General features: G+C 46.9%; 1 non-coding gene and 1 pseudogene across 1 annotated transcript; both read left to right on the plus strand.

The window, feature by feature from the left end:
• The first annotated feature begins 8,755 nt into the window (after nucleotides 1-8,755).
• On the plus strand, nucleotides 8,756-8,828 carry TRNAK-UUU (transfer RNA lysine (anticodon UUU)). Its single transcript has one exon. It is a non-coding gene; the product is annotated as a tRNA-Lys (tRNA).
• Nucleotides 8,829-16,667: 7,839 nt separating this feature from the next.
• Nucleotides 16,668-52,483, plus strand: LOC134142932 (Ig heavy chain Mem5-like; annotated as a pseudogene).
• Nucleotides 52,484-72,089: the final 19,606 nt, after the last annotated feature.

The following is a 72,089-nucleotide window of genomic DNA, read 5'->3' on the forward strand; positions in this document are numbered from 1 at the left end:
GTCACTGATTTCCTAGCCGTCCTCTCACTTGTCTCTGTCCCTGCTGCAGATGCCAGGGATGAGGGACTCTTTGCTCTTGGGCACCGAGACTGCTGCTTCTCAGACCCGCTCCGGCTGTGTCATCGTCTTTCCACAGTGAGTAGGTTTGGCTCAGCAGCCCCTGGCTGACCTGCAAGAGCTTCTCTGCTCATGAAGTCGCTTGAGACCAACTCTTTCAAGTGCCTGCATCCCATGCATGCTTCTCCTTACTTTGGACCGTGTGTGTCTTCACAAGGAGTAGCATGGAAGCCCAACACTTTCTCCAGCGTCCATTCTCTTTCTGTCGGGTTGAGATTGGGAAAAAGACAAGGAAATGAATTCTGGTATTTCCTCTGGGCTGAGTTTTACATGGAAAGCAGCTCTTAGAAAGTGGATCAAAGAGCAGATCCATTCAGGTGCTCTCTTGGTGCCATTTTCATGGGTCCTGTGAGTCTCGAGGGAATAGAATGTCTCCTGACTGCCTCCTTCCTGGGTACAGATGAGGGGTACAGAAGGAGGGATTTCTTGACCTCAGGGTAGCTGCTGCACAGTGGGTCTCTTGCAGAGCTCTGTCACGTGCCCAGGGCTGCAAAGTAACTCCATTAACGACCGAGAGGGTGGTGGTTCCTCTTTACAGGGGCACTGACACTTGACGGGGAGGCTGTGCAAGTGAGCTGGAGGGCTAGACTGGAGTCCACCAAGGTCTCGTCTAACTGGAGAAAAAGAAACCAGTCCCTTCTCCATGTGCACTGTGAATAAGAGATCAGAGGTGGTATCCGATGGCAGGAAGGCAGACTTATGCCCCACCAGGCGCTGGACTTTGTTTTACTGTGCCACCTAGTTTCCTCAAATAATCTACAAGGCTATTGCATCATCTGCTTTGGAGCTCTCTGGACTTGACAGTACCTCCAAAATGCCTCTGTGATGCGATCACTAATGCAAACTGTAAAGGGAATGTGTGCGTTCCTACTTCAGCCTGGTGCCATTGTCTTCCTTCCAGGTTTCAGCTTCAGACTGCGCCTCAGAGAAGAACCATGAAACCCACTGTGAAAGATGGTGCAAAGCCTATTCAAGAAGAAAAGGTGAAAAAAGAGAAGCTTAGCGATCAGAGGGTCAAAAAAGGTAATGTAACAGCTGACTCCTTACCGAGCTGTGTCCGTTTTCCTCTTGGCCGAACCTCTCAGGAAGCAGGGCCAAGGTTATAATGGGATGTATGGGATAGTCTAACAGACTTCCTGTGACTGTATTTCTCCCAGCATGGCAAATCTCTGGTGACTTGTTATGGACCAGGAGCCCCAAACTATCTTGCACCACCAACTGCAGTTAATAGTGGTGCTCACCCCACGAGCTGCAGTTGACACTGGTGAAGGACACTTCCTCACTGCACTCCATTCCTGAGCATACATTGCAAGCTGCTCTTCTGTTTAGCAGTTTGTGCACTCACAGAGATCAGACATTCTGCTCCTCTTGTGTGAAACTATTCCCCCCTAGAGGGACTTTCTTAGGTCACCATCTCCTCACAGCAAGCTGTCTTTTCCAGAGTACGGACCAGGTAAAGTTGTACACAAGCAATTCCCTGGAGAGCAAGTGAAGGAAGCAGTGGAGCAGAGAAAAAAGCCCTCTGCGCGGTGAGTCTCTTGTCAAAAGGCATGATGGTGAGGCTGTGCTGTTGTTCTGGTGCGAGTGTGAGGTGTCCTTTGAACACAACTGTCTGCATCAGCTTTGCAGCACTATGACCCCAGGTCAGGGCAACGTGTGTTTTCTTGCTGCGTGGCATGTACATAGTGGGTGTTTGTGAGACTTGTGTTGCTTGCATTTCTCTCCCGGCTCTACTTCCAGGACACAGCTCTTTCTGACAGCTAAAGGCAAGTTATGAATCCACAAGTTTGAGATCTTTTCCTTGGTCCCCTCAGAGGTATATGAAAGCATCTTTCTCTTTGATGAAACTGGCTCACAGTCCATAGACATTTTCATGAGCGTGCCGAGGGATCCAAAAGCTCTCAAATAGCTCCTGAACGGTGCAAGTGTTTGTCTGAGCTGTCTCCTGCTCTGGGTTACTGTTGGGGCTCAGGGAGAACTGACACAGGCGGGATTAAGCATGAAGCAGTTCTTTGCTATAGTTCAAAGGATGCTCCTTCACAGAGCTGTGCGGTGTTTTTTAGTTCACTAGGAGTCCGTCCCTTTCTACCGAATGCTGTGGCTTTGTGGCTGGCCCAAGTGAAGTGCCGCAGATAGACATGTGGCAAGCTTGCTTTTCTCACTGGGTCACTCCCTCCTCCTTTGAGGCCATCCACAAGAAATAGTCCCCTTTCCAAACCAAAACACACAGTACTGGAGGCCGTCCAAGAGTCTTTAATGCAATTGTCAGGACAGGGGAATGGTGAGTCCTGTCACCTCAAGGGAAAGTGCAAATCCTGGCCTTTCCTTTGCCAATGCCACTCTATGCCTGAGTGTTACAGGGCAGGGCTATCCCTCTTTTTCCTTTTTCATTGGAGCACAATTAAGACATTACAACCTAACTCTGCTGCACAACTACCTTCTGCTGCAGAAGCAGCTGCAGAGCTTGTGAGCCCAATGGGGAGAGCAAGCTACTGCTGAGCTCATACCGACTCTTCCTGCGGTGCATTTCAGCCGGCTGCCAGCAGTCCCAGGGTGCTCCCTGAAGAAAGAGAAAGGCAAGCAGGAACCAACTCCACCGGCCAAACGCAGAATCAAACTTCCCCTGTGTGACGGCTACCGGAGAGCCAGACAGGTGCGTGGTATGGATGTGTGTAATTACTGCGTCACATTTAACCATGGAGAAGCCCAGTTATGTGAGCACTGGTTCTGAAAAGACTCCTTAATGTGTGTTCACTGCAACCCTGGAGTACAGCTTTGGGATCTTTAAAAGGGGCAGGAGAGTCGGTATTTTTTGAGCATACGGTTCACATTCTGTAGCCTCAGGCAACACAGAAGGACACAGAAGAAATGTGTCAGGCATTATCTGTAGTGCAAAGGTAACTGCTAGGCTTTCATAGGAAAGCAAAGGGAGGTCATGGGTGTTTGGATCCTTGGTCAGAAGAGAAGGGCTTTTCAGGTGTGCCTTGATGAGCTTTACAGCAAGCCTCTGCTAGCAGAAAGCCTCAAGATAAGGGGCAGAAAATAGGGTAAGAATAGCGCCCCCTCCCAAAAGAAAAGCCACCAACTGAATTCTGCATGCTCTTGCATTCCTGTGGCCCTCTAGGAAACACATGACCTGGCCCTGCAAAGGGACCAACGCAATCACTGGGCCTCCTGGAGTGAAGAGAAGCGTAAGAAAGAGCGATCAGAGATGGCAGCTTTGAAAGCTAGAAGAGAGCGGGAAGAGCTCCGAAGGGCACAGGTACAGGAAGGATTGCAAAACATTTAGAGAAAGCAGTCTTCTCCTCCTGTGGAGGAGCTGAGCGTTGAAGGTGGCTCAAGTATCCCGAGTCGCAGGAGCACTGCTGCTACAAAATAGTGTGCCACGTGGCTCTGTTTTCCTTGCTTGCCTGCTCATTCCTGCAAGGGAGAAGCTGCCGAGAAGAGCTGCAGGACAGAAATGATTATCTGCTGTGGGGAGGGCATAAATTCATCATCCCTTCCTGGAACTTAGGCAACCCTTGCCTTCAGTGCATGTTGCAGAGACTGAACACAAGCTCTCCTGAGACTGCATGCAGAGGCAGAGCCCGTGTCGGGGTGGTGGTGTCTTTTTTGTTACTCTGCCTCTATTAGCGTGGTCAGCAGTATTTTTTCTTAACAATAAGGTCTGGTTTTGCAAGTCTAATATTTAAGAGGACTTCCTCCCAACAATACTGGGTTAAAAATAAGAAGGAAAGAAAGAAAGAAGGAAAGGAGAAGAGGAGGAGGAAGAAAAAGAAGAAGAAGAAGAAGAAGAAGAAGAAAGATTTCCATTGGCTGTAGAGTCAGCAGATGCCTTCTAGGCTGCTCAGTGATCCTCCTTCTGGTGGCCTCTCTGACTAAATGCATTTTCTTTTCTTTCCCTCGCTTAACAGTTGGGAAGTCAGGCAAGATGCCTGAGAGACTCTGTCATTGACGTGGTGGCTCTTGAAATGGAAAGAAAGAAGAACGTTGAATGGATCAGAGTGGACGAAGTAAGAACTTTTTTAGGACTGATGTTACCATACTGGTAATGTCTTTGTCAAAGCCGTGGCACCGCTTTCTAGCAGTGTGCGGAACAGGCCAAGACATGTGAGGAACTAGGCCCCTGGGTCAAGAAAAGACCCCGTGTGATTAAGTACTCATTTCTAGGATGACTGTTGTTGGAGGAGCAGCAAGACTGGCAGTGAGCACTGATGCTGAGGGTGAAGGCAGGGGCCACAAGGGATGCTTTAGGTCATTTGGTCTGACCTGCTGAATCCCCGGCAAGACTGCATGGTAGAGGTCTTGCTCTGTGAAGAGCTGGTCCTTCCCCTTGCTCCCGAGGCCTGGAGTGATCTCAGACTGCGAGGGAAGTGCTGGAGGGAAAATGCTGCGAAGCCTTGCTCGGACACAGACATAGCCCTGTGTGGCATGTTGAGGCTGTTCTGGTTCTGCAGCTACGGCTGCAGCGTTCCTGCCCCAGGGAAGCTGTTGTCACTGGGATGTCTGAGGGCAGAGCAGCAAAATAGTTGATGGGGCTGCAGGGGTCCTGTGCTCCCTGGCTTCTCTAGCGCTGAATTTCCAGTGTGTTGGAGTGAGGGTAGAGGCAAGGCACAGTGTTTTGTCTTATCTGTGTTTCAGCTTGAGCCAAGTCCTGGAATGCTCCCAGATATTGACCCTGACTTCTTCCGATTCCCAACTGACGATGCCTGACCAACGAGAAGCTGCCAGGAAGAACAGCTGACAAGCAGGAAATCCCACCTCTGCCAAAAAGAATGAGCAGGGGAGAAAAAGAAGACTTCACTCTTCAGTTCTGTAACAGAGAAAAAGGCAGAGGCTAAAGACCAAAGGCTGAGTGTGTGTGTGCTGGTTGCAGGGAAGGCCGGGGACAGTCAAGCGGTGATGCCCCACTGAGGTGTCAAGGATCCAAATCCCAGAGCCCTGGGGCTGGAAACAGCATCCTCTGGCTTCCTGCAACATGGGAGTGACCTGGGTTTGGCCTTGAGCCCAGGGGCCTCTCTGATGCCCCCAGCAAATGCCTGCACCTCATCCTGAACTGAAGAGACTGTGGGCACAACTGGGACCATGCTCACGGGGCTGGGGCAGGGTCTCAGACAGAGTGTACGTGTGTGTTTGGTGTGCTGCAGTGCTGCGCCTTTGGGGTGTGAAAGGGAGGACATGGATCCCAAGAGCAGGAGGTGGAAACTGAGCTTGAGGCAGCACTGGACACACATGGAGCAGAGCTGCAAGGCACCACCTTCCTTCACAGAAGAGCAGCAGGAGCTGGCACAGGCAGGCAGCTCCTGGGTGCACTGACCAACCCGAATGGGAGTTCTTAGTGCTCTGCAAGCACTGCCACTGCCAGGGAACAACCTCGTCCAGCAACGCAGCCCCAGGTGACTTTGGAAGCTCCTCTGCCAGGGGAGAGGTGCAAGGAAAGAGATTGTACTGTGGTACCGTCACTCTGCCAAGCTATGTCCTGGGCTCGGGAGTCTTTTACCAGATGTCCCTGGTCAGAAGTGCCTGGGCCTCTCCTCTGGGCAGGCTCTGGGGGACAGATGGCTGCTGCGCTTTGGCTTGTCCCTGGCCCCACTCGCTGAGGAGTAAAGACTGCATGGAGCTGCAGATGGCACAGCCCTTCGGGACAGCACTTCTGGGGCTGAGGGGTGGCATGCTGGTGTGGGATTCCCACTGCTGCTGTCAGTGTCCTCATTATTCAAGAAATGTGGCCAGCTTTTTCCTTGATTTTAGGTGTAGCCATGCACTACGGACCAACTGCTCAGCCTGAGAAAGAAATAATGTCTGTTGTATGACTCTTCAGGCAGGTCTAAGTTTCCACTATAATGACTGCGCAGCACCACCAAAGGGAGGATTGTCACGAATCCCAGCGGGTCAGTGGGTCAGGGAGACGGCTGGAGCAAAGCGCTGTGCAAACAACAAATCAAGGAGCCCCAATCTCTGTTTATGCACATGTTCCATGACCCGCTTCCACCAGGCTGTCACTTCTCACGTGTTTCTGGCGATGGCTGTGACCTTGCTGCGTATGCATCAGTGTGACTGCTGCATTCACTTTTCTCTTTCAGAATGACAAGTAAACTAAGCAAGCAACAAGAATCATTCCTGCCCTGGGCCAAATTGATTTTCTGTAGTTAAACTCTTAGTCCCCATAGCTGTAAGAATTAAATCCCCAGAGTTACAGTGTGATTACCTGTCCTTTCAGCTTTGTCATCTTTTGAAAACTACCTCTTCACCAGGAGGAGTGATGGTGCAGCTCCATACCCTGACACGTGATGTGCCGCATGAAAGGGACCTTCTGGATTTTTTGACAAGACCACAAGCAGAAGGGCCTATTTGCTGAGGTGCTCTTTGCATGACTACTTTGCAGATCATTGTTGGAGTATGTCAGATGGAGGAGCAGAGAGCGTGAGGACAGAGCTCAAGCAAGCGGAGCCTCAGAGGAGCTCCCCTCCGCACTGCCTTAAAGCAGAGACCTTGACAATGTTGCTTGCTCCTACGGGCTCTATTGCAGGGCTGGCAGGGTCTTCCAGTGCTCCTGCCACTGCGGAGGGGAGAAGGACAGGATTGATTCATGCTTCTGGTGTGTGAGGGCCCTGGGCTCTGCAGGAAGGGTGGGCCGAGGAGCCTTTGGCTCATGGAGAGTCTTTGAGGAGAGGCTGCTGGCTTGATGGGGTTGGAGTAGCCCTGAAACTCCTCCCAGGCCTGCAAGGCCGCCTTCCCTTGCTGCACTGCCAGAGCCAGAGGCAGCGCTGGCACCAGGGCTGGGGAGGGGCTTCCTTGGCCTGCGTAAGGAAATGCCCCATTCTGTGCCCTTTTTCAGCTGCAGGGGATTCACCTTTTCTGTCTCCAACATGTTTCCCGACAACTGCAAAACCCCACGGTGGGAAGGCGGCCAGGGGACCACGAAGGATGACCAAAAAGGAGGGATACTGCTGGTTCCTCTCTAGCGATATAAGGCAGGCACTGAATCGGGCAGCTCGGAAGGTGAAGACCCAGCAGGGGAGGAGCACTGTGTTGCTGTGCTAGGTCTCCCTCACGGCCTTCCCTTGCCAGTCCCAGGAGGCCAAGGGTCCAGCTTGCGTGAGAGTCCCAGATGCTCCTGCATAACTGTCTCGGCAAGCAGGCAGCCAGCTCCCTAGGGATGCTGAGAGGGGAGGGGGAGCCTGGCTACCGGCCATTCCCTGCTGCCACTCCTGGCTCCTCCTAACCACCATGGCATGCCAGCAGAAGCGGTGCACCTGGAAGTTCCACTTCCCCCACAGTTCTGAACAGGGCTGCATCTCGCAGTTCTTTGGGGAGTTCAGGTAGTTACCTGGTTGCTTGGGCTGGAGCCTGCTGTACTGCTGAATTCCCCTCCTGCTCCCTGCTGCCAGCAGTGGCCAAGCAGACTGGGAACCTGCCTGCTCTGCCCTGCAGTGACACTGCGAGTGTCCCTCCCAGAGACTGATCCTGCACACAGGCTCAAGTGCTGCCTCATTTGTCCCTTTTCTCCTACTCGGTGGCGCTGCAGCTGAGCGGGAGGGTGTGTGCTCCTGGCAATGCCTTGGCCTCAGCCCCCTGGGGTATTCAGGCTGATAAAAAACTCAAGTTGTGTTGCTCCTGCAGGGACCGGCTCTGCACTATGGCTTCAGCAACTTCATGTGTCCTCAGTGCAAAGACAGAGACAGCTTCCTAACAGAGATGTTGAGCCTGGGTATCTGAATCCCCATGAGGTGGCAGTGGGAGCTGCAGGCTTCTGCTCCCTTTGACCTTTGGCAGGACCTTCCTGAGAGCTTTCTAGCTAAGGCCAGGCTTGGGCAAGGTTTCGTCCACATGCCTGTGGCCTTGCTGTCTTTCTGGAGGCTGCATGGGCTGGGGCAGAGGGGAGGGGAAGCATTCTCTGGGAGACAAAGCCAGGCTAGCCTTGGTCTTCCCTTGAATGACAAGAGGAGGGCAGATGGTGGGTGTGCCCCCCCACAGACACCCCCTCGAGTCCAGCACCTTCCAGTTCCCCTGGCTCCATGGAGGGGAGGTCCCGTGTCCCAGCTTGCACAAGCACAGAGAAGGCAGTAGGGCCTAGAGTTCAGAGCAGGCATGCTGGATCCCGAACATCTCATGTCATCTGGTGGTGTAAGGGCAGCGGGTCTAAGAGGCTCCAGCTGAGGACGACGCAGGGCATAGGAGTTGGAGCCGAGTCATACTTGGAGCCAGTGCCTTTCATCCTGTCACTGGGCACCACAGGGAACATCCTGGTTCTGTCTTCTTCTCTACCCTCCACCAGGTAAGACAAGAGGCCCCCGGAGCCTCCTCTTCTCCAGGCTCCACGCTCCCAGTTCCCACAGCATGGGGTTACTCCTTGCCAGGTGTAAGGCTTGGCGTTTCCCTCTGATGAACTGCAGGACGTCCTCTGAGCCCACTTCTGCAGCCTATCACGACCCCTGTGCATGGCAGCAGTATCAACAACTGAAAGCACGTTTTGTATTGTCTGCAGGCTTGCTGAAGGTGCACTTGGTCCCATCATCCAGGTCATTAATGAAGCTATTAACCAGTAGTGGAGCCAGCAGAAAACAAGAGAAAGCCCTGCAAGCATCCCATCAGGAGCCATGGACTGCTGTGTGCCCATTTGGATTGCTTAACAGAAGCCTGGATAGCTCAGCTGGGAGAGCATCAGACTTTTAATCTGAGGGTCCAGGGTTCAAGCCCCTGTTCAGGCAGCAATCTTGCTGTTTACTCCATGCCTTCCCCTTTGCTCAACAAGTGGCACTCCCAAACCTGGGCAATGGCAGGTGGATCCTTAGAGCCATGAACAGACTGTTTGCATCCAACTCCTGTCTCCCGCAAAAGAGACCATCTCTCTCCTTCCTTCCTCCCTCTTGAGAAAAAACAACGGAAAGCATGTCCTGCTGCCCTGTCGCCCTGCCCTGCAGGGGAGCAGGAACCCCTCTACACAGGCAGGGTGCCAGCTGTACTAAAAGGCTCCAGGAGCTTGTTAGGAGAGCAAGCCCCTCAGACAGATGCCCACAAAGACTGCATGCTGTCACACAACCCCTCATCCCCCTCCCCCCCATTCAATATGCTGATGGTCTTTTTGCTTTTGGCCAGCATCCTACTCCCTGGGAGGCTGGAAATGTTTTTCATGAGAAGGAAGCTGCAGGATCACTTTGTTACCTGAAATACTGTATCTAAGTGGTATGTGACTGCATGGCCTTTTCAAGAGTGATGATGTTTATAAGCTGCAAGAGTTTGATCGAGGTGTTGTTTAAACTCAGGATCCTGCCTCTGTGGCTACTTACAGCTGCAGGCACAGGCTTTGTTCTCTAAGATAACTCTCTCTAAGCACCACGTATTTTCTTCCTTTCTTCTTTACAGGGACTCATTTCATAAGCTTCCTTGATGAGGAATGTGCAATATTAGAAGCCGCACCAAAGGGAACCAGTGGGCACAGAGGCTGAAAGAAAAGCAACACGTCCTTTCCTATTCTGAGCACAGAGCTTCCCAGCATAAGAGCAGCTCTACCCATAATGACAAACCTCTTCTGTCCTTCAATCACCCCTCTCCTCTAAAGAACAGCGAGGAAAAAGCACAGCCAGGCAGAGCCTTGCGCTCTGAAAGAAAATGGTGCTAAGGGATGGCCCGAGGCCCTTTGGGACTTGCCCACAGTGTTGACTGCTAGACAGAGTCTTAATTTCATCTAAAATGAAATTTTCCCTCAGGAGAGGAGTGGATTGGATTCACCCTCAGTTGAGGAGTTCCTCCAGGAGAGGAAAGATCTCCCCTCAGCAGAGGAGGATCACATGGAGAACGCTAACAATACCACATGGGCAGTCCGGATGGGATGCTTGCAGGGTTTTCTCTTTCTTTTTTTCCTACTGGCTCCTACACTGGCCCTTGTGCTCCTGCAATCAGCTCTCCTCTTATCATCCAAGGGAAGACCAAGGCCCCCCTGGCTTCAGTTTCCCACCATATGCTTCTCCTTCCTTCTGTCTCAACCCACGCTGCGTCCCACGCTGACCCTTGTGCATGGTAGCAGTATGAACAACTGAAAGCACGTTTTGTGTTGTCTGCAGGCTTGCTGAAGGTGCACTTGGTCCCATCATCAGGACCCATGGACTGCTGTGTGCCCAGTTGGTTTTCTTGATGTTCTCCAAGGTGATCCTCCTGTACTGAGGGGAGAAGTTTCCTTTCCTGAAATTGGGAACATCCCTAGTCCCCACTTCTGTCCCAGCCTGGAGGGAAAGGCAGGGCCTTTTCCACAGCCTTATGTCCATGGTGCTACATGGAGAGATGCAGTACAGCAAGAGGTCAGATTTGGGGTCTCAGCACCAGGGCAGCATCCTGCCTGGTTCTGGCTCTGGCTCTTGCTGCATGGGTGTCCCCTCTGAACACCAGTGTTATCATTTCTTTGGAGGCTGGCAGCCCAAAAAGGGCAGAGTAGGGGAATCCAATGGTGGTGGTGGTGTCTGATGACAAGGGGGGGGGGGGTGATGAGCATGTTCATTTCTTGTCCTGCTCACGTTCAGCTCTTGTCTGTACCCTCTTTCACCTCAGCTTGCCATTTACCCATACCCTTTCAAGATAACTCTCCTTATATAGGCCACAGTGCACAGACTGAACACAAAGAGCCTGGACTCCACTGGCTGACGCACAGCTGATGGCTCCTGAAGCTCCCCTAAGACATGGGGCTTTAAATTCAACAGGCATTGCTCGCTCTAGAGGAAACCAGCTACAGGCCAGCAAGCCTCACCTCAATGCCTGGAAATGCAATGGAGCAGCTCATCCTGAAGACCATTTCCAAGCCTGTGAAGGATAAGGTGATCAGCAGTAGTCAGCACAGATTCACAAAGGTCAAATCATGCTTAACCAACCTGATAGCCTTCTAAGATGGGCATGGAGAGACCAGAGCATGTTGTCTACCTTGACTTCAGTAATGCTTTTGACGCTGTCTCCCATAACATCTTCCTAGGCAGATTGATGAAGTATGGCTTAGATGAGCAGACAGTGAAGTGGATTGAGAACTGACTACATGGCAGAGTTCAGAGGGTTGTGATGAGTCTAGTTAGATGCCTGTAGCTAGCGAGGTATGCCAAGGGTCAACACTGGGTCCAATCCTGTTCAACTTCATCATCAATAACCTGGATGAAGGGACAGAGTGCACCCTCAGCAAGTGTGTCGATGATACAAAACTGGGAGGAGTGGCAGACACACCAGAGAGCTGTCTGCCATTCAGAGGGCCCTGGACAGGCTGAAGAGATTGGCCAAAAGGAACCTCATGAAGGTCAAAAAGGGAACTGCAGAGTCCTGCACTTCAGGGTCAGTTACAACCCCAGCCGCACCAGTACAGCCTGAGGGTTCACCCACTGGAAAGCAGCCCAGCAGAGGAGGAACTGGGAGTGCTGGTGGATGGAAGCTGACCATGAGCCAGCAATGTGACCCCATGGCCAAGAAGGCCAATGGTATCTAGGGCAGCATGACAAAGAGTCTTGCCAGTAAGTTGAGGGAGGCGATCCTCTCTGCTCAGCCCTGGTGAGGCCACACCAGTACACATGGAGTACTGTGTCCATCTTTGGGCTTCCCAGTAAAAGAGACATACAGAGCTCCTGCAGTGAGCCCAGCAAAGGGTTACTAAGGTGATTAAGGGACTAGAGCATCTCTCATACAAAGAAAGGCTGTGAGAGCTGGGACTGTCTAGCCTCGAGAAGACAAGACTGAGGGGAGATCTTACCAATGTGTATAAATATCTGAAGGGAGGGTGTAAAGAGGGTGGGGCCAGCCACTTTTCAGTGGTGCCCAGTGACAGGACAAGAGACAATGGGCACAAACTGAAACACAGGAAGTTCCCTCTGAACATAGAGACAAACTGCTTTACTGTGAGGGTAGCAGAGCACAGGAACAGGTTGCCCAGAGAATCTGTGGAGATATTCAAAAGTTGTCCCAATAGTGTGGGTCAACTCAAGGTGGCTCTGCTTAAAGCAGAGGGGTTGGACTAGATGACCTCCAGAGATCACTTCCAACCTCAACCATTCTGTGATTCTGTGAACTTTAGTTGCGCACATCTGCTTGCAGTGGCATCTTTCCTTGGACTGACTTTCACTTCATTTCCTATTTTGCATCAACAAACTTGCTTTTTCTATGCAGAGCTAGATACCATAGGGCAAAAATGACTCAAATCAACAGCAAGAAAGTCTTCCCTCGCCTGACCCCTATCTGTCACCCTCCTTACCAACTACTGCCTGGACAGAGGTCTACAATTACTGGCTATGCCCAGCATTCATAAGCCAGGCAATCATCTCTTAAAGCATCCACAGGTCACTTGCAATTGCCTATGTTAAGCACTGGCATTTTGTGTTGATCAAATTTTAAGAATCCACTTTATTTTGTTAAGCAGTCAACTACAGAAATGAAGACCAAGTTTTGCCAGACAATTGCACTTATTAAACTGTCACAAGAGGTCAGGAAAATCAGTTCCGTTCCTGAAGTGCTTCCGCAGTAGATCTCAAACACCAGCACCTCTGAAGCGCAAGCACCTCTGCTCTGATCCTGTTTGGCTTCCCCAAAACTTCAAAAGGACTCAGTTCCTTAGCATGTTTATTGTGTGCCCAGTCATAGATTCAGGAACAGCAAACAGCAAGTCTAGCACACTGTTCTAGTGATACACGGAAAAGAAATATTGTTACTCGTATGTCAGGAGGCAGTCAATTCTCCACATGTTCTCCTGAGGTGCATGGAATACCCAGCTAAAGGCCTAGCACTACTTACATAATTTAAAAAATGCACAAGCATTAACATCTGATACACTTGAAAAGTTCCTACAGACATGGGTGGCTTCTGGTCAGCCTAGCTGAGACAGGCCACCATATCCCTGTCCTGATTACATGGCCAGCCTTCCACCCTCCTAAACAAGGGGGAGCATGTGCCAGCACCTCAGCTGCCCAAGATCACAGCTCAACAGAAAATTGAGCTTAAACTGTTAACAAAGAGAACTTCTGCTAATCCTAAAAGGCCTGAGTTGGGAGGAGATGTGGGCAGATTTCCTGCAGGGCATATCTGGCACATGTCTGGAGCAGTGATTTCCAGACCAATGACACATGAAGCAAAGGAAAAGAGGCAACACCTAGGGACTACCTAGATGCCTGCCAACAGCCCGACTCAAACACATCTGTCGCTGACCTGGCCCAGCTGCCAACTGCCAATGCTACAGCTCCCCGGCAACTCCAGAGAATGGGGTCTGCAAATGTTCTACAGGTTTGGTCTCATGGCAACCAAGGTTTAGGCAGTGAAGGATCAGGCCACATGGCCATACACCTCAGGCATCCTAGCACACCCAGCCCCATCGTTCAGAGACCAACAAGATGCATGCAGCACGGACAAAGGCCCTGGATGCCGATCTGGAAGCAAGACTAACCCACTGCCAAAATCCAGTCTTTGTTTAAGAAGGAATTGCTCCTCCACTGGGCAAGTCTAAAGGAGACTGGAAAAGAAAAAGAAAAAAAGAAAAAGAAAAAGAAAAAAAAAAAAGAAAAGAAAAAAGAGAAGAGAAGAGAAGAGAAGAGAAGAGAAAAGAAAAAAGAAAAGAAAAGAAAAGAAAAGAAAAGAAAAGAAAAGAAAAGAAAAGAAAAGAAAAGAAAAGAAAAGAAAAGAAAAGAAAAGAAAAGAAAAGAAAAGAAAAGAAACAACAGGAGAGAGAAACTTTATTTGATAACTCACCTGGCTCATCACCATCTTGCCCCACTATTTCCACTCTGCTCAGAATCACTACCCCATCTCAGCCCCTTAAGGTAGCTGTTTCAGATGCACACATTCTCTCACATCCTATCACTGAGTCCCCTCCCGTGTGCAGCACACCACGCAGCCCAGACACCCTGTCCTTGGTCTCAGATGCGCTCCCCAGTGTTGACCTGGCTGTCAGCTGAGGCTGACCAGAAAGAGGGGTGAGAAGGGCCTCTCTGAACACAGTCACACAGAGACATAGAAGCAGCAAAACCCATTGAAGAAATGAAAATTAAAAGAAAGACAGTTTTGGCAGGTGCGTAGAGGAGACTGGGGACCCCTTGTACATGTGCCTGGGGCTCCTGCAGGCCCATGGTGCCTCTGGGGCTGCTGTGGTGTGCTGTGGGTGTGCAGGGCTGTCTCATGGTCTCGGCTCTGGACAGCCACCTTACCTTCTCATTTCCCCACGTGGAGCAGCCCCTGTTTGCCGCGGGACACCCAGGCTGGGCTGCAAGAGCGGGGCTGAGGGGCCCTAGTGTCCAGAACTACACCTCCCAGCGTGCCGCGGGGCACAACATGGCCGCCCAGCAGCCAGAACAAGCAGACTACATCTCCCGTCATGCCGCGCGGCACAGTGTTCTCTTCCGGTCCTCCTCCTGTAGTGCCACTTGCTCCTTTGCAATGCGTAGGTTGTGGCGCTGCCCAGGGCCTCCGCCTGTTTAGGACCTCTTTCGCGACCGGCCCTGATCCTTACCCCTCTGGCATGTCTCAGATCCTCCCCAGGGCTTTCCACCTGGCAAGAGACCAAATAAAGAGTTCTGAGGTGCAACCAAAGGGAAAACCCCAAACCATCAGAGGAAGCCAGGGCAAGCAGAGAGCCATGGGGCACCCTGCAACATACATCAAGGACAATAGGAGAGCTCCAAGACCCAAATGGAGACCTCTGGGGTGCCCCAAAAGGAAACGTGAGCTGTGAAGCTCACTAAAATGTGTACTGAGATCTCCTGAGGGCAAACAGAGGCCTCTGAAGCTCACTGAAAGAGGCCTCAGTATATCCTGGTAGGACCTGAAGGCTAGAAGTCGCAGCAAAGGTGGCTGTAGGATGTGCCACAGGGCACCAAGTGGCCAGTGGAAATTACATTCTGGTATGCTCTGTCTCCATGGAGACTCCATCTTCCACCAATATATGCCCTACCAGCCTGGGTACTTTGCAGGCATCCTGAAGCACCTGAGAACAGACTGAGTGTGCTGAGGGCAAAATCCAGAATCATCTGGGGACTTCACGCAACTGTGACAAGGCCTCAGCGGCCCCCAGAATTAATTGGAAAAGTTTTTGATAGCACCTAGGTGTCCATGGCAATACAAGGGAAAGCCTCTGCAGCCGTGTGAACAGTACTGGAGATTTTGGAGGAATCCTCTTGGATCCTAAAGTAGTTCAAGAGATCTGAGGATCGGCCCCAGCAGTCCTAATATCCTCTGTGTAACCTCCACTGGATACTGCATGCAAGCACCCTTTCCTCTGTGTAAAGACTGCAGGAGTCATTGATATGAGTGCAGAGAATAACATGGTTGTTTATTAGTTAATGCTTATAAATGCTGGTCAGAGCCAGTACAATCTCTTTCGACTTTTAGTGGTCTGCAGTTTGTCAATACAGTGGAGAAGTATTGACTCTTGCTGTTGCAATTGATGTGACAAGTCACTGCATAGCTATCAGCCTTCCCCAGTGTTTTTTCCCCTCAGGGATAGGATTCGATCCTGGTATCTGAGAGGAAAACCCTTGATTGCCCCTGTTTGCATTTCTGCCTTCACCCCAAGACTAGAACCGTGCAAGACACTTCCACAGTTCTCAGGTCACCCATCGCTACAGCAGCCTGACTCTGTGCAATGTGACTGCACGGTAGCACACTGAGACATCAGATCAGAGCACAGAGCTGAATATGAGGTTGCTCAGGGGAAGGTTACAGAACCCACAGAAGGATTCAGAAGTGCCTCTTTAGTGTTCTGGGTTTTACTGGCAATGGATTTAGACCTTGCCATTTAAAAACAAGCTGTTGATCCTGAACCCTGAGTGATAAATTGCAAATGCTGGAAGCCAGTGGTTGCTGGAGGTTTAAAATTTATGGATGTTGTTAGATTTTATACCCTGAGTACTCATCAGTATGTGAATAAACTGTAAACTCTGAATGATAAATACTGAGCCCCACAAAAGAAATTATTAAACCATAGCCCCTCAGTGATAAACCCTAAACAATCAGTTCTAAGCGCAATCCACAGTTTTAAACAATAAACACCAATGCACCGATGATCAGAAAAGCAGTAAAGAGAAACCACAAAATTTTTGCCTGCCAATTGAAAACTTTCCCCTTCATCTGGAAGTGAAGCAGAATAGGAAGGCAGACACCAGAAATACAGGTGGCTGTCCAAGGATGCTAAAGCATCCAGAGAGACCCTGGGACTCTTTCCCAACTACCCTGCCTGTATCTTGTCCCTTCCCAGCCATGCGCAGACCACAGCCCACAGAGAGAAGATTTGGGTATACTGGTATGGAGAGCTCTGGGGAGACAAGACAGGTCCCTCTGCTTCCTGTGCAGGCTAAATGGTGCTCAAAAGGAAGTGTGGTTTCCCCTCCCCACCCAGGCCAGCAGTGACGTGTGGATCCATCTCCCCACTGCACGAAGTATCCACTGCAAAGGAGTTGCTCAGAAAAGGCTGTGAATCTGCCTGGGGTTGGAGGGAAGTCTGAGCCTTCAGCACTGGAAGAACAGGGCATTCATCTGCTTGAGCTCCCTTCAGTCCCACAATTTCCTTCCCCTGCACCATGCAAATTTATCTGGAGAAACCTGTGATGCTCTTCTATCTGCTGGTCTTCACCTTTGCTGCAGCTCCCAAAGGTAAGATCCCCTCATTTCCTGGGAAGAAGACATGGGCATGAATGGCCTTAGCCGTTCTGCATGGGTTTTGTATGCTTCCCTCCTAAGGTACGTCCTCTGCCCAGGACTTGTATCCCTCCAGATTTCTCTCTCCTGCTCTCCTACATGATGTGTGGAGGTTGGAGGACTAATACGATAGAGACGTGACACTGTCCTACTTTTTCTCTGCACCTCACTACCATGCACTGAAGAGCTGTTCACTATCTGCAGGGCTGGGAGGGATGGGGGACCATGCTGGCTCTTCCTCAACAGCAGCTAGGCTGAGTTCTGTCATCCTATAGCATCTCAACCCCCAAATACCCAGTGCACCACTCAACCCTGTCCTGTCCTGCTGTGGGTGGGAATGAGGGGAGCCAAACTGGCTCTGGGGTCAGCTCTAGCTGTGGAGAAGAAAGGGCAGAGGCAAAGGTGCTGTTTTATCTCTTTTTGGTAGCAACCCCAGGAGGTAAGGCAGGTTCCAAAAGGGATCTCAGGAACACAGGGCCATTTCTGTGTTCAGTTATTTCCATGCCCCACTCTGCTCCCCACCCCATGCATTCTTGCTCTGCCTATCCCACTTATCCACATATTGGGGTCCACAGCCTATGGGGAGAAAAAGTGTGTGGGGCAGAGCAGGAGCAGGGACAGCTTTGGAGCTCTTTCTTCCCACCAGAGAGGATAGAATGGAGTTGTGGCTCCCCATACTCCCCTTCCCGGCACCAAATGCTGGGGGATCCCCCAGCTGAATCCCCCAGCTGAACTGATAGTCTGTCATTGATAGGGAGCAACCCTGAGTGAGGAGCAAAACAGATAAAAGGCGGTGATAGGGGGCAGTAGGCTCCCTGCATCCATCCTCATGCTGCTGTGACTGTGGCCATTTATCTTTGCAGAGATGAGCACTAGGTGCAGCTGATGAAGGCCGGAGGGGGGCTGAGAATGCCCAGGTACTTAGTACATCTCTCATGCCAGGCCTCTGAATTTGTATACAAAACTTTCTGATTACAGGTGTACTGGCAGGTTCCTGGTGTAGGAGGAATTGAGTGGATCTCCTATATAAACCACAATTCTTCCACATCACAATATGGGACTGATGAGGAAGGACAAACTATTACCTCAAAGAACAGCTCCCACAGCATATCTCTGGGCCTGTACACACTGTGTTCCCAGGACTCTTCTGCACAGCCTGCAGGAGCCAGGCAGAGCAGTGACAACTGTGGAAGCTAAAGGTCTCTGCCCCTGTGCAGCCTGGCCAGTCCTGGAGCAGTCCTGGTGCAGGACTGAACGCTGCATCCACGAGCTTTCCCTTATCACCTCAAATTTTACGTATCTTTCCAGGTGCCCTTTCCAACATAAAGATGGTGCCATCTGGTCCCAAGGAGAGGAAGGTCTCTGAATTACTCCAGCTCACCTGCACTGTAACAGGAGCACCTCTAGATAGCCCTCGCTATGACTGGAATTGTGTCCGTCAGGCTCTGAGAGGAGAGCTACAATTTCTAGGCTGGATCTATCCTTTTGGGAATAACACAGGCTATGCCCCGGCCTTCCAAGACCGAGTCACTATCTCTGCAGACAAAGCCCAAAATAAGGTCTCCCTGCAGCTGCATGCCCTGACAGCCACAGATACAGCCACCTATTTCTGTGCCAGACAACACACAGTGACACCAATGGAGGGAGGGACTTTACAAATAGTGGGAGGGCTGCTATGGTGACAGGGCCCTTTCTCTGTGTAACAATCACCAGTACTCACACTGGGAAATAGCAGTGAGCTTTGGGATTAAAAGATGTTGGAGCTCCCAACTGATCCATGGCCAGTTGAATTTGCAGTAAAGTTTGGCAATTTTAATAGCAGTTAGAAATAAAATGGCATACATGACTAATCATGGACAGCTCAATCCGCAAATCCCTTACAGAACACAGACTCTTCACTTCCATTCACAGCTTTCCCCATGATCTGTCATGACTGTCTTTTCCCACAGCTATCCTGGTGCTCCTTCAATTTCAGGAGGTTGAGGGAGACAGGGACCCTTCATCCCCCCACTTAAGGTCATCTTTCTGGACATAGAGGCTGTGGAGCTGGTGTAGGAGCCACAAGAGGGCATATAGCTCCTTCTCTGAGTAGCTCCAACTGCCCTAACGGCCCCAATCTACCTGTCCATTCTTCTCCTCTAAAAGGAGTTGCATCTTTGATGAGAAGGTGGAAAAACATGATGGCTCTGGGCACTGCAAGGGTAGACAGTTGCTCTGTCACATGCTGGATCTGCAGGCTGGGCAGTGTCAGTCTGCAGCAGCATGGGCAGAGCCACCCACAAGCCCACAACCCTCTGCTAGTCTGCTGCAGCTGACTTCTGTCTGTTCTGAGACACCAGCCCTCCTGGCCATACAGGATGATTTCTTAGCTGTGACATTGACACTGTCTCTAGGTAAGTCCTGGATGGTGTTTGTTCCTGCACTGATGCTTGCAGAGAGGGGGATGAAAGAGTGTGAGAGTTATTGTCAGCATAGAAGTATATGTTCATGGCAGGTCTCTTTGTGGGACCTTCACCTTCTATCGGGAGACTGGGGCTGAGGTGAGATATGGCAATGTCAAGGGCTCACTCACCCTCTCTGTAGACGCTGTGACAGGATTAGACTCTTTCCTCCAACCCTCAAGTCCAACCTGTGTCTTTCCAGATGCTTTTTCCCAGAGAGAGATGATGGCGTATTGTCACAAGGAGGGGATGTTTTCTGGGCATCTCTTACTTTTTGCATGGTGCAAAAAGAACTGCTGGGACAGAGGGAGTGCAGTGGGAAAGGAGCCAGCAGCTTTTCTGGATGTGGCTGGAGAGAAATGGGGGGATGGGGCTGTCTCTGAAAGGCACAAGCTATGCCAAGTTGTTCTGGACACAAACATCCATCTTGAGAAAGACACAGAAAACTATCAAAGAAAGTAAATAATGGTCAAAAGGGTGGCTTAGGAAGTTTAGATTAAACATTAGGGCAGGTAGAAACCCAGCTCTGCTCCAGCCATGGCTGGGGGCTGATGAGTGCTCAGCATTGCCCCAGAACTGCAATGTGGCCCAGAAAACCACTCACCCTGAGCAGCATGGGCAGAATAATACACATTTTTCTGCCCAATCCTTGCCCACAGTCCCTGACTGGGCCCTGTCCCAGCCTACTACAGCTGGTCTCTGCCAGATCTGGGGCAACAGCTGCATTGCTGGTGCTGCCTGAGTCTACTGCTAACTTTTAGCAGTTCTCGGATCTGGAGGGATTTGGGACCCATAAGGACTCCTCTGTTCAAATTGCTAAAGCTGACTGTGGCAGTCTGTCAAGTCCCCCTCTCCCCCCCGCCCCCCATTTTTTTCCACCCAAGTCTGGATGATGGAAGTTACTTGCTAGAGTTGCCAGGTCTAGCTTGGAGTGAGGCCGAGCATATTCCCGATAGGTGTGCTCACACGATACACAGTTTGCAAGTGGCAGACCTCACAGATAACAAACAGTGAAAACACAGCACTTACACAAGCACAAACAGCTCTCTGGCTGATGAGGATGAAAGTCCATTAGTCATAACTATATACATATATATGTATATACTGTATATACTGTAAATATGTTTATATATATGTAAATATATTTATGTTACATTGTACATGTATACAATGTAGAGTCCTGTGATAACAGGCTCTAAATAATCAGGTCTGCCCAGTAGCTGGCCCCTGGATCCCCATATCTATCAGTTGCTGGTACCTGGACATACACACCCATGAAGTGTGCTGTCCCTCAGTTGCTGGTACTCAGACTTACAAACACACACATACACTACTGTTCCTCCCAGTAATTGGCCTCTGACACCCAGTCTATGCAGTAATTGGCTCCTGGATCCCCTAATCTCCCTGCTGCCTCACACACAGATGCACATACATGCAGATGGGCTTCTCCATTAGCTGATCCAGACCTATGGCCTTACCAATAGCCCACCCTCAGACTCAACCCTCTCTCATGTAGTTAGCTTCGACCTCCTGATCCCCCCAATAATCAGCTCTCAGATTCCCTGGTCTCTCCATGCCCACACAATAGGCACTCATTCCAGGCTCTCCAGTTGATGGCAGCCCAAGCATATGAGCCTTTATGACACATAGACCCTCTCTCCATCTGCTGGCACAACAGTCACACAGACTTTTATGAGGCCCGGTCTTTTCTCCAGCTACTGGCACTTAGACTTCCATGTACACACAGGCTGAGAGAATGGAAAGACTCCTCACCTAGGAAAATATTTAGAAATGAAGTTTAATAAGATGATAGAATAGACTGCGGAGATCAGGTACAGGACATGGCCAGACAAGTAAACTCACCATCCCCTTAATGTACATGCAACAGGCTCCTTTTATCACCTTCTCTGTCTGGTTTCCCACACATGGCTCCCCAATTCATCTTGATCCCTCCCTTTTTCCTTAACACCCTACGATGTCATGTACATTGCCATAATTGTCTTAGAACATCTTATAATAAGTTCTATTAAATATCCAGACCCTTTTCCCAGGATCCCATAATAGATAATCTAGCACTAACCATTCAGAGATGTTTATTAGCTGTGTTGTTGGCACTGGCTCAAGCTGGTGTTTGCACCTGCTTTGGTGCTTGGCTGAGAGGGAAATGCAAAAGTGTGCAAGTGACTTCTGGCATTTGAGAATACATGTGTGGTGTGAATATTTACAGATCTTTCTTTTTCACAGTGAGATTGGAGCCAGGGGAGGTATGTGACAGTGTCCTTGGCTTCATCACCCACCTGAACTCTTGCCTGTGGGAAGGGGTTGGATCCTTTACTCCCAACCCTATTGTCTGCCCGTGTCTTTCCAGGTAACTTTTCCCAGATGGAGATGATGGCATCTGGTCCCATAGAGAAGGTCATCAAATCTCTCAGTCAGTCACACTTTTGTTTGAACAATTGTGCGATTCATGAACAATTGTTTGTTCATTTATAGTAATATAAATATTTGGCATGCCAGACTCCTAATGCACACTCAGAACTCAAAGGTGTCATGAAGGTAACAGAAGAATGAGATCTCCCTACAGACGCATGGTCTGACATCTACAACAGATACTGTCACTTACTTCTTTGCCACTTTGACATAGGGAGGATTGTATCAAATTGGTCATGTTATACATCCTGCTGGTCTGTTCGGGTTGGAAATGTTAAGCAAAAAGAGGCATTTTAGTAAGAAGTTATATTATTGTTTGGGCAGGATGGTTGGAAGGGATTGAGCTACTGGTATATATTGGATTTATGAGCCTCTGAAAGATAAGAATAGAACAAGATATTGAAGAAAAAATTACACAGCAACAAACAAGCTGCTTGACTGCCTCACGTAGCATCATGGGCAAGCCCAGCTGTGCTCTAAAAACATAACTGTGAGAAAACCTATTGGCTTTCCATGATCTAGTATGAATCCATGTATTTATCTCTTGCATTGCACTGAGATATTGCTCATTTTACATCCTTCCCAAATGAAACTACTGTTCCTGTAGACAAATATAGAACCTGGTTTTGTTTGTCCCTGAGATCTGCTGATGTCACCTTCTAAACTATGTTTCAAACAAATTAATTGCAATTTCAGTAAGTCTTGAGGTGGGAAGAAAAAAGAGGTTGCAAAGTTGAGTTTAGTCTTTTCATCTCTTTCTTGAAGCAATTACAAATCAGAGCTTAAAAAGCTCTTAGGGACAGGATTCATGACAGATCCAAGCTATTCTTGGATACTCAGAGGCCATGTGGTGAAATGCACATTGCATAAGTCTCATATCCATTATGATCCAACTTTTCTTTAGTGGGCTCACTTCCCATACAAGTTAGTATCTGAGGATTCTTGCCTCTTTGTGAGTTGTGTTCACGTGTTTCTCTTACTTTCCAAAGTGTAAAAGTGTATTTCTGAGAAATTACTAGCTATTTACTTTCTGTGTTTGTCCTGGATGTCTGTAAGTGCTTGAGTGTAGAAATATTTGTTCTCTAAAAAGTCTGACAGCTTTTCTTATATGATCAAAACTTCTATTTTCTTTACTCTCCCCTCCTCCTCATTCCCTGATGCCTATTTCCAATCAAGCTTGTAATTTTTATCCATGAATAGGGGAAGGTTTCGGAGTCTGTCACTCCAAAGAGTGCTTTTGTTACTCCCCAAGTCTGACACTACCACTATAGATTGGAAACTGGATGCATAACTGATTGAGATGGTTATGATGTTTACTGATTAACCAACATACCCTTAAGAAATTAATAATACCTCAGTAGGCTGATAAACCATTATCATTAATAGTAGTTATATATTCACAATTATAACAGTGCAAGTAGTACTGAGTTACAATTCTACTGTTTAATGTTAGTAATGATACAGAATTGCATTAGTATAAAGAAATCTTATAAATCACACATAAGAACTACAGAATTGCAATTCTATTGTCTTTCCTCTTCCACTTAGTATTAAGGTGCATGTCTATCTGTCTTTACAAATTTATCCCGTCTTACTCCACCCTTCTACACTAAGTCTTTTGGATATAGACCTGCTGGAGAGTCCAAGGGGGTTTACTCCAGTGTGCTGGGGGCTTGGGTCTTCAGTTCAGTTTTACCATAGCCTGTCAACATTCACACTCCTACTTTTGAAAGATCCTCCCCTCTTCTTTGTTTTTGAACCAATGTTATTCCTTATTCCCTACCTTTTCTTTACCTGAATCTTCATTTTTGCTACTCTTGCACATCCTTTTCTCTGTCCAGACTCTTCTCAAATAAATAGCCTACTCCTAATTAGTTATTTCTCATTAGTCCTAATTCTGTTATTTTTGTACCCAAATTTGATATTTCCAACACTGATACCTAGGCAATTTTGGCCCAATATGGTATTACTGATACAGTCATCTAGATTAAGGCAGCCTTGTATCCCAAAACTCCCTTTTGACCCTATGGTTCATGCTGGTTGCATTTCATTTATGTTACTCACTTTTTGGATAGAATTATCTTACTTTAGTCTTGATTCTCCTATCTAATTTTAGTAAGCGTAAGCAGTTTCTCCTCTTGTGCTCAGATAGCTTGCATACCAGAGCAACAATAAAACCCACGTTGTGCCTATACTGTATCTTTGTCCTTGAATTGTTTTCATGGCTCTCCTGCTTCCAGTCAGAGGTCTTAACTAGTTTTGAGGCCTAGAGTCCCAGTGCAACCTCTTTCTCATAGCTATCTATAGAAAGTCCATCTCAGCTGGTAGTTTTGGGGGCATTGGTAAAAGGAGAGTTCATGAAAAAAATCTGGGGTGGGACTTTTCAGGTGTGTGAAAGGACAACAATCATCATTCCAAAACTAGTTTGGAATCTCCAGGGACATCTCCAAAAAGTAGGTCTCACTGGAGATGTGTCCCCTCACACCTGTAATGACCTCTACCTACCTCTACGTCAGCAACACCAAGACAGAAATGCAGAGAAGGTTAACATCAGAAAAGGGGAAGAATTCCACACAATCAGGGCCCATTCTGACAAAAAACCCAGGCCTGCATTTGTTTTGCCATTGAGGTTGTAGACATTAGGGAGAGGAAGAAAGAAATATGTGCAGTAGATGTATCTTTGTATCAGGACAGGAACACCTACCCAAAACAAGCATTTTGGCTAAGGATATAGGGAACCAGTAGTCCCTTCTCTGCTTCCCCTTTTCATCCCAGTTTTGAAGAGCAGAAATAACAGCATCAGTCTTGAAAAGTGAGCAGAAGTTTTAGGGGCAGCTTTCAGATCTGGAAGTGTTTTGGGATGACTCCTATGTTTCTACATCTCTCCCTGCAGCAGAAGGATGGAGTCGTAGAATCACTGAATCATGAAGAAGTCCAGATAGGGAGGGACTCCTGGAGACTGTCTGGTCCAACTTTCTGCTGAAAGCAGGGCCTTAGATTAGATTATCCAGGGCACTGTAAGTGGAGTCTTGAGTATTTCCAGCAAGGGAGATTCTACCACTTCTCTGGGCAACGAATTCCAATGTTCACTTATTCTCGTGGTAAAGATTTTCTTTCGCAATATCCAAATGAAATTTGCCCTGAAGCAACTTATGCCAGGTGCCTCTTGACTTATCACTGTGCACCCCTGTGAAGAGAGTACCTCCATCTCTTCTCACTACTTTTTAGGTAGTGATTAAGTCCCTTCCAGCCTTGTCTATCCTAGGCCGAACAAAGTTATTTCCTTCAACATCAAGTTCTCTAAAACTCTAAGCATCTTGGTGGCATTCACTGGACTTTCTCCAATTTCTCAGTGTCTGTCCTGAATAGTGGAAGCAAAACGAGACACAATATTATAGGCATGACTGAACAAGTGCCAAGTAAAGCAGAATAATCACACCCTGTTATCTGCTGGCTATGTTCTCACTGATGCAGCCGAAGACATGATTTGCTCTCATTGCTGCGGAGGCACACTGGTGACTCATGTTCAGCTCATTGTCCATAAGGAGCCCTGGGTTCTTTACAGAAGAGCTACTCCCCAGCCAGTCAGACCACAGCTGTATTACTACTCAAGATTATCCTGTCCCAGGCATGGGTCTCCTTTACCTACCTCATATTCTCGCCTTTCATTACCAAATGTCCTTATTCAGCCTCAGACAGTGGCCTTTTTGAATGGAGGAAGGTCTGCAAATCTCGCCTTGTCTGTATTGCTAATATGGAACCTGTCTCCAGCAACAGCCATGAATAACACCAAGGCTCTCAGGCTTCAGAAGAGCAAACGAGAGACAGAAGATCTACTAGTATAATGGGGATACAATTTGCTCCTTGGAAACCTTGGAAAATGTGCAGGTATTGGAGCAATGCTGTGAGAAAAACCCTGCAAATAGTTAACAAGACGCGAGGACAAGGGAGAGGGAAAAACAGCACTGCCAAGGATAACTACCTCCAGCCAAATAACCTTGATGAAACCACAACACTTTGAAGAATGTGAGAGGTAGGCAAGACAAAAACAGCAGAATAACCCAGAAGTGACCTTAGGTTCATTAAGGCCTATTAACATGTTAAACTACACACCCCTAAATGAATAATGAGATGGAAATGACATGATAATGATGTTACTGCCTCTTCTCTGCTTCCTATGCTAATTAACAGGAATGTGAAAGTGCAAGCGCAGAGAGAATACCTGATGTAATGAAAGTGTAACCAACAGAAAAATTTGTATAAAGTTCTCCCTGAGAAGTGTGTATAAATAAAGAATGAGAGGGGGAGAAGGTGTGCTAGCTTTGTGAATTTACCACCTAGCAACCATCTCTGTGCAGAAATGAAATAAACAAATAGCTCGACCCTGTGTGTCTGTTGGGTGCTTGCACACTGGGTAACAGAACCCAGGTTTGGGACAACACATGTACATCTCTTGGCTTGCTGGACAGACATCACTTGAATAATCAGACTGATGTCAGAGGCTCATGGTTTGACCTTTGATATGTTTCTGTATAGTTGTTAGGGATATAACTTGTGTTAGATGAAGCACAATTAGGCAGGTGTTATGAAAAACCATGTAACCAACAGAAATGACAGAACTTAACTTACACAAGAGTGCTTGCATAGTGACTTAGTGCACCAATCAATGAGCAGCAGCTTAGAGCGATTACACTGACTTGTAAAGGTCAAACAATCTGGAAAAGACTCTCCACCTTATAAAACTCATCCACCTCAGGCCAAAGGTGGGCAGAAAGACTCTACCTGTAGGAACACCTGACCATGGAGGTCTTCAAGGGACACCTGGGACCCAGCTTTCATAGTCAGAATCATGCTTAACATCCTGCCTAACATGCTTCTCTAGAACACTGACAACCACTACTCTTGTATGTAAGGAAAGGAGAAGCAGAAGCAATGGCTTTTCTGTAACTTTGTAGTATTTTTTGCATTATTGATCATTTTCTTCCCAGAGGCAATAAATATTCAAACATATTCATAAGGATCCAACTATTGTGTAGCAGTTAACACAGTGTAACCTGTACTAGCCTAAACTGCAAGAGCACCTGCCCTTCTGTATTTGCAGAAAAGCAATCCATCATATACCATAATTACAGCATAAAAAATGAGCAGTGCAGTTAAGTCCTGTAAGGGCTTATTTTTCATACATTTTATACCACTTTTAATCCACTTGCAAATGTATCTTTAAGTTTCAGTATTCAAACTTACAGCAAACATGCAAAATGAAGATCTGCTCATATTTGCAGTCAAAAAGTCATTTCTACAGACTGCCATGAGATCAGTAACTATAAGTTTGGTTAGATTAGGTGACAAAATGTTTGTCTCCACATACACAAAGGAGCACAGAAGAACAATGGCAGGTGGAGGAACTTGAATATTACTCTGATACAGCTTGTCAGGCCTATCACAGGAGAAGGATCATCCACCCATAAAAGGCTCTCTCCACAAACACAAAGGAGCCACAATAGCAGGTGAGGGAGCCCTAGTAACCCAATCAAAGAAAGGAGCCCCAGTCCCCCCACCTAAGGGCTGTCACAGGACAGCCATCTGCCCCATGGACTGGAAGGTACCCCTCGTGATAGATTCACAGGAGCAGCTCTTCAGAATGCCCTAAGGATTTCATTTCTAACTATTTTCCTGAGTGAGGAGCTCTGTGTGCGTATGTGCGTATGAAAGTCTGAATGACAGCAGCCAGAGTGGGACCATGGGTCACAGGGACCTATGTGTCTGTGGTGCGAGCTCCTGGGTAGACCAGAGGAAGTGAAAGCCAGTATCAGTAAATGGAGTGGGACCATGAGTCACAGGAGCCCATGTGTCTGGGGTGCAAGCAATGGGAGCGAGTGAGGGTACACATGTCAGTGTGTGATTGCTAGCTAATATCAAGCCAGACTAACCAGTAAGTAGGTTAGGTGATTTGGGAACTAGGTATGTGTGTGTGTCTCTGGGAGTGAGGCAACTGTGAGTTAGTAATCAGAGGGACCAGTAGGTCTGGGCCAACTGCCAGAGAGACCATAGGGTCTGGGGGTGGATTAAGAGGACCTGTCTGCCTATGTGTGTGTATGTCCATGTGGGAGGCAGCTTGACATAGCAAGCCATCTTGCTATGGCTTGCTATCTAGTCACAGATAGCAGGGCCATCTCATGGATGGAATGTATGTCTAAGGCCAGCTACCAGGGACAAGTGTTTGTACTTGCAGCTGGAGTTGGGCTGCGAGCCTTAGGGGGTCTTAGGGGCTCATATGTCCACCAGCCAGCAACTAGGGAGACTAGGGATCTAAGAGCGAGCTACTGGATGGACTGTGTTTAATATGAGCTATTGGAGAGATACACACTCTATATATCTATATATTTCCCACTAACAGATCATCATCTTGACCAGCAAGAGAGGAGTGCCAGAGGAGGCTGTTGATGCTATTTGTGTGCTGAATGTTTTTGTCTGTGTTGTTCTGTGTGACCAGCTGTGTGTATATGTTTATTGTATACAGGAGTTTATCTGTGTGTCTGTTGGGAATACATGCTCAGCCTCACTACTGGTTGGACCTGAGGACATGGAGCTGTGGCGAATGTGTGTTGTCATAACAGATGTCCAAAGAAGGACAAAAAGGTGCCTTTCACCAGAATTAGATCTGTTCATATTTTAAATCAGCACCTTCCCTGCAGGACTAGGAAAGTCAGCTTTGAACATTTTTATGAGCTTTTAGGGCATGGTTCTGGCCATACTTTGGAAGGGATCTGAGTGAAAATCAGTATTTTCCCCTTGCTCCATCTCTGATATGCAAGAATGTACATGTGGATTTTTTTATAGGCTCAAATTGGAGGCAGGGGGAAGAGCATTTTTTTCCTTCACTTTCAGAATTTAATGGGTGCAAAAGTTTATGTGCATGTATATATGCAACACAAATATATGCTATATATGCTATACGTGCTATATGTATGAGCATCTGTTTTAAAGCACTACTGCTTTGGCCAATCATGACTATACTATGCCATTGCTTTAGTCTTTTCCTGAAAACTCATGGCTGTACAACACACAAGTATTGGTCAACACTGCTTTAAAACACTAAAATGCAACTCACATTCAACTCAGCCTTTATGAGATAAAATAGATCATCAAGAAAAGTATGTGAAGGGGTATTCTTTAGGATGTAGAAATATAGTTTGGGCTGGTGACAAGCTTGTCTGGAGTTCAGTAATTACTATTCAGCAGTTACAGAGGGAGGAAAAGGAGGACCTATTTATTCTGGGAATGCCTCAGGTCCTTACCCTCAGTGCTTTATGTGCTCAGTTCTGCTGCAAATACGCCATGCAGCAAAAGTCTATGGAAAGTTGTGACTGCAGAAAAAGAAGAAGGTTTTTAACTGCTGGTAGCTAAATGTATCAAAAAAATTAAAACCCCACAAGCTCAGAAGTGGGGGAATGGGTGTAAAGGAATTAGTAAGATGACTGAAAATTCTGCACTATACCCATTAGAGAATACAGTACTGCAGGGGTGATTGTATTTGCTCCTCTTTTCTTCAGTCAGAATAGATAGGCCTACTAAGATTTCCGTGTAAGATACAATTAAGCATTACCAAAACAGTTTATTTGAAGTTTCTACTAAAAGATTTTTTTCTTATGTGCTCTTCCCCCCCCTCCCCTTTTTAAGATTAACTTAACCATTCCTCTGCCTGTCAGAGCCAGAACACAAGCCTCCTACCTAGTTCCCCGGCACCTCTGTCTTTGCCTCAAATAAAAGAAAACAACATTCTGGTTACTCATATCACGTCACAAGGCCGACATTCTCAATACTCTACAAGCCACAGCAGATATTAGACTCTTTGCCCTCTTGCTCAGTCCTCTACTGCTATCTCAGAAAGCCTTAGCTGATGTTTGAAGAGCAAAAGCGAACAAAACAACTTTTAGCATTGCTAGGAGCAGAAGGGGGGATAGTAAGTCCTTCAAAAAAGGAACTGCTGCTGACAACATTCTCTCCAGCACAGCCACAACCTCCTGAGAGATGAGAAAGTTCTGTCCTTCCTGTTCCCAGCTGCACCATGCTGAGCAGAGCATTTCCGTTGTGATAAACAGAGCCAGGAAATAAAGGAAGCAATCTACAACTCTGACTCAGAGCACAGCAAAGCTCCTCCCCAGCTGATCTAACAGTAAGAAGCCTGCACAAGGGCAATGCCTCTCTTTATGCCTCTCCAAGCTGTTTGCACACTCCTAAAGCTTCTGGTGTCGCTGACACTTCTTTCATTCCTTCAGAAAACACAATCTTTTTATCCTCCCCATATTGTTAATGTTATTTCTTTGAAGAGAAGAAAAAGTTCAGACTGTGCCCAGGAAAAGAGCAGATACATGGTCTGCTCCTACAGGCCCCCAGTGACAGACTTGACCATCATACAGCTTAAATCAGACAAGCAGTCATGCAGATAAGGAGTCTGGTATTAATCCAGAATGACCAATTCTGCAGAGAGAGGCAGGTTTGGAAGTGCAGTCTAACATCTTGTCCTAGCCACACAGCATCAAAGCACACACCCTTGCTCCCCCATGGTGGCCAAATGTAAGCACCACAGCTGGTGGCAGACTTGATCCTACATGGTACCACAGACTTCGAGGCAAAGGAGGGGGCACAATAGCATTTGCTGAACAGACCGGCAGTAACAGCATTTGTGCAATGCAGAATTTGCAGCACAGCAGAGGTACCAGGAGATGGATCTGCCCATGAAGCAGGAGATGCTGCTGGACTAGGACTGGGCTCTAGGGCCAGGCTGACCAGTGTCCCATCACCCATCTCCAGTACCTGCCCTCCAGCCCTGCCTGGGTCGGGGCATCCAAGAACAGGCTATGCCGCCCTGCCCAGCACAAGCATGAGGCAAGATACAAGCCCAGTCCCGTCCCGTCCCCCCCCAACCAATAGAGCTCTCCCTGCCCAGAGCACCATGGGGCAGTGGGCAATGTCCTGCAGTGCCTGACTGTGCGATGCTCACCATATGATGCTATAGAGGATGTCCTGCAGGAGATGGAGGTCCAAGAGTCTGTTCCAAAGGAGTGGCAGGGTCAGGGAGCTGCAGAAACTCTCTGATCCTTTCTCAGGCAGTGCCTCACTTCCTACAGGCAGTTCCACATCTGCCCTCTTTACTTCCTTCCTCACTGGGTGCTGAGCTTCACATTCCCCTTGCCTGTATGACCCAGAGACTCAGAGGTGCTGTGCAGGGGTCCAGTTGCACCTGTAGTCAGCATTTCTTGCTGCTTGCAGGTCCGCAAGGAGACTTGTCCAGAAGGAAGCCCAGAGCTGGGTAGGGTAAACACATTGTCTGTGAGAGATGGATCTGAAAGGATTCGCTTTTCCCTTACTGGAAATTGTCTTTGGAGGTGGAAGTGAATTTACCAAAGCACAACTGATAATTTTCCAGATGATATATACAGGTAACCCCAGGAGAAATATGCTCTGTACTGAATATGATATGCTACTTTGAAAGCAGGTCTCATGCTCACAGATGCTATACTCGCCCTTCATGTCCCTATCCCTTGCGCACCCACAACTGTATCCTCTTTCCTGCCCTGGTGGAAATGACAAACCTCCCTTGCCCAAGGCCCAGAGCGTCCCTTCCTGTGTCGACTTCTCTCATTTACTATTGAGGGCTCATGTTCTCCCCCTGGGGCAGTGAGGATCCCAGCAGTTCCTGCTACTTGTCCAGGGCTGCTGTTAGCTGAACCTCAGTCTGCTCTTTCCTGCCAGCCTTGGACGGAAATGCACAGCTAAACTGAGAAACAAGCTAGGTCCACTGTGCAACACAGTAGCTCCTGGGTTTCAACAATCAAATATCAAGCAAACAGTTCTAACTCTTTCTCAGGGAGAATTTTTCACCAACCCATGCACAAACTATTTCCTCCCGCACAATTGGTCCTGTCCTCCTCAAAGTACTATTGGAGCCTTCTCCTCCTAAACCTCTATGAAGTGCCTTCACATCACTCTTTTCTCACAAGCCTCAGTGATCACCGCGCAGGCACAAAGCAGTCTCAAAGTCCCACTCTCATCCCAGAAGCTGCTCTACTGTTCCTCCCTTCTCTTGAGAAATGCCTGGTCTGCATTTTCTGGGGAGGCAGGGAGGAAAACAAGCAAGTTAGCAGCTGTCCCTGTGCTCTAATGTTTGTCACGTATACCACAGTTACCTACATCACGGTTTCTGGAGCTCTTGCAAAGAGAACCTGAAATCCACGTCTAACCTCATGCACCAATAAAAGGCTCTCAAACATTCGATGTTCCTGACACACCCTGAAGTATCTCCCATAGCCGGTAACAGCAGAGGTGCCATTCATGTAGTCTTTGCTGGCGACTGCCAGCCTTCGCCTTCACCTCTTAAGTCCACTGCTCCTTCCTCTTCCATCCACACTTCTCAAGTGCTCTAATTCCTGTTCTTAAGCCCATTTGTTACACTCCCTCTTTCTTTAACCATCCTGCTTTTCCTATCCCTGTCTTGGCAACTCTTCACTCAGTCCATAACTTCCTCATGCCTGTCTGGAAAAGCCAGGAAGACACAAGATGCAGCCACGGAAAGTTATGCTGCTTGGTCATCTGTGTTGTGAGAAGGCTGAAAGTTTCTCAGCAGGAGGGAGAAGCCAGTTTCAGGATCCAGGAGGCTGTTAACAACATGTTTGTGGCTGGAAACAGGAGGACCAGAAAGCAATATTGTGTAAAGTTAAAACCATGACAAAGCTGCTGTTGAAGACTTGAGTCAATAGGTGCAATGGGGAAGCAGCACAGCAGGTGTGTCCCTACTACCAGGAGAAATTTGCATATTCTGCTTCTGGGAGAGCACCATCAAGGTTGCCACTCATTTGTACTTGCACACCATGGATCACCATGGGGGAGAAGCCCACAGGGCATGCACCTGACGCTGCAGGTGAATTATGTCATTGGGCACAGGTATTCCTGCCTTTCACACCACTTGCTCTTGTGCTTTGGCCTTTGGGAAAGCCTTCTGCATGGCTGCCGTGCACATCAGAAACCACCTGCTCAGTCTGTACTCTGGGTAATGTCTCCCTTTGTCCCAGCCCCATGCAATCCATGCCTCTGTTCTGCCATGACATCACAGAACAACAAGGCTTCTTGAATAAGAACCTACTCCAAAACCTCTTCAGTCCCCCTAAGGCCAATGTCTCTGGGCTGATGTCATGGTAAGGGTGCTATTCACAGTAATGCTGTGGACTCCATCTCTGCTACACATGCAAAAAGGCAAAGACTCCCAGAGAATCTCACTGGTTGAAGGGAACCCTGAGGGTCTCTAGTGTGATATCCAGATCAGAGTAGGAACATTGCCATCACTAGACCAGGGCAGCTGCGGCTGTACTTAGCCCAACACTGAAGGTATGCAAGATGGAAATTCCCCCCACCTCTTTGGCGACCTGTTCCTGGGTGCAACACCCTCCTAGGGGAAGAAATTTTTCCTCATGTTCAGTTTGAACCTTCCAAGTGGCAATTTGTCACTGTTGCCTCTTCTTTTTTGTCTTCCATTAGTGAGAAGAATCTGTTTTTATCATCCATGTAACGACCCCTCAGGTGATTGTAGGCTGCTACGAAGTAGCCCTTGATCCTCGTCCTCACCAGACTCAGCTAGCCCAGCTTCCCCCACATAGGCTGTGTTCCCCAAGCCTAAAACCATCATGGTAACGCTCCACTTGACTCTCTCCATTTTATCTAATGCTTTCCTGAAGAGGGAGACCCAATACTGAATACAAAATTCCAGATGAGGACCTGCCATTATCGCACGGAGTGCAACAATACCTTCCGTCACTCTGCTGGGGGCTCCCTTCCTGATTTTTTTTCCTTCACTTTCAGAATTTAATGGGAGCAAGAGTTTATGAGCATGTATGTATGCAACACCAAAATTCTACGTGTCCCAAGTGAAAGAGTCCAGGAAGGAAGGAAGGTAGATAAAATGACTCTTTGGTACCTTATCAGCTATTCACTTTAGGCTCTCTCATTTCTAGATATTCTTTCTCATGTGCAGAGAGAGGTCTCTGGGATAGAAAAGATTTCAAAGTCAGATGCCCACATCACTGACAACAGCTGAGCTTGGCGTTGGCTGCAACACACCCCTAGGAAAGACCTGGAATCTACCTTTGCTAATATGCTTTCATGAGAGTCCAACACAGTGCTCTCTGTGGGACTGCTCTCTCCAACAGCTGCAGGCACAGCTACTTTCGTACTTCTGTAGCAACAGGAAGTTAGAAAATTGCACAGTGACTGCTGGGAAGAGCAGTGCAAGAATGGACGAGGAGACTGAAACATTATCAGAGTTTTTGACAGCTGAGTGCAAAACCAGTTTCTTCCCAGGCTTCTCAGGCAAGTTTGACTTTCCTTGAAATGGGTGCAGGGATACGTCATGTTCTTCGGGGAGTCCCACAAGTTGCATACGCAGCCACCGTAAGTCAGCCTCCACTTCCATTCTCCGCGTACACCATTTCAGAAGGTCCATCGTATCAGAAGCTGAACTGGAGAAAAGTTTTTGCTTCTCAAAATGACTAAGTCTTTTGTCTATATTGTTAGCTCTGACTCCATGTGACTCTATACATGTCTGTGTTTTCTGAGGGGTCAGTATGCCCTTCTGTGTTTGGAAGTATTCTGCACGTAGATTTTTAGGTGAGTGCCTCTGCATAAACCACTGAATACATCCCTGTTTGTGTACATGTTCACAAAACTCTGGGATTTCTTCCCGATCACACAGAAACTCAGGAGGAAACCTGAGCCCTAAGCATTTTACTTTGGAGTCTGGTTAGATTGCTACATAAATAGGGAAGAAGTATAAAGTAAGCGTGAAGACTAGCTGGAGATGAAGAATTATGCCAGGAGTCAGGTTGCTTTTTCCTAGAAAGAGGCAGATGACCCTTTCCTGTGAGGTCTAATGGTAGTCAAGCAACTATGATCAAACAAGCCATCTACTATGTCTCCTCCAAGCCCACCTTTATCTTCCTTGAGGGAAAGTCCTCTCCCCTCCCCTTCCTTCCCTTTCTCTCCTCTCCTCTTTCATCTCCTCCTTTCTCTCTTTCTCTCTGTGAAAAACAACTCAAGGAGAAGTCTTCAGTACTGATCAGTGGAAGGCACATAATCTAACCATTAACCCTAGCAGCTTACTAGCAATTCTTGTGTACCTCCATTTTTTAGGGGTGCAGCAGGATATATACAGAAAAAGGACAGACAAAAGGACTCACAATAAAAGAGGAAAGAAGAAACAGACTTGTGGTTTGTGGGAGGGCTCTGAACACCAAACTGTTCCTGAAAGCAGCCAAAGACCTGGTGTAGGAGAAGGGAAACCGTTGGCATCTCAGACATGTGATGACAGATGTTGTGAGCTCTCACTGCCCTGGGAGGAATCCAGACTGAAGGGAATAACAATAAATGCTCTAGGTGACCCTGCCTGAGCAGGGAGATTGGACTAGATGATCTCCAGAGGTCCCTTCCAGTCTTACCGATTCTGTGATTCTGTGGCAGGGACAGGAAGGAAACCCGTAGGAACATCATTCTTTCTTTCATTGGGAAGGAAATGGTCACTTCAAGAACATAGAGGCTGATATTATATCACTGCCTTAAATACTTTCCTGGGGAGGGGGTGAGGCAAGAAAGAGAAGGGTTCCTTTAAGGGAATAGCAAGGGGAGCAACAGATGAAAGTGCACGCAGGCACTGTACATGGTAACTGTGGTAATATTAATAATCAGATCAAGTAACACAGTACAGAATCACATACAATTATGAACAAGATGAAATATTGCTTTTTTTTTCTCCAGTAAGTCAGGACTGAGTTTTGGGATTCACAAAGTGCCCTGCAGCTTTCTGTCAGCCTTACCTGAAGTTATCAGATAAATTTGAAAGACTGAATGAAAAGCCAGCTAGTTAACCTTAGCAAGCAATATTCCCCAGACACTCAAACAAAAAAGACATTACAAATAAGATAACTGCTGCCAAGCGGTTAAATAATAAGACATACAAGATTAGAGAAATTAAAACAAACAACAAACATAAACAAACAAAAAAGATAAACATGAAAAGGGCTTAAATAAGAAGACTGGCAGTAACTTATATGAAAGAGGAAATATCAAAGATCAAGTACTGTAACCAAAACAACTAGAGCAGCCTTGGCTGCGATGACCATGAGATGGTGGAGTTTAGGATCCTGAGAGGAGGGAACAAGGCAAATAACAAGATCACAGCGCTGGACTGCAGGAGAAGAATCTACTTGAAAGAATCCCATGTGCCGCATGCAAAACAGTCTCGACATGTAAAATTTCTCTTCTTCTAATTTATTGTCAGTTAACATAAATTTTAATTACTGGTTCAAGTATTGAGACATGAAGACATAAACAATTAAGCAAACAATTAGGGAAACACCTTTCTTTTCTCTTCCCCAGGCTCAACTTCACTCTTGTCTCAACTCTTTTATTTTTCGCCACACATAACATTCAGTCCCTCCCAATCTTTTTAGTGAGGCAAAAGTTGGGGTTGTGCGCATAATAGCTTCTTTCTGCAGCTCCTTGCTTCTCACTCTTCTTCCATTGCTCTTTGCATTATACTATTCATCTGTTCTGCCATGGGTTCCCCCATGGGCCGTAGTCTCTTCGGGGCTGCCCCTGCTCTGCCGTGGATTTCTCCACATACTGCAAACCCCTCAGAGATATCCCTGTTCCAGTGCAGGCTCATCCATGGGCTACAGTCCTTGAGGGGTGTTCCTGCTTTGTCATGACATATCCAAAGGCTGTAGTCCCCTCAGAGGGGTACCTCCTCTGGCCTGAAGTGCCTCCTTCCAAGAGTGCATCTCCAGCCCTCTCTCTAACAATGTCTCCTTCCATGTGTCTTTTTTTGGTGTCTCTTCCTGTGTCTTCTCTCACATCTCCTCCTGTGTTTCATGCCTCTAGCAGCTACCACCCTTTCTTAAATATATTTGAGCAAAGGTGCAATATGCCCCTTTGCCTGGATGAAAATTTAGAAGCAGTATGTTGTTTTCATCTGTTTCAGAGAGGGCTGAAAGCAGTTGTGGCTGGCACAGGGCAGTTCATGATCTCCCACGCAGGGATCCCTGAAGTCCCCCGCTACCAAAACCCTGAAATTTATGCCCACTACACCATGCAAGATGGTCCTGGAAAGGACAGGGTTGCAGGAGAGCTGGTGGATTTTCAAAGATCAGCGTCTCCAATCTCAAGAAGAGCTCATCCCCACATACAGGAAGCCAAGCAAAGGTGTCAGGAGGCCTGCATGAGTGGACATGGAGCTCCTGACTAAACCCAAAGACAAAAAGGAAGTGTACAAGTGAAAGCAGGGTCAGCAGACTAGAGAAGAATAAGGAGACACTGAGCACACAAGGACGAGGTTAGGAAAGCTGAAGCCCACCTAGAGTTCAATCTTGTGAGGCTTGTGAAGGACAACAGGAAAGACTTCTATAGGTACATCAGCAGCAAAAAGCAGTCTGGAGAAAATGTGGGCCTGCTGCTGAGTGGGAATGGGGACCTGGTGAAAAAGGACATGGAAAAGACTGGAGTACTCAATATCTTCTTTAATGCAGTCTTTGCTAGTAGGAGTTGCCTTTAGGAGTTGCAGGCTCCTGAGATCACTGGGAAAGTCCGGAGCAAGAAAGATCAAGATCCTTCTTGGTAGAGAAGGATGAGGTTAGGGAACATTAAAACTAGGTGAACATACACAAGTCTATGGGACCTGAGGGGCTGCACCCTCACGTGCTGAAGGAGTTGCCCAATGTCACTGCAAGGCCACTCTCAATTATCTGTGAAATGTCATGGTGATCAGGGGAGGTTCCTGAGGACTTGAAGGAAGCAAATGTTACTCCTATCTTCAAGAAGAGAAAAAAACAGAGTCTGGGGAACTACAGGCCAGTCAGCCTAACCTCAATCTCTAGGAAGTTCTTCTTGAGATTGGAGAAACTGATCCTGGAAATCATTTCAAATATATGAAAGACAAGAAGGAGAACAGGAGCAGTGAGTCAGAGTGTGACTTGCCTAGGGTGGCGTGAGGTATGGAGATACAGAAGAAGAGGGGTTTGAATGCACTAATGAGTAAATGCAACCCCCAGCCCAGCAGGATGTACAAGTTTGCCTTCCTCTGAGCACAGTCAGGCTAGCAACCCCAGGAGCTTCTGGCAGGGACTTGGCCTGGCAGCCTGAAGGGGATAAAAAGGCAGAAGCTAAGAGCTGCCAGATTTGTCTTGCTGCACATGCTGAGCTGAAGCTGCACAATGCTACCTGCTCTAAGAACCCTGATTGTACAAGGACCCTTTGGCATGGCCAGCTGAGCACCTAAGACTGGTAGAACAACCACAATATTTGTCTTGTTGCAAATGCCCAGTTGCAGCTGTGGAGCATTGCCTGTCTTGGAAACTCTGACTCTTTGAGGAACCTTTGGTCCAACCAGCCAATAATCCTTGACCTGTGTGAATGAGTGTTTCCCCCTGCATTTTGATCGTTTCTTCCCTCTACTTCTGTCAGCTACATACAAGAAATTTAACTGAATCTAGGTTGTGTTTTGACTGGCTAGTTCTTTGAGTGACGTCTTGTGGAAAATTGTAAATGTGAAAAAAAAAAAAAAACCTCATCGTGAGACCTTATGCAAGCACGAGGGTATGTTCATTTTACAAAATCCTAAGTAAGGTGATTTTGCCCACTCTCATAGATTTCAGGCACTCACATCCTCACAGGTGGCAAGGTGTGTGTTCTTAAGGTGACTCACCAGAAACACCTGTGTGTGGCATGGGGGACAAGTGGCACTGAACGTCAAGCCCTCACTAGGTCTCTGGGGATCTTCCTGATTGACAAACTGATACTTTTATAGAAGCCTGACACCTTCTAGGAGCCAACAGTTACTGTAGTGTAATCCTCTTGTCTCGGAATTTTAGTTTTCTCAGCCTCCATAAATTTTAGGGCAGTGCTCTGCTCACTGATTGTGTTTCCTCATCTGGAGTACTGTTTCGCCTATAGTCTGTTTGCCTGTTGGGCTAACTGGAGGAGGAGTGGGTTTATGTGATTCATTGCAGCCTTGTGTCCGTACTTCCATTGTCAAAGGGCAGGGTTTTCTGCTGAGGCAAGTTAACAGCAACACCGAGAGGGCTCCACAGAGCATCTCTCTGTTCATAATCCGTGTGCCACAAGGCCCTACCCAGCCTGGGGCTGCAGCACTAGCAGGAGGATGTTAAAGATCTGCTTCAAGGAACATTTGTACTCTAACTGACCCTCAGGATGCTGAGGAAGCAAAAACACAACCACTGCTCTCCCCAGATGGTGCAGGATAGCACTGCTGAGTTTGAATGACAAAGCTGGAGTCAGAGAGCTGTCCTAGGAGGGAAAAGACAACTTCAAAACCCGTGTCCTGAACAGGAAGCAGTGACCACCCACGATATGTAGGAGCTGAGTGGCACTGGACAGAGGAACTGCCAATGTTTCCTCTCCACATTACCATGGAGCCATAAGCTCTCTATGGAGCTCTCCATAGAGAAGCGGAGAAGTGGGGAGAGCATGACCACATTGCCCATGTGTGACAGCAAGGCGTGCAAGGGAGGGTTGGATACCAGTGGAGAGAGTTCATGAGGGGTTAAATAGGACAGAGGTAACAAAGGCCTTCCTTACACTCTAAGCTGCACAGGGAGCCCCAGGAACAGCAAGCTATACTGGCCCTGAACAGCCTCCCCTGGTCCCCTGCCCAGGATCCCAGACCCCATTCAGCTCAGCCTCCTGCAGTCAATCCCTATCCCTGTGATGTCATAGCAGTGCCATTCTCCAGCTCCACCACAGCCCTGCCCCAGGAACCTCATGAAGTTCAGCAAAACAAAATGTGAAGTCCTACACGTGAGGAGGAATAACACCATGCTCCAGGACGGGCTGAGAGCTGAGTGACTGAGATACAGCTTTGCAGAGAAGGGTCTGGAGGCCTCGTGGACAACAAATACAACATGAATCAGCAATGTGCCTTTGTGGCCAAGAAGGTCAACAGCAGTCTGGACTGCATTAGGAAGAACTTTGCCAGCAGGTCAAGGGAGGTAATCCTTCCCCTTTGCTTAGCAACTGCTGAGGCCACATCCGGAGTGCTGTATTCAGTTCTGGGCTCCTCAGGACAAGAGAGACGTGGACATACTGGAGCAAGTGCAGGGAAGGGCAATGAAGATGATTAAAGGATTCAAGCACCTGTCATGTGAGGAGAGGCTGAGAGAATGGGGAGTGTTTAACCTGGAGAAGAGAAGGCTCGGGTCAATCTTATCAATGTGTATAAATACCTGACAGCGGGGAGTAAAGAAGATGGAGCCAAATTCTTCTCAGTGGTTTCCAGTGACACGGCAAGAAGCAATGGGCACAATTTGAAATACAAGAAATTCAACTTAAGCACAAGAAAAAAACTTTTTTACAATCAGAGGCATGAAATGCTGGATAGGTTGCCTAGAGAGGCTGTGGAAACTTCATCCTTGGACACAGTCAAAAGCTGTCTAGATGAGGTCCTGAGCAACATGCTCTAGTTGACCCTGCTTTGAGCAGAGGCATTGGACTAGATGATCTCCAGAGGTCCCTTCCAACCTATACTATTCTGTGATTTGGTGATTCTGTGACATTCTTTCGTGCACCTCCCTCCCCTACCCCCCCCCCCCCCCAAAGAAAAAGAAATTAACACATCCACATGAACAAGAGGCAATTACACCAAGCAAAAGCCACCTCTGAAGAATTAATGTATCACAGGCTCATTCTGATATGCATGAAAACATTTGAAATACGAATAATTGGAGGTCCAGAAAAGTCCCGATGAGTGTAAGACAAAATTAGATTGACAGTACATTTGGGACAGCTGGTGCCCGGACATTGTTAAAACCATCCCAACTCAATTCTCTACAAGTTTATTAAGATTAAATCTGGAGTCCAGTCTTTGAAGTGAAAAGGGATCTGACGACACAGATCGATCCACATTCACTGTCACAAGGTATGGACAAGTTTTAACAAGATAGGAGTATTATTACATCATCTACCAGAAAAGCCATGCTATTTTCAATTTCTGGCAACTGCTCTGTGGTTTGATTATTCAGCAGTAAAGGAACAGAGAGGAAGAGGAAGAAAAAATCCAACAGCTTTCAAAAGACATGAAAGAGGAGTGTCATCTGGCACTGAAATGAAGACACAGATGTTTTTGTATGACTGTTCATCGCTGTGTGGACTAGGACTCACAGTGCTTGAAAGGGACTGAACCACCCTACACATACTGATTCCTTGGAGAATCTAAAGGTGCAGCATGGTCCATTTCCTCACAACCCCTTCGTCCCACCAACAACCACAATCTCAGGAACAAAACTGATACTGATCATGATTCAATCAATAGGACAATTTATCTGTGCCAGGACAGTTTTCCTTGCACACAAATGTGCAATGGATATTGGGTTGTCTTGCCAACCACTTGAACATCTAGTTGTCAGCTCAAGTTCAGCAGCTGGGGTTTTGCTGTAGTTTCCATCTGAGCTACTCGTTGTGTCCCCCTTGAATCCATTAGAGAGAAACGGATGCTTCTAGGGAGAAATTTGTCTCTTCCCAAGGTGTTTTAGACAGATAAAGTAGTGCATTCAGTTACGCTTGGGACATTATTCTCTCTCCACAACATTCAGCTGACTATCTCAAATGTAACTCCTGGAAGCTAAGGAAGAAGAGTACCACACCATGTGGTTGACAAGTAGCTTCATTTTTCCCCTACCAGTGACATGAACCGTCACCTACACTCTGCCACTGAGTACCATTCTAGAAATGAACTCCTCTCCTTTCTTCTCAGCTCACAACAAACCATCCCTCTCTATCGACTGCCTCCATCCACTTTCACATTCTCCTCCCCTCCTCACTTTTCCATAGCTGTTTCTTCTCCAGCTCAAAGACTTTAGAGATCAAGCATTAATTTCTCCTTCAACCATATGGTTAGTACTCTTCTCCATGGCCCAGTTCTTTTGATCACAGGCACCTTTGTCTTTGGCTTTAAAGGCAGCCGTTCCTTTCCATTCATTTCCTCCTCAAAGAACATTTCAAGGAGCACTTTCTGAGCTTCTGGCATGGAGAACACCAAGTCCCCTCACCATCTCAGGAGACCTAACTGAATGCATTCATTTTAAAGGCCCTTCATGGACTACAGATTGCTATGGGAGATGGGGGCTGCAGAGTCTCGGCCACAAGACTGTAAGAAAACCTTAGAAATTTAGGCCCGGAAAAGGACTAGGAAATCAGTGTCTCCATGGAAGGGGGAAGGGCTGGTTTGTCTCTTGGGCCATTTCTAGCTGTGGGATTCTCAGGCCACCTTTATGGTCGGCAGCCAGATGTCTTCCCGTCTCCCTTTGCCCCCAATGTTTTTGGTTTGGTTTCATTTGGTGTTTTTAACCTGCAGTGCCAGCTTTCAGTATCACTTTGTTAGATGATCACAGAATCACAGAATGGTTGAGGTTGGAAGGGACCTCTGGAGATCATCTAGTCCAACCTCCCTGCTCAAGTAGGGTCACCTAGAGCATGTTAGACAGGATTGCATCCAGGTGGTTTTGAGTAACTCCAGAGAAGGAGGCTCCACAACCTCTCTGGGCAACCTGTTCCAGTGTTCCGTCACTCTCTCAGCAAAGAAATTCCTCCTCATATTCAGACGGAACTTCCTGTGGTTCAGTGTGTGCCCATTGCCGCTAGTCCTTTCACATGGGAGAACTGAAAAGAGTTTAGCCCCATCCCCTTGACACCTTCCCTTCAGCTACTTATAGACATTGATAAGATTTCCACTCAGTCTTCTTTTCTGCAGGCTAAACAGGCCCAGCTCTCACAGCCATTCCTCCTAGGGCAGATGTTGCAGTCCTCTGATCATCTTCGTAGCCCTATGCTGCACTCTCTCCAGTAGCCCCATGTCTCTCTTGGACTGGGGAGCCCAGAACTGGACACAGTACTCAAGATGTGGCCTCACTGGGGTTGAATGGAGGGGCAGGATCCTAATGCAGCCCAGGAGACCATTGGCCTTCCTGGCCACAAGGGCACATTGCTGGCTCACAGTTAACGTGTCATCCACCAGCACTCCCAGGTCCCTCTCTGCAGAGCTGCTTTCAAGAGGGTCAGCCCCCAGCCTGTACTGGGGCCTAGGGTTATTTCTGCCTAGCTGCAGGACTCTGCACTTGCCTTTGTTGAACCTCAGGAGGTTCCTCTCTGCCCAGCTCTCCAGCCTGTCCAGGTCTCTCTGAATGGCAGCACGGTCCTCAGGTGTATCAGCCACTCCTCCCAGCTTGGTAGCATCAGCAAACTTGCTGGGGAGGCACTTTGTCCCCTCATCCAGGTCATTGATGAGTAAGTGGACTAGGATGGGACCCAGGATGAGCCCTGGGGAACTCCACTAGCCACGGGCCTCCAACTAGACTCTGCACCGCTGATGACAACCCTCTTAGCTCTGCCTTTCAGACAGTTCTCAATCCACCTCACTGTCCACTCGTCTCACGCACACTTCCTGAGCTTATCTAGGAGGGTGCTATGGGAGGCAGTGTCAAAAGTCTTGCTGAAGTCAAGGTACACAATGTCCACTGCTCTTCCCTCATCTACCCAGCCAGTCATTGCATCAGAGAAGGCTATCAGATTGGTTAAGCAGGATTTCCCCTTGGCAAATCCATGCTGACCACTCCAGATCACTTTCTTTTCCTCCATATGCTTGGAGATGACATCCAGAATGAGCCGTTCCCTCGCCTTTCCAGGGATGGAGGTGAGGCTGACCGGCCTATAGTTGCCTGGGTCTTCCTTCTTGCCCTTTTTGAAGACAGGCTATTGGCTTTCTTCCAGGCCTCAGGCACCTCTCCAGTTCTCCAGGACCTTTCAAAGATGACTGAGAGGGGCCTGGCAACAACATCCACCAGCTCCCTCAGTACCTGTGGGTGCATCCCATCAGGGCGCATGGATCTGTGAATGTCAAGCTTGCCCAGAAGATCTCTAACCCTGTCCTCTCAACCGAGGGAAAGTCTTCCTTTCTCCAGGCCTTCTCCCTCATCTCCAGGCTCTGGGATTCTTGAGGGCTGCCCTTAGCAGTAAAGACTGAAGCAAAGAAGGCATTCAGTAATTCTGCCTTCTCTGTAGCCTTTGTCACCAGGGTCCCTGCCCCATTCAGCAGCGGGCACACATTTTCCCTGGTCTTCTTCTTGCTACTGATGTATTTGAAGAATCCCTTCTTGTTGTCCTTGACACCCTTGCCAGACCTAATTCCAAATGGGCCTTAGCCTTCCTCGTCGCATCTCTGCAAGCAAACTAACAGTTTTTTACTCTTCCCGGGCTGTTCCTTGCACTTGGGCCGATCAGTCCTGTACTACCTCATAACTGCATTATTGTCTTCCTGCAAGTGTCAAGTTTCTCCTTTACTAGGATGTTAATAAACTTCTCTTCCTTTGCGCCCTCCTCCAGCTTGCGATCAGTTACAGAGCCATAACGAGTCATATGTTCTCAGTACACCACCTGCACCTGTCTGTACCCACACCTTTTTTTTTTCTTCCCTCCCATGGGGCTAGCATAGAGAAACAATGACCTCAGAGTCATTGCATATCCCTTTTCAAGGACTGTTCTGTTTAAACCCTCTCTATGAGGGGAAGTGTTCATACAATTACCTCAGTGCAAATCCTTGGTTAATGTTTCAATTAAATTAAATTAAATTAAAATGGTTAATGTTAAATTGAAGTGGTTAATGTTTCAGTTAAAGCTAATTTGCCTGTATCACGTGGCTGTGTTTACACTCTTGCATTGCAAGGCTGTCTTTTACATCATCTTCAGCTACAATCAGAAAACCTCTAGCCACCGCATCTCTACTTCCTAGATAATCACTGAAGTGGCAGTTGCTTTATTGTCCAGCATACACAAGAAGAACGCATTCACACAAAGTTTATCTTCCCCCACGTATTACATTCCACACAACTCTTTAGGTGCAGGTGGCACTAAGGTGCAGAAAAGGGAAAGCAGTATGTCAACCTGCAGCCCATACTGACACTCTACAAAAGGTCTTTCTGGGAACTGCTAGGGGGAATCTTGTCTGCAGTGGGTCTTGGTTTGAGATTCAGGGGAGATGAGGCTTACTTAGATTTTAAGTGCAAAACGGCAATGCAGTAGGTCAGCAGCAGATCTTGTGGAGTAACTTGCTAAGCAGATAAACACCTGTAACATGGATAGTTAGAATGCCAACACCAAGCAGCAGCAAGTTCTGCAGCAATAAGCGCAAGAGTTGTGCTTCTGAACCAGCAGCAGTTTTGCAAGGCTGACTGGGTTCCTCCCAAGCTTATGGACACTAGATGAGGGTCAAATCCCATTTGCTTTATCAACAAAGTTGTGTTGGTATAGTCACCAGGACTGCATGCAGGAGAGTTAATCATGCAGTATGAACTGCACAGCTGGGGATTGCTGAGTTCCCTAGCAGATCATCCACACCAGCAGGACACCCTAGAGTGCACCGGGCCCAGCCTGGCAAGCAAATCAGTCAGGCTGTGCTTGGATCTCAAAGACACATTCATATTTGAAATCATTCATTGAAAAGTTGGGCAGGTATTGTGCAGGATGGAGGGATCCTTTACTGTTGGTTTTGTCATTATCTTAGAATAAAGCTCCTGACCCACAGGGCACAGGGTTATTCCTGTTCTGTGAGGTGGCATCTGACAGTTCTTAAATCATCAGCTCAAATTTTGTGATAAATAAGGGGTTTGTGCACACAGCCTTTTCAGAATTTTCAACCTGAAACAGTTTCAGAGAGGGTGTCGCCAGTTCTGCCGCAAGTGATCTTTATATGACCCACATTCAACTCCAATCTCACCAACGCCCGTGCTGTCGAAGCACAGTCATGTTGCCAGCAAGTGCCTAACCACTGTACAGTCCTCCTCTTTCCCTTTCTGACTGAGTATTTAATCTCTATCTGTAAGGTGGAAAAGCTCCAGGAAAGGCTCGGTGAAGGGTGTCTCTCCATCAGTTCACGTGCCACAGTACGCTGCAAGTGCTAACTATGTTGGATCTGTAGAGCTGAGCCTGCTTCAGCTCGGGAGCCACAGCCCTCTGCATGTTGCTGGCCTCTACCTCCAAGGCAGTCGCAATGTCTTTAGCCCCATGGCTGGGTCCCTCTGCCCTGACATTGCAGTGGCTTGTTTGGATCTTCCCTCGGGCACAAGGGGGACTTAAATCTGTATCTCCATCATCCCGGGGAAAGACTGACTGTGAGCTGTTCAAGGATAGGCATGTACTCAAATGGGCACCTCGGTTTTTCATCAAGAAAAGACTGATTTTCCACCCAAGATCTCCCATCTCTTTCTCTCATCTCTCTCTGTCTCTCTATCTCTCTCTGGAGGGGTGAGCTTTGGGCGCTTAAATTGGTCCTAAATGTTTTCAAAAGGTAGCTGGCTACTCAAATTCACTTAATTTTGTAGGTAAATCTACGGAAGGAGAACCGCTTCTGATTTTGCAGCTCCAAGGACTGAAAGGTCTCAGCAAAACTCCAGGTGTCCTTGCCGTCTGGATACAATTCTCAAATGCGGCAAGGGTTTTTCTCCTGGACTCAAAACAGTATGCACAAGAGCAGCACCTTTGAGTCCAGATGAGCTGCTGACATCAAGGCCGTCAGAGCCCCGAGGGCACAAATGAGCTATGCTGGCCCTGAACAGCCTCCCCCTGGTCCCCTGCCCAGGATTCCAGACCCCATTCAGCTCAACTTCGTGCTGTCAGTCCCCATCCCTGTGGTGTCACAGCAGTGCCATTCTCCAGCTCCACCATAGCCCTGCCCCAGCCTGGCCGTGGGCCCTTCGGATCCAGACCTCAACCCATAGGTTGATGTGCTGACCTGGCCTTGGCCTAGCCCTGTCCCTATGGCCCTACCTGGACATTCTGGGACTGTGTCTGATGCCGGTTACCCTCACCACACCTGATCCAGACCCCAGCTGGGGGAATGACTGCCTGATCTGGCCTCAGATCATCGCTGTCCCCGCAGAGCTGTCCAGTGCCCGGGGCTGGGTGCTTCGTGTGGGGGCTTCTGTCCCCCTGCCCTGCCCTGCTCCCTTTCTGAGGGCGGTGGGATCAGTAGGAAGTGTAACTTTGTATAACTGTATCAACTGCCTTCTGCATGCAATACTAATATATCCCCTCTGCTCCCCTCCCAACCCCAAGAATCAACAGTAGGAATCGATGGCTGGGTTTTCAGGTAGCACAAACCAGTGAGACTCAGTTGACTGTGCTGGATGTGTGTGACCTGCACAAATTTGCTCCTCCTGACAGGCTGTTACAGTGAGTTGTGCTGGAAAAATAATGAAGATCATTCCTTTTGGAACAGACCCAAGGTTGTCTTTTCAGCCAAACACTATTCCTATTGTTTTTCTTTTTTTTGTTTGTTTATTTTTTTTCCATGACTCCAGAGTGAATTGAATTGATTTGCTGTATGTGCAACATAGCTTGGTAGGACAGACAGCATTGAATGGACATGTTTGAACTGTCATGGAGCAGAGAGGGCTGGCTACTTTCTAAGGGATGGGGAGCTAAGTGGAATCCGAGAGCTGGCAGGTCAAGGGCCTTTCCAGCCAGTGCTCAGTCCTGAGTTCCAGCATCCAAATCTCCAACATGGAGGATGGACAGAAACATATATCTCTATCTATACAATATATATTGACCTAGTCAAAAGCAATGCTTTCCCCTTATGAATCTACCAAAAGCAGGCTTAGGACTCCCTGAGGCACCAAATTACCCTCAGCCCTGGCCCTTGCAGAAAGATAATAATTTTAAAAATTTAGCCATTCCTCGTCTTTGTGGGCAACAAAAAATAACTCAAAGTGAAAAACCAGACTGCTTCTACAACCCAGAAGAGTTTTGCTAATTGATGTAGGAAAAAACCTCAAATGCTGAATGACTATTGGTTTTCCACTGGGTTAAAATCCATTAACCTTCTCAGAGCCACATTACACTCCTGCAGGTTCCCATGGGATAAAATCCCCACCTTTTTGCATAGCCATATTTGGTTCTTAATTTCTTAATGCATTATATTGAGCATGTGAGTGCCTGTCTCATCTGAAATAGTATGTAGTAAAAGGGAAGGAAGAGGCACTTTCTGTAAGTAGGTATATCACGGTGTTGAGAACTTGGAGTGACACAATGACATAAACACTATAAGGCCTCATACAAAAACCTGAGACTGCAAAAGGAACAACACATTTTGAGGAAGAAAGGAAGTAGAGAGCTGCAGTGCTGGTGGAGAGAACTACAGCATTCTCTTCTCATTTCCATTTCTGCTGGAAGGATATTGCTTACTGACTTTCCTAAAGAGAAGAGAAAAGGATTACTTAAAAGTTTGGCCTTGATCAAGGTATCTGAACTCACTCCACTGCAATATTATTGTTTTCTTCTCTCCCTATTTTGGAAGAAAAAGCCTATTTTCACAACTTTCATGGCATTCCATGCATGGATCCTTGGTACAAATATCTGGCATTTCATTCCCTGATTTTGTGCACTTTTAGAGTGTGATAAGGAAAGTGGATTTTATTTGACTGTGTGCAAACAGTGTGCAAACAGACAAGCTGGTATTTGGAAGTGGAGTCACCATCTCAGTTGAGCCAAGTAAGTTCCATTTCTTTCACTACTGAAAATGTATTAAAAGTTGAGGATAGAGGCAGGGTGAAGGGATTGTGTGATTTGGCAGCATAATGAGATTTTTTTTGGCTTTTTGGCATTCCATGCTCCAACCAGGTGTTCATTTTGAGTCCTCAGCTCATATCTGCTTAACAAAGCTACACAGGAAGATCAGGACTAGTTTCCTAGCTGTGTGTATCATCATTACTCCACAGATCTTCAAACCCCCTGGAAGTATGCACTACAAAATTTGACACCGTATTGTTTATGTCCACTCAAGATGGCATCTTAGCGCAGCTTCAGAACATGGTTAAAGTAGTTTGCTTTCTTTCATTTGAAATTTTGACTCTGTAGCACTAAGTTGTGTGGAAAGGAGAAATATAGATGTAAAGGGTTGCAGGAGAACATAGTTCCTATAGAAAGGCAGGACATTCAGTTTTTCTAAGCAATTTCTTGAAATGAGAGTAAGCTCTTAGAAAGACACTTTATATTTAGAAATGACATTCTTCTTGAGATGCCCTTTATAAGAACAGATTTTCCAGATTGCAGACTTCCGATAGCTTGTCTCTTTTAGTATTATTGTTTTGTGGAATATGTTCAGTGGCATTTAAAGCAGCTAAGAACAGACATACATGTTCAGAGGTTCTCTAAGGGTGTCAGTAGTTAAAAACAGCAGAGAAAGTGTCCATAATCAGGAAGAAATACATAGTGATGGATTTAATATAACTCTTTCATGTGACATCACTTTAGCTCATTTCACAAATCTCCTTTTATTCAAACTCTTCTGCTTCACGAAATTCAGCAATTCTGAACTCACTGCAAATCAAGTAGGAAGTCTGTCAAAGTAATTCCAGCATAAAAGTGTGAATTAAAATGACCTCATTGCAAGACATGTAACTTCATCTAAAACCACTGAGATTTCAAAAAAATCACATTAAAGTTCTGTTGTGCTATTTTATTTTGGTTTTCTTTCACATCTAATATTCTTTTGCTAAATCAGTTAAACTAGATGATTGATTTGGCAATCATGACACATTTCCAAAGCTGATATTCTGTCATTTACATCAATCAACATCCCATCAATTCTTCTGAGATCCCTTGGCCTTTTGACCATGTAAATATGTAAATTATAAAAGAGATAATTAGCAATTTCACTGACAATATATTGTAGATTTATTGGAAAACTTGTATTAATTGGTAATAGTTTTCTGAAAAGTTTCTTATTCCCCTGTGGCAAAAATGGAAACAATGTATTCCAACTAAAGATTCCCATTTCTGGGTTCATAAAATAATCAAAGTTTGGATAGGAAAATCTACCTTAGACACAAATCTGGGGAGATTTTCATGGTGACAATCAAGAAACAAAGCCTGAGAGAGGTGGGACTCTTCAGCCTGAAGAAGATAGAGGGGGGATCTTATCAAAGTGTATAAGTATCTGAACAGAGAGTGTAAAGAGGATAGGGCCAGACTCTTCTCAGTGGTGCTCAGTGATAGGACGAGAGGCAACAGGCACAAACTGAAACACAAGAAGCTCCATCTGATCATGAGGAAGTCTCCATCCTTGGAGATATTCAAAAGCCATCTAGACACAATCCTGGGCAATGTGCTCTAGGTGACTTTGCTTGAGCAGAGGGTTTGGACTAGATGATCTCCAGAGGTCCCTTCTAACCTCAACAATTCTGTGATTCTGTGATACCTTATTTCTTGAACCTCTTGAGATTTTCCAAACACAAAAGACATAGGAAACATCCATTAATAGTCACTACACTACATCTACTCCTAAGGATCGAATTGATGAATAGCTAACAATTTTTTTGGTTTAGTCCATGTAAACCTTTCATTCAGAAAATGAAAATCCATAAGAGAATGGAACCTATAGCCAATTCTGTGCCTTTGTAAGATTAAGAGGGAAAAGAAGTATAACCACTGGTATAACTATATTAACTGTCTTCTGCGTGAAACATAGAGGAACATATCCTGGCCAGGAGCCAAGGGGAATCCTGCAGCTGGCAAGGCAGGGGCCTTGCCAGCTAGTGCTCAGCCCTGAGTTTGATAAGCCAAACCTCCAGCAAGGAGGATGAACACAAGCATATTAGAAAAACCCAGAAAACTGGGGGCAAACATTCCAGAGATTTCTTTTGATTGTTTTTCTCCTAGCTTTCCACATTAATGACAGAGATAGGTTCCACTGAAAGTGTATGTGCCTAGTACTGTTCAAGATGCCCAAAGGATATACAGGAAATGTTCCTTTCTGAAAGGATAGTGAGAGATAAGACAGGATGCATGGGATACGTGGAATGGCACTTAACTCCTCTGTTTAGGCAGACAGTCCTTGATCTGCTCTTTGGGAAACAGGAAGAAATAGTGACAGAAAGACATTCAGCTGTCAAAGAACAGTCCTGACTGGACTATCTCTGACCTGTAGATGATATGGCTCTCAGAAAAGAGAGCAGCAAATAAAGTTATCCCCAGATGATGCTTCTTTTTCAGAGAATCAAGAAGAGTCTGCACTGGAAGTCATTGCAATTAAATCAAAGAAACGTAAACAGTACAGTAACAAAGTGAATGTGGTTTGTTTGGCAAGGACTTACTACTCTAAGAACATCAGCCTTGATGTACCCAAGGGTGACACTGTATATGACCTGAAGGCACCTCTTGTCACATCAGAGGGGATGTACAGTACCATGAAGGTAGTTGTGGTGGAACCAGATACAGAAGTGACCTGCAAGGCTTCACACAAGGGGAACAAGACTGCAGCCAGCACAACCCTTCCAGGTACAGTGTGGCAGTCCAAACACAACCTTTTTCTGGGAGACACATCTTCCAACATGTTTTTTTTTGCTCAGACTAAGAAGCGTCCCCTTTGAGGGTGTAGCAGTAACAAGTAAGAACACTTATGAAGGTATGTAGGTCCTTAATTACATGGTGCCAAGAGATATTAAAAAGTACCTAACATAGATGGAGTTTTCTTCAACCCTCTCCTTCCTTGCCCCTCCTCGCACCCTGTATTTGTGAGTCTAGCCTTATCTAAGGCAAACATTTCCTTCCTACAGTAGTATACATGCCTGCAGGAAGAAAGGTTGAAATAGGTTTCACAAAAACAAACAAACAAAAAAGTAAATATAATTTTTTCTCCAAGACTTTTTTGTTTATTTTTTGATCATTTTTAATGGAGATTTTTTTCTGTGGTAAAGATCATTATAAAAGGCTGAGAAAACAACTCAATAGTCCCATTTGTTTGTTTGCTTGCTTGCTTTTCACTGCAATCACATGAAGGAAGCTAGCTTTTCCCTTCAAATTAAACTCATGATTAATCATCTCCCATCTGATTGTCCAATACTGCTTATCCATTGCTGGGGAAGGGGATCATACAAATATTTTGTGTAATTCTTGTTTTATATAGCTTAGATATATTTTATAGTGTCTTTTTTAATCATAGAAAAGAAAGCTGAAGGACTGGTAACAGTGAATGCTTGTGACGTTACAGACATCTCTTCAAAAGGTTAGTTGCTGAAAGGGAAGTGAAGTTAAGTTACTTCTTTGGAGATTCAATACTAATGCAAGAAAATGTGTTTTCTTTGGCACAGAAGTGTCAGAATTGCAAATACTTACCTGCTGTTTCAGATTAACTGGTTAAATAGATTACAGTTTTCCATGAGATAAACAACAGGAGGCAAAATCCTAGCCAGTCAGACATCTCCTCTTTTCCCTGCACTGGCCACATTCCTCTGTTATCTTTACCTTTGTTCCTGCTTCTCTCCTATGTCTGTGACCTGCGGAGTTTTCTTTTTCTGCTAATACCAAGACTACAACCTCTTCCCTCTTTTCCTTCTTTTTAAAGCAGGTATCAAAATGGAGAAAGTGAATATGCTGTTCGTGGCTGTCTTGGGTTTGAGAGTTCTTCTAGCAAAAAGCATCATCTTCAATACACTCATGAGTATCAGGCTGTTGCTCTTCTGAGGCAGCAAATACACAGTTCATTCCCTGGGAACATATGCGGTAAGTGCAGGGAGTGACTGTTTGACCTTATATCCTTCTGTAATCTCACAAAGAGTGATGTAATTTCAGCTGTTCATGTATCTTTCCACTGAATAAGTCAGTGTTTCCAGTGACTAATGCATTGGCAGCACAGCCCCAAATTGCCTTTGCACCTGTCTACTCCAGAGCACCTCAGGCTGTATCAGAAATCTTCTGCTAACTATTTCAAGGGGCAGAGCACAAAGTCTGGAGAAAAGTCAGGATGAGTAAGGAATCTGTAAGGAGGCTCCCAAACTCAAAAATGTGAAAAGAAGAAAACAAAAGGAGGAAGGAGAATTTTTAAGATAATGTACCCAAAACAGCACAAACAATTGTCCCATACATTCTCAGTTAACAGAAACTAGGCACAACTGCATTAAATGTCAATAAGAATTTAAAATAAATACTATTCTTTCAGGTACTGGGGAAGTGAGACAGCAGTGGGCTGAAGAAGAGCAGAAGAGAACACATACCAGCATAATTTGGGTCCCCATAATGAGTCAGCTTTGCTGGCAATGAACATCTAAAGCATCACAGAAGCCCCCAGTCCCTGTAGATTCATCATTCTCTCCACTTCATCAAGGTGCTCTTCAGTTAACACCATTTGGAAGTTTCCTTAGACATTCACCACTGTTGAACCCTTCTCCTGTTTAGCTTTCATTAATTGTAAGAACAATTTTTGCTATTTCTTATTCCCAATGATCAACAAGTGTTTTCCCTCACCCCTCAGCCAAACCGGAATAGTTAGATCTCCTACTCCTCTGCCCCTGCATCAAAATATCCCTGTTGCTTAGTTTCAAAAAATTAAAAATAAACTTTAGACATGCTATGCTTTAAAAATAGCATGTCTGGTCGTATTACATTATTGTCTACAGAAGTAATGCTTTACTACTTAGAGATCCCATCTCAAGCACATCATGAACAATGTATAGTTTTAATTTTTTAGAAGCTCTTATTAGTCATAACTTTCTAGAGCAGATGATTAGATCTTCACTGGGCCTGAAGTGATTCACTTCAGCCAGGGATGTTGTACTGTTTTCATTTGCATCTCTTTTTTGTAACATGTATCGCTTTTGTTAAGTATATGGTACCCGTGTTTCAGAGGTCTATAGTAAGCACCAAAATAAAGTTTTATCATCAGGCTTTTATCATTTGTGCTGTGCCCTTTCTTCCGAAATTTCAGTGGGAACTGTTGAAATCCAGCTGTCTTATCCAGTTACCATTGAGATCTAGAAATCCATCTGTTACGGCCTACATTTCCATATGTGCATGCATGTGTGTGTGTGTGTGTATGCGCACACGTGTGTTTGTACACACGTGTGCTTATGTGTTTTGTTGTTACTGTTTTTCCCCCCAATGAACTTTCTACAGGGGAAAAAAAAGGCCTCTTTGGCACAGTTTAGAAACTTCAGGAAGGCTAAGAATTCTGGCCCCACTGAGTTTGAATTAATTTTAACTATTCATGCCCTTTGCAGGTGACTGAAGCTGAAAACTTTGGCTCATAGCAAAAACAGAGATGTATCCAAAGAGAATTAATCAGTTAAGAGATGGACTGATAAGAGCATGAAGAATGAAAGCATGTACCTCAGAAGATAAGAGAACAGGGTGTTTATTTTCTACTCATTGATACTAGAAAGAGACCAACAGGAAATACTGTGGTATGCTTTGATAGACTGATAACATAGCAGTTTGCTTGGCAGTCAATAGAACCTTGACATACACATTCTCCTGCTGACTTTTATCTCACAAGCTGCAAAATGCTGTCTGCTTGAAGCAGGATACTGTGGTTAAAAGGTATGACTAAATCACACTCTGCAAGACAAATTCCTCCTTGCTTTTAAAAAACATGCTAACCACTTCCTGAGGAAGAGTACAAAAAGTTTTTCACATACTAACTGAGGCACTGCTGGCTCCAAAAGAGCTCCCCAGAGTGTGTATGGTGAAATCTGTTCAGTTAGAATGGGCTAATTAAAAAAAAAAAGAAAAAGAAAAAGAAAAGTAAAGAAAAAAGAAAAACAATAGGAATAGTGTTTGGCTGAAAAGACAACCTTGGGTCTGTTCCAAAAGGAATGATCTTCATTATTTTTCCAGCACAACTCACTGTAACAGCCTGTCAGGAGGAGCAAATTTGTGCAGGTCACACACATCCAGCACAGTCAACTGAGTCTCACTGGTTTGTGCTACCTGAAAACCCAGCCATCGATTCCTACTGTTGATTCTTGGGGTTGGGAGGGGAGCAGAGGGGATATATTAGTATTGCATGCAGAAGGCAGTTGATACAGTTATACAAAGTTACACTTCCTACTGATCCCACCGCCCTCAGAAAGGGAGCAGGGCAGGGCAGGGGGACAGAAGCCCCCACACGAAGCACCCAGCCCCGGGCACTGGACAGCTCTGCGGGGACAGCGATGATCTGAGGCCAGATCAGGCAGTCATTCCCCCAGCTGGGGTCTGGATCAGGTGTGGTGAGGGTAACCGGCATCAGACACAGTCCCAGAATGTCCAGGTAGGGCCATAGGGACAGGGCTAGGCCAAGGCCAGGTCAGCACATCAACCTATGGGTTGAGGTCTGGATCCGAAGGGCCCACGGCCAGGCTGGGGCAGGGCTATGGTGGAGCTGGAGAATGGCACTGCTGTGACACCACAGGGATGGGGACTGACAGCACGAAGTTGAGCTGAATGGGGTCTGGGATCCTGGGCAGGGGACCAGGGGGAGGCTGTTCAGGGCCAGCATAGCTCATTTGTGCCCTCGGGGCTCTGACGGCCTTGATGTCAGCAGCTCATCTGGACTCAAAGGTGCTGCTCTTGTGCATACTGTTTTGAGTCCAGGAGAAAAACCCTTGCCGCATTTGAGAATTGTATCCAGACGGCAAGGACACCTGGAGTTTTGCTGAGACCTTTCAGTCCTTGGAGCTGCAAAATCAGAAGCGGTTCTCCTTCCGTAGATTTACCTACAAAATTAAGTGAATTTGAGTAGCCAGCTACCTTTTGAAAACATTTAGGACCAATTTAAGCGCCCAAAGCTCACCCCTCCAGAGAGAGATAGAGAGACAGAGAGAGATGAGAGAAAGAGATGGGAGATCTTGGGTGGAAAATCAGTCTTTTCTTGATGAAAAACCGAGGTGCCCATTTGAGTACATGCCTATCCTTGAACAGCTCACAGTCAGTCTTTCCCCGGGATGATGGAGATACAGATTTAAGTCCCCCTTGTGCCCGAGGGAAGATCCAAACAAGCCACTGCAATGTCAGGGCAGAGGGACCCAGCCATGGGGCTAAAGACATTGCGACTGCCTTGGAGGTAGAGGCCAGCAACATGCAGAGGGCTGTGGCTCCCGAGCTGAAGCAGGCTCAGCTCTACAGATCCAACATAGTTAGCACTTGCAGCGTACTGTGGCACGTGAACTGATGGAGAGACACCCTTCACCGAGCCTTTCCTGGAGCTTTTCCACCTTACAGATAGAGATTAAATACTCAGTCAGAAAGGGAAAGAGGAGGACTGTACAGTGGTTAGGCACTTGCTGGCAACATGACTGTGCTTCGACAGCACGGGCGTTGGTGAGATTGGAGTTGAATGTGGGTCATATAAAGATCACTTGCGGCAGAACTGGCGACACCCTCTCTGAAACTGTTTCAGGTTGAAAATTCTGAAAAGGCTGTGTGCACAAACCCCTTATTTATCACAAAATTTGAGCTGATGATTTAAGAACTGTCAGATGCCACCTCACAGAACAGGAATAACCCTGTGCCCTGTGGGTCAGGAGCTTTATTCTAAGATAATGACAAAACCAACAGTAAAGGATCCCTCCATCCTGCACAATACCTGCCCAACTTTTCAATGAATGATTTCAAATATGAATGTGTCTTTGAGATCCAAGCACAGCCTGACTGATTTGCTTGCCAGGCTGGGCCCGGTGCACTCTAGGGTGTCCTGCTGGTGTGGATGATCTGCTAGGGAACTCAGCAATCCCCAGCTGTGCAGTTCATACTGCATGATTAACTCTCCTGCATGCAGTCCTGGTGACTATACCAACACAACTTTGTTGATAAAGCAAATGGGATTTGACCCTCATCTAGTGTCCATAAGCTTGGGAGGAACCCAGTCAGCCTTGCAAAACTGCTGCTGGTTCAGAAGCACAACTCTTGCGCTTATTGCTGCAGAACTTGCTGCTGCTTGGTGTTGGCATTCTAACTATCCATGTTACAGGTGTTTATCTGCTTAGCAAGTTACTCCACAAGATCTGCTGCTGACCTACTGCATTGCCGTTTTGCACTTAAAATCTAAGTAAGCCTCATCTCCCCTGAATCTCAAACCAAGACCCACTGCAGACAAGATTCCCCCTAGCAGTTCCCAGAAAGACCTTTTGTAGAGTGTCAGTATGGGCTGCAGGTTGACATACTGCTTTCCCTTTTCTGCACCTTAGTGCCACCTGCACCTAAAGAGTTGTGTGGAATGTAATACGTGGGGGAAGATAAACTTTGTGTGAATGCGTTCTTCTTGTGTATGCTGGACAATAAAGCAACTGCCACTTCAGTGATTATCTAGGAAGTAGAGATGCGGTGGCTAGAGGTTTTCTGATTGTAGCTGAAGATGATGTAAAAGACAGCCTTGCAATGCAAGAGTGTAAACACAGCCACGTGATACAGGCAAATTAGCTTTAACTGAAACATTAACCACTTCAATTTAACATTAACCATTTTAATTTAATTTAATTTAATTGAAACATTAACCAAGGATTTGCACTGAGGTAATTGTATGAACACTTCCCCTCATAGAGAGGGTTTAAACAGAACAGTCCTTGAAAAGGGATATGCAATGACTCTGAGGTCATTGTTTCTCTATGCTAGCCCCATGGGAGGGAAGAAAAAAAAATAGGTGTGGGTACAGACAGGTGCAGGTGGTGTACTGAGAACATATGACTCGTTATGGCTCTGTAACTGATCGCAAGCTGGAGGAGGGCGCAAAGGAAGAGAAGTTTATTAACATCCTAGTAAAGGAGAAACTTGACACTTGCAGGAAGACAATAATGCAGTTATGAGGTAGTACAGGACTGATCGGCCCAAGTGCAAGGAACAGCCCGGGAAGAGTAAAAAACTGTTAGTTTGCTTGCAGAGATGCGACGAGGAAGGCTAAGGCCCATTTGGAATTAGGTCTGGCAAGGGTGTCAAGGACAACAAGAAGGGATTCTTCAAATACATCAGTAGCAAGAAGAAGACCAGGGAAAATGTGTGCCCGCTGCTGAATGGGGCAGGGACCCTGGTGACAAAGGCTACAGAGAAGGCAGAATTACTGAATGCCTTCTTTGCTTCAGTCTTTACTGCTAAGGGCAGCCCTCAAGAATCCCAGAGCCTGGAGATGAGGGAGAAGGCCTGGAGAAAGGAAGACTTTCCCTCGGTTGAGAGGACAGGGTTAGAGATCTTCTGGGCAAGCTTGACATTCACAGATCCATGCGCCCTGATGGGATGCACCCACAGGTACTGAGGGAGCTGGTGGATGTTGTTGCCAGGCCCCTCTCAGTCATCTTTGAAAGGTCCTGGAGAACTGGAGAGGTGCCTGAGGCCTGGAAGAAAGCCAATAGCCTGTCTTCAAAAAGGGCAAGAAGGAAGACCCAGGCAACTATAGGCCGGTCAGCCTCACCTCCATCCCTGGAAAGGCGAGGGAACGGCTCATTCTGGATGTCATCTCCAAGCATATGGAGGAAAAGAAAGTGATCTGGAGTGGTCAGCATGGATTTGCCAAGGGGAAATCCTGCTTAACCAATCTGATAGCCTTCTCTGATGCAATGACTGGCTGGGTAGATGAGGGAAGAGCAGTGGACATTGTGTACCTTGACTTCAGCAAGACTTTTGACACTGCCTCCCATAGCACCCTCCTAGATAAGCTCAGGAAGTGTGCGTGAGACGAGTGGACAGTGAGGTGGATTGAGAACTGTCTGAAAGGCAGAGCTAAGAGGGTTGTCATCAGCGGTGCAGAGTCTAGTTGGAGGCCCGTGGCTAGTGGAGTTCCCCAGGGCTCATCCTGGGTCCCATCCTAGTCCACTTACTCATCAATGACCTGGATGAGGGGACAAAGTGCCTCCCCAGCAAGTTTGCTGATGCTACCAAGCTGGGAGGAGTGGCTGATACACCTGAGGACCGTGCTGCCATTCAGAGAGACCTGGACAGGCTGGAGAGCTGGGCAGAGAGGAACCTCCTGAGGTTCAACAAAGGCAAGTGCAGAGTCCTGCAGCTAGGCAGAAATAACCCTAGGCCCCAGTACAGGCTGGGGGCTGACCCTCTTGAAAGCAGCTCTGCAGAGAGGGACCTGGGAGTGCTGGTGGATGACACGTTAACTGTGAGCCAGCAATGTGCCCTTGTGGCCAGGAAGGCCAATGGTCTCCTGGGCTGCATTAGGATCCTGCCCCTCCATTCAACCCCAGTGAGGCCACATCTTGAGTACTGTGTCCAGTTCTGGGCTCCCCAGTCCAAGAGAGACATGGGGCTACTGGAGAGAGTGCAGCATAGGGCTACGAAGATGATCAGAGGACTGCAACATCTGCCCTAGGAGGAATGGCTGTGAGAGCTGGGCCTGTTTAGCCTGCAGAAAAGAAGACTGAGTGGAAATCTTATCAATGTCTATAAGTAGCTGAAGGGAAGGTGTCAAGGGGATGGGGCTAAACTCTTTTCAGTTCTCCCATGTGAAAGGACTAGCGGCAATGGGCACACACTGAACCACAGGAAGTTCCGTCTGAATATGAGGAGGAATTTCTTTGCTGAGAGAGTGACGGAACACTGGAACAGGTTGCCCAGAGAGGTTGTGGAGCCTCCTTCTCTGGAGTTACTCAAAACCACCTGGATGCAATCCTGTCTAACATGCTCTAGGTGACCCTACTTGAGCAGGGAGGTTGGACTAGATGATCTCCAGAGGTCCCTTCCAACCTCAACCATTCTGTGATTCTGTGATCATCTAACAAAGTGATACTGAAAGCTGGCACTGCAGGTTAAAAACACCAAATGAAACCAAACCAAAAACATTGGGGGCAAAGGGAGACGGGAAGACATCTGGCTGCCGACCATAAAGGTGGCCTGAGAATCCCACAGCTAGAAATGGCCCAAGAGACAAACCAGCCCTTCCCCCTTCCATGGAGACACTGATTTCCTAGTCCTTTTCCGGGCCTAAATTTCTAAGGTTTTCTTACAGTCTTGTGGCCGAGACTCTGCAGCCCCCATCTCCCATAGCAATCTGTAGTCCATGAAGGGCCTTTAAAATGAATGCATTCAGTTAGGTCTCCTGAGATGGTGAGGGGACTTGGTGTTCTCCATGCCAGAAGCTCAGAAAGTGCTCCTTGAAATGTTCTTTGAGGAGGAAATGAATGGAAAGGAACGGCTGCCTTTAAAGCCAAAGACAAAGGTGCCTGTGATCAAAAGAACTGGGCCATGGAGAAGAGTACTAACCATATGGTTGAAGGAGAAATTAATGCTTGATCTCTAAAGTCTTTGAGCTGGAGAAGAAACAGCTATGGAAAAGTGAGGAGGGGAGGAGAATGTGAAAGTGGATGGAGGCAGTCGATAGAGAGGGATGGTTTGTTGTGAGCTGAGAAGAAAGGAGAGGAGTTCATTTCTAGAATGGTACTCAGTGGCAGAGTGTAGGTGACGGTTCATGTCACTGGTAGGGGAAAAATGAAGCTACTTGTCAACCACATGGTGTGGTACTCTTCTTCCTTAGCTTCCAGGAGTTACATTTGAGATAGTCAGCTGAATGTTGTGGAGAGAGAATAATGTCCCAAGCGTAACTGAATGCACTACTTTATCTGTCTAAAACACCTTGGGAAGAGACAAATTTCTCCCTAGAAGCATCCGTTTCTCTCTAATGGATTCAAGGGGGACACAACGAGTAGCTCAGATGGAAACTACAGCAAAACCCCAGCTGCTGAACTTGAGCTGACAACTAGATGTTCAAGTGGTTGGCAAGACAACCCAATATCCATTGCACATTTGTGTGCAAGGAAAACTGTCCTGGCACAGATAAATTGTCCTATTGATTGAATCATGATCAGTATCAGTTTTGTTCCTGAGATTGTGGTTGTTGGTGGGACGAAGGGGTTGTGAGGAAATGGACCATGCTGCACCTTTAGATTCTCCAAGGAATCAGTATGTGTAGGGTGGTTCAGTCCCTTTCAAGCACTGTGAGTCCTAGTCCACACAGCGATGAACAGTCATACAAAAACATCTGTGTCTTCATTTCAGTGCCAGATGACACTCCTCTTTCATGTCTTTTGAAAGCTGTTGGATTTTTTCTTCCTCTTCCTCTCTGTTCCTTTACTGCTGAATAATCAAACCACAGAGCAGTTGCCAGAAATTGAAAATAGCATGGCTTTTCTGGTAGATGATGTAATAATACTCCTATCTTGTTAAAACTTGTCCATACCTTGTGACAGTGAATGTGGATCGATCTGTGTCGTCAGATCCCTTTTCACTTCAAAGACTGGACTCCAGATTTAATCTTAATAAACTTGTAGAGAATTGAGTTGGGATGGTTTTAACAATGTCCGGGCACCAGCTGTCCCAAATGTACTGTCAATCTAATTTTGTCTTACACTCATCGGGACTTTTCTGGACCTCCAATTATTCGTATTTCAAATGTTTTCATGCATATCAGAATGAGCCTGTGATACATTAATTCTTCAGAGGTGGCTTTTGCTTGGTGTAATTGCCTCTTGTTCATGTGGATGTGTTAATTTCTTTTTCTTTGGGGGGGGGGGGGGGTAGGGGAGGGAGGTGCACGAAAGAATGTCACAGAATCACCAAATCACAGAATAGTATAGGTTGGAAGGGACCTCTGGAGATCATCTAGTCCAATGCCTCTGCTCAAAGCAGGGTCAACTAGAGCATGTTGCTCAGGACCTCATCTAGACAGCTTTTGACTGTGTCCAAGGATGAAGTTTCCACAGCCTCTCTAGGCAACCTATCCAGCATTTCATGCCTCTGATTGTAAAAAAGTTTTTTTCTTGTGCTTAAGTTGAATTTCTTGTATTTCAAATTGTGCCCATTGCTTCTTGCCGTGTCACTGGAAACCACTGAGAAGAATTTGGCTCCATCTTCTTTACTCCCCGCTGTCAGGTATTTATACACATTGATAAGATTGACCCGAGCCTTCTCTTCTCCAGGTTAAACACTCCCCATTCTCTCAGCCTCTCCTCACATGACAGGTGCTTGAATCCTTTAATCATCTTCATTGCCCTTCCCTGCACTTGCTCCAGTATGTCCACGTCTCTCTTGTCCTGAGGAGCCCAGAACTGAATACAGCACTCCGGATGTGGCCTCAGCAGTTGCTAAGCAAAGGGGAAGGATTACCTCCCTTGACCTGCTGGCAAAGTTCTTCCTAATGCAGTCCAGACTGCTGTTGACCTTCTTGGCCACAAAGGCACATTGCTGATTCATGTTGTATTTGTTGTCCACGAGGCCTCCAGACCCTTCTCTGCAAAGCTGTATCTCAGTCACTCAGCTCTCAGCCCGTCCTGGAGCATGGTGTTATTCCTCCTCACGTGTAGGACTTCACATTTTGTTTTGCTGAACTTCATGAGGTTCCTGGGGCAGGGCTGTGGTGGAGCTGGAGAATGGCACTGCTATGACATCACAGGGATAGGGATTGACTGCAGGAGGCTGAGCTGAATGGGGTCTGGGATCCTGGGCAGGGGACCAGGGGAGGCTGTTCAGGGCCAGTATAGCTTGCTGTTCCTGGGGCTCCCTGTGCAGCTTAGAGTGTAAGGAAGGCCTTTGTTACCTCTGTCCTATTTAACCCCTCATGAACTCTCTCCACTGGTATCCAACCCTCCCTTGCACGCCTTGCTGTCACACATGGGCAATGTGGTCATGCTCTCCCCACTTCTCCGCTTCTCTATGGAGAGCTCCATAGAGAGCTTATGGCTCCATGGTAATGTGGAGAGGAAACATTGGCAGTTCCTCTGTCCAGTGCCACTCAGCTCCTACATATCGTGGGTGGTCACTGCTTCCTGTTCAGGACACGGGTTTTGAAGTTGTCTTTTCCCTCCTAGGACAGCTCTCTGACTCCAGCTTTGTCATTCAAACTCAGCAGTGCTATCCTGCACCATCTGGGGAGAGCAGTGGTTGTGTTTTTGCTTCCTCAGCATCCTGAGGGTCAGTTAGAGTACAAATGTTCCTTGAAGCAGATCTTTAACATCCTCCTGCTAGTGCTGCAGCCCCAGGCTGGGTAGGGCCTTGTGGCACACGGATTATGAACAGAGAGATGCTCTGTGGAGCCCTCTCGGTGTTGCTGTTAACTTGCCTCAGCAGAAAACCCTGCCCTTTGACAATGGAAGTACGGACACAAGGCTGCAATGAATCACATAAACCCACTCCTCCTCCAGTTAGCCCAACAGGCAAACAGACTATAGGCGAAACAGTACTCCAGATGAGGAAACACAATCAGTGAGCAGAGCACTGCCCTAAAATTTATGGAGGCTGAGAAAACTAAAATTCCGAGACAAGAGGATTACACTACAGTAACTGTTGGCTCCTAGAAGGTGTCAGGCTTCTATAAAAGTATCAGTTTGTCAATCAGGAAGATCCCCAGAGACCTAGTGAGGGCTTGACGTTCAGTGCCACTTGTCCCCCATGCCACACACAGGTGTTTCTGGTGAGTCACCTTAAGAACACACACCTTGCCACCTGTGAGGATGTGAGTGCCTGAAATCTATGAGAGTGGGCAAAATCACCTTACTTAGGATTTTGTAAAATGAACATACCCTCGTGCTTGCATAAGGTCTCACGATGAGGTTTTTTTTTTTTTTTCACATTTACAATTTTCCACAAGACGTCACTCAAAGAACTAGCCAGTCAAAACACAACCTAGATTCAGTTAAATTTCTTGTATGTAGCTGACAGAAGTAGAGGGAAGAAACGATCAAAATGCAGGGGGAAACACTCATTCACACAGGTCAAGGATTATTGGCTGGTTGGACCAAAGGTTCCTCAAAGAGTCAGAGTTTCCAAGACAGGCAATGCTCCACAGCTGCAACTGGGCATTTGCAACAAGACAAATATTGTGGTTGTTCTACCAGTCTTAGGTGCTCAGCTGGCCATGCCAAAGGGTCCTTGTACAATCAGGGTTCTTAGAGCAGGTAGCATTGTGCAGCTTCAGCTCAGCATGTGCAGCAAGACAAATCTGGCAGCTCTTAGCTTCTGCCTTTTTATCCCCTTCAGGCTGCCAGGCCAAGTCCCTGCCAGAAGCTCCTGGGGTTGCTAGCCTGACTGTGCTCAGAGGAAGGCAAACTTGTACATCCTGCTGGGCTGGGGGTTGCATTTACTCATTAGTGCATTCAAACCCCTCTTCTTCTGTATCTCCATACCTCACGCCACCCTAGGCAAGTCACACTCTGACTCACTGCTCCTGTTCTCCTTCTTGTCTTTCATATATTTGAAATGATTTCCAGGATCAGTTTCTCCAATCTCAAGAAGAACTTCCTAGAGATTGAGGTTAGGCTGACTGGCCTGTAGTTCCCCAGACTCTGTTTTTTTCTCTTCTTGAAGATAGGAGTAACATTTGCTTCCTTCAAGTCCTCAGGAACCTCCCCTGATCACCATGACATTTCACAGATAATTGAGAGTGGCCTTGCAGTGACATTGGGCAACTCCTTCAGCACGTGAGGGTGCAGCCCCTCAGGTCCCATAGACTTGTGTATGTTCACCTAGTTTTAATGTTCCCTAACCTCATCCTTCTCTACCAAGAAGGATCTTGATCTTTCTTGCTCCGGACTTTCCCAGTGATCTCAGGAGCCTGCAACTCCTAAAGGCAACTCCTACTAGCAAAGACTGCATTAAAGAAGATATTGAGTACTCCAGTCTTTTCCATGTCCTTTTTCACCAGGTCCCCATTCCCACTCAGCAGCAGGCCCACATTTTCTCCAGACTGCTTTTTGCTGCTGATGTACCTATAGAAGTCTTTCCTGTTGTCCTTCACAAGCCTCACAAGATTGAACTCTAGGTGGGCTTCAGCTTTCCTAACCTCGTCCTTGTGTGCTCAGTGTCTCCTTATTCTTCTCTAGTCTGCTGACCCTGCTTTCACTTGTACACTTCCTTTTTGTCTTTGGGTTTAGTCAGGAGCTCCATGTCCACTCATGCAGGCCTCCTGACACCTTTGCTTGGCTTCCTGTATGTGGGGATGAGCTCTTCTTGAGATTGGAGACGCTGATCTTTGAAAATCCACCAGCTCTCCTGCAACCCTGTCCTTTCCAGGACCATCTTGCATGGTGTAGTGGGCATAAATTTCAGGGTTTTGGTAGCGGGGGACTTCAGGGATCCCTGCGTGGGAGGTCATGAACTGCCCTGTGCCAGCCACAACTGCTTTCAGCCCTCTCTGAAACAGATGAAAACAACATACTGCTTCTAAATTTTCATCCAGGCAAAGGGGCATATTGCACCTTTGCTCAAATATATTTAAGAAAGGGTGGTAGCTGCTAGAGGCATGAAACACAGGAGGAGATGTGAGAGAAGACACAGGAAGAGACACCAAAAAAAGACACATGGAAGGAGACATTGTTAGAGAGAGGGCTGGAGATGCACTCTTGGAAGGAGGCACTTCAGGCCAGAGGAGGTACCCCTCTGAGGGGACTACAGCCTTTGGATATGTCATGACAAAGCAGGAACACCCCTCAAGGACTGTAGCCCATGGATGAGCCTGCACTGGAACAGGGATATCTCTGAGGGGTTTGCAGTATGTGGAGAAATCCACGGCAGAGCAGGGGCAGCCCCGAAGAGACTACGGCCCATGGGGGAACCCATGGCAGAACAGATGAATAGTATAATGCAAAGAGCAATGGAAGAAGAGTGAGAAGCAAGGAGCTGCAGAAAGAAGCTATTATGCGCACAACCCCAACTTTTGCCTCACTAAAAAGATTGGGAGGGACTGAATGTTATGTGTGGCGAAAAATAAAAGAGTTGAGACAAGAGTGAAGTTGAGCCTGGGGAAGAGAAAAGAAAGGTGTTTCCCTAATTGTTTGCTTAATTGTTTATGTCTTCATGTCTCAATACTTGAACCAGTAATTAAAATTTATGTTAACTGACAATAAATTAGAAGAAGAGAAATTTTACATGTCGAGACTGTTTTGCATGCGGCACATGGGATTCTTTCAAGTAGATTCTTCTCCTGCAGTCCAGCGCTGTGATCTTGTTATTTGCCTTGTTCCCTCCTCTCAGGATCCTAAACTCCACCATCTCATGGTCATCGCAGCCAAGGCTGCTCTAGTTGTTTTGGTTACAGTACTTGATCTTTGATATTTCCTCTTTCATATAAGTTACTGCCAGTCTTCTTATTTAAGCCCTTTTCATGTTTATCTTTTTTGTTTGTTTATGTTTGTTGTTTGTTTTAATTTCTCTAATCTTGTATGTCTTATTATTTAACCGCTTGGCAGCAGTTATCTTATTTGTAATGTCTTTTTTGTTTGAGTGTCTGGGGAATATTGCTTGCTAAGGTTAACTAGCTGGCTTTTCATTCAGTCTTTCAAATTTATCTGATAACTTCAGGTAAGGCTGACAGAAAGCTGCAGGGCACTTTGTGAATCCCAAAACTCAGTCCTGACTTACTGGAGAAAAAAAAAGCAATATTTCATCTTGTTCATAATTGTATGTGATTCTGTACTGTGTTACTTGATCTGATTATTAATATTACCACAGTTACCATGTACAGTGCCTGCGTGCACTTTCATCTGTTGCTCCCCTTGCTATTCCCTTAAAGGAACCCTTCTCTTTCTTGCCTCACCCCCTCCCCAGGAAAGTATTTAAGGCAGTGATATAATATCAGCCTCTATGTTCTTGAAGTGACCATTTCCTTCCCAATGAAAGAAAGAATGATGTTCCTACGGGTTTCCTTCCTGTCCCTGCCACAGAATCACAGAATCGGTAAGACTGGAAGGGACCTCTGGAGATCATCTAGTCCAATCTCCCTGCTCAGGCAGGGTCACCTAGAGCATTTATTGTTATTCCCTTCAGTCTGGATTCCTCCCAGGGCAGTGAGAGCTCACAACATCTGTCATCACATGTCTGAGATGCCAACGGTTTCCCTTCTCCTACACCAGGTCTTTGGCTGCTTTCAGGAACAGTTTGGTGTTCAGAGCCCTCCCACAAACCACAAGTCTGTTTCTTCTTTCCTCTTTTATTGTGAGTCCTTTTGTCTGTCCTTTTTCTGTATATATCCTGCTGCACCCCTAAAAAATGGAGGTACACAAGAATTGCTAGTAAGCTGCTAGGGTTAATGGTTAGATTATGTGCCTTCCACTGATCAGTACTGAAGACTTCTCCTTGAGTTGTTTTTCACAGAGAGAAAGAGAGAAAGGAGGAGATGAAAGAGGAGAGGAGAGAAAGGGAAGGAAGGGGAGGGGAGAGGACTTTCCCTCAAGGAAGATAAAGGTGGGCTTGGAGGAGACATAGTAGATGGCTTGTTTGATCATAGTTGCTTGACTACCATTAGACCTCACAGGAAAGGGTCATCTGCCTCTTTCTAGGAAAAAGCAACCTGACTCCTGGCATAATTCTTCATCTCCAGCTAGTCTTCACGCTTACTTTATACTTCTTCCCTATTTATGTAGCAATCTAACCAGACTCCAAAGTAAAATGCTTAGGGCTCAGGTTTCCTCCTGAGTTTCTGTGTGATCGGGAAGAAATCCCAGAGTTTTGTGAACATGTACACAAACAGGGATGTATTCAGTGGTTTATGCAGAGGCACTCACCTAAAAATCTACGTGCAGAATACTTCCAAACACAGAAGGGCATACTGACCCCTCAGAAAACACAGACATGTATAGAGTCACATGGAGTCAGAGCTAACAATATAGACAAAAGACTTAGTCATTTTGAGAAGCAAAAACTTTTCTCCAGTTCAGCTTCTGATACGATGGACCTTCTGAAATGGTGTACGCGGAGAATGGAAGTGGAGGCTGACTTACGGTGGCTGCGTATGCAACTTGTGGGACTCCCCGAAGAACATGACGTATCCCTGCACCCATTTCAAGGAAAGTCAAACTTGCCTGAGAAGCCTGGGAAGAAACTGGTTTTGCACTCAGCTGTCAAAAACTCTGATAATGTTTCAGTCTCCTCGTCCATTCTTGCACTGCTCTTCCCAGCAGTCACTGTGCAATTTTCTAACTTCCTGTTGCTACAGAAGTACGAAAGTAGCTGTGCCTGCAGCTGTTGGAGAGAGCAGTCCCACAGAGAGCACTGTGTTGGACTCTCATGAAAGCATATTAGCAAAGGTAGATTCCAGGTCTTTCCTAGGGGTGTGTTGCAGCCAACGCCAAGCTCAGCTGTTGTCAGTGATGTGGGCATCTGACTTTGAAATCTTTTCTATCCCAGAGACCTCTCTCTGCACATGAGAAAGAATATCTAGAAATGAGAGAGCCTAAAGTGAATAGCTGATAAGGTACCAAAGAGTCATTTTATCTACCTTCCTTCCTTCCTGGACTCTTTCACTTGGGACACGTAGAATTTTGGTGTTGCATACATACATGCTCATAAACTCTTGCTCCCATTAAATTCTGAAAGTGAAGGAAAAAAAATCAGGAAGGGAGCCCCCAGCAGAGTGACGGAAGGTATTGTTGCACTCCGTGCGATAATGGCAGGTCCTCATCTGGAATTTTGTATTCAGTATTGGGTCTCCCTCTTCAGGAAAGCATTAGATAAAATGGAGAGAGTCAAGTGGAGCGTTACCATGATGGTTTTAGGCTTGGGGAACACAGCCTATGTGGGGGAAGCTGGGCTAGCTGAGTCTGGTGAGGACGAGGATCAAGGGCTACTTCGTAGCAGCCTACAATCACCTGAGGGGTCGTTACATGGATGATAAAAACAGATTCTTCTCACTAATGGAAGACAAAAAAGAAGAGGCAACAGTGACAAATTGCCACTTGGAAGGTTCAAACTGAACATGAGGAAAAATTTCTTCCCCTAGGAGGGTGTTGCACCCAGGAACAGGTCGCCAAAGAGGTGGGGGGAATTTCCATCTTGCATACCTTCAGTGTTGGGCTAAGTACAGCCGCAGCTGCCCTGGTCTAGTGATGGCAATGTTCCTACTCTGATCTGGATATCACACTAGAGACCCTCAGGGTTCCCTTCAACCAGTGAGATTCTCTGGGAGTCTTTGCCTTTTTGCATGTGTAGCAGAGATGGAGTCCACAGCATTACTGTGAATAGCACCCTTACCATGACATCAGCCCAGAGACATTGGCCTTAGGGGGACTGAAGAGGTTTTGGAGTAGGTTCTTATTCAAGAAGCCTTGTTGTTCTGTGATGTCATGGCAGAACAGAGGCATGGATTGCATGGGGCTGGGACAAAGGGAGACATTACCCAGAGTACAGACTGAGCAGGTGGTTTCTGATGTGCACGGCAGCCATGCAGAAGGCTTTCCCAAAGGCCAAAGCACAAGAGCAAGTGGTGTGAAAGGCAGGAATACCTGTGCCCAATGACATAATTCACCTGCAGCGTCAGGTGCATGCCCTGTGGGCTTCTCCCCCATGGTGATCCATGGTGTGCAAGTACAAATGAGTGGCAACCTTGATGGTGCTCTCCCAGAAGCAGAATATGCAAATTTCTCCTGGTAGTAGGGACACACCTGCTGTGCTGCTTCCCCATTGCACCTATTGACTCAAGTCTTCAACAGCAGCTTTGTCATGGTTTTAACTTTACACAATATTGCTTTCTGGTCCTCCTGTTTCCAGCCACAAACATGTTGTTAACAGCCTCCTGGATCCTGAAACTGGCTTCTCCCTCCTGCTGAGAAACTTTCAGCCTTCTCACAACACAGATGACCAAGCAGCATAACTTTCCGTGGCTGCATCTTGTGTCTTCCTGGCTTTTCCAGACAGGCATGAGGAAGTTATGGACTGAGTGAAGAGTTGCCAAGACAGGGATAGGAAAAGCAGGATGGTTAAAGAAAGAGGGAGTGTAACAAATGGGCTTAAGAACAGGAATTAGAGCACTTGAGAAGTGTGGATGGAAGAGGAAGGAGCAGTGGACTTAAGAGGTGAAGGCGAAGGCTGGCAGTCGCCAGCAAAGACTACATGAATGGCACCTCTGCTGTTACCGGCTATGGGAGATACTTCAGGGTGTGTCAGGAACATCGAATGTTTGAGAGCCTTTTATTGGTGCATGAGGTTAGACGTGGATTTCAGGTTCTCTTTGCAAGAGCTCCAGAAACCGTGATGTAGGTAACTGTGGTATACGTGACAAACATTAGAGCACAGGGACAGCTGCTAACTTGCTTGTTTTCCTCCCTGCCTCCCCAGAAAATGCAGACCAGGCATTTCTCAAGAGAAGGGAGGAACAGTAGAGCAGCTTCTGGGATGAGAGTGGGACTTTGAGACTGCTTTGTGCCTGCGCGGTGATCACTGAGGCTTGTGAGAAAAGAGTGATGTGAAGGCACTTCATAGAGGTTTAGGAGGAGAAGGCTCCAATAGTACTTTGAGGAGGACAGGACCAATTGTGCGGGAGGAAATAGTTTGTGCATGGGTTGGTGAAAAATTCTCCCTGAGAAAGAGTTAGAACTGTTTGCTTGATATTTGATTGTTGAAACCCAGGAGCTACTGTGTTGCACAGTGGACCTAGCTTGTTTCTCAGTTTAGCTGTGCATTTCCGTCCAAGGCTGGCAGGAAAGAGCAGACTGAGGTTCAGCTAACAGCAGCCCTGGACAAGTAGCAGGAACTGCTGGGATCCTCACTGCCCCAGGGGGAGAACATGAGCCCTCAATAGTAAATGAGAGAAGTCGACACAGGAAGGGACGCTCTGGGCCTTGGGCAAGGGAGGTTTGTCATTTCCACCAGGGCAGGAAAGAGGATACAGTTGTGGGTGCGCAAGGGATAGGGACATGAAGGGCGAGTATAGCATCTGTGAGCATGAGACCTGCTTTCAAAGTAGCATATCATATTCAGTACAGAGCATATTTCTCCTGGGGTTACCTGTATATATCATCTGGAAAATTATCAGTTGTGCTTTGGTAAATTCACTTCCACCTCCAAAGACAATTTCCAGTAAGGGAAAAGCGAATCCTTTCAGATCCATCTCTCACAGACAATGTGTTTACCCTACCCAGCTCTGGGCTTCCTTCTGGACAAGTCTCCTTGCGGACCTGCAAGCAGCAAGAAATGCTGACTACAGGTGCAACTGGACCCCTGCACAGCACCTCTGAGTCTCTGGGTCATACAGGCAAGGGGAATGTGAAGCTCAGCACCCAGTGAGGAAGGAAGTAAAGAGGGCAGATGTGGAACTGCCTGTAGGAAGTGAGGCACTGCCTGAGAAAGGATCAGAGAGTTTCTGCAGCTCCCTGACCCTGCCACTCCTTTGGAACAGACTCTTGGACCTCCATCTCCTGCAGGACATCCTCTATAGCATCATATGGTGAGCATCGCACAGTCAGGCACTGCAGGACATTGCCCACTGCCCCATGGTGCTCTGGGCAGGGAGAGCTCTATTGGTTGGGGGGGGACGGGACGGGACTGGGCTTGTATCTTGCCTCATGCTTGTGCTGGGCAGGGCGGCATAGCCTGTTCTTGGATGCCCCGACCCAGGCAGGGCTGGAGGGCAGGTACTGGAGATGGGTGATGGGACACTGGTCAGCCTGGCCCTAGAGCCCAGTCCTAGTCCAGCAGCATCTCCTGCTTCATGGGCAGATCCATCTCCTGGTACCTCTGCTGTGCTGCAAATTCTGCATTGCACAAATGCTGTTACTGCCGGTCTGTTCAGCAAATGCTATTGTGCCCCCTCCTTTGCCTCGAAGTCTGTGGTACCATGTAGGATCAAGTCTGCCACCAGCTGTGGTGCTTACATTTGGCCACCATGGGGGAGCAAGGGTGTGTGCTTTGATGCTGTGTGGCTAGGACAAGATGTTAGACTGCACTTCCAAACCTGCCTCTCTCTGCAGAATTGGTCATTCTGGATTAATACCAGACTCCTTATCTGCATGACTGCTTGTCTGATTTAAGCTGTATGATGGTCAAGTCTGTCACTGGGGGCCTGTAGGAGCAGACCATGTATCTGCTCTTTTCCTGGGCACAGTCTGAACTTTTTCTTCTCTTCAAAGAAATAACATTAACAATATGGGGAGGATAAAAAGATTGTGTTTTCTGAAGGAATGAAAGAAGTGTCAGTGACACCAGAAGCTTTAGGAGTGTGCAAACAGCTTGGAGAGGCATAAAGAGAGGCATTGCCCTTGTGCAGGCTTCTTACTGTTAGATCAGCTGGGGAGGAGCTTTGCTGTGCTCTGAGTCAGAGTTGTAGATTGCTTCCTTTATTTCCTGGCTCTGTTTATCACAACGGAAATGCTCTGCTCAGCATGGTGCAGCTGGGAACAGGAAGGACAGAACTTTCTCATCTCTCAGGAGGTTGTGGCTGTGCTGGAGAGAATGTTGTCAGCAGCAGTTCCTTTTTTGAAGGACTTACTATCCCCCCTTCTGCTCCTAGCAATGCTAAAAGTTGTTTTGTTCGCTTTTGCTCTTCAAACATCAGCTAAGGCTTTCTGAGATAGCAGTAGAGGACTGAGCAAGAGGGCAAAGAGTCTAATATCTGCTGTGGCTTGTAGAGTATTGAGAATGTCGGCCTTGTGACGTGATATGAGTAACCAGAATGTTGTTTTCTTTTATTTGAGGCAAAGACAGAGGTGCCGGGGAACTAGGTAGGAGGCTTGTGTTCTGGCTCTGACAGGCAGAGGAATGGTTAAGTTAATCTTAAAAAGGGGAGGGGGGGGGAAGAGCACATAAGAAAAAAATCTTTTAGTAGAAACTTCAAATAAACTGTTTTGGTAATGCTTAATTGTATCTTACACGGAAATCTTAGTAGGCCTATCTATTCTGACTGAA

This window comes from Rhea pennata, chromosome 7 (assembly GCF_028389875.1).
Source record: "Rhea pennata isolate bPtePen1 chromosome 7, bPtePen1.pri, whole genome shotgun sequence".
NCBI classification, from domain to species: domain Eukaryota; kingdom Metazoa; phylum Chordata; class Aves; order Rheiformes; family Rheidae; genus Rhea; species Rhea pennata.